The sequence below is a fragment of the Gambusia affinis genome, linkage group LG17, assembly GCF_019740435.1.
Source record: "Gambusia affinis linkage group LG17, SWU_Gaff_1.0, whole genome shotgun sequence".
Lineage (NCBI taxonomy): Eukaryota > Metazoa > Chordata > Actinopteri > Cyprinodontiformes > Poeciliidae > Gambusia > Gambusia affinis.
In genome coordinates this window covers 14,694,007-14,766,095 of record NC_057884.1, presented here as the reverse complement: position 1 = coordinate 14,766,095, position 72,089 = coordinate 14,694,007, and the positions used below count along the sequence as shown (strand labels likewise).

The 72,089-nt window shown below is 36.8% G+C and overlaps 2 protein-coding genes across 2 annotated transcripts; both read right to left on the bottom strand.

Moving 5' to 3' along the window:
- Nucleotides 1-4,423: 4,423 nt before the first annotated feature.
- On the bottom strand, nt 4,424-12,896 carry LOC122846905 (sodium/glucose cotransporter 1-like). Its single transcript, XM_044144161.1, has 15 exons — nt 12,733-12,896; nt 12,183-12,254; nt 10,783-10,887; nt 10,563-10,622; nt 9,917-10,021; nt 9,723-9,828; nt 9,242-9,322; nt 8,920-9,128; nt 7,902-8,037; nt 7,676-7,783; nt 7,456-7,606; nt 7,208-7,376; nt 6,459-6,674; nt 6,074-6,176; nt 4,424-5,871 (listed from the first exon to the last, which is right to left on the bottom strand). Exons 1-15 carry the CDS (start codon nt 12,826-12,828, stop codon nt 5,657-5,659), a joined length of 1,932 nt encoding a protein of 643 aa, XP_044000096.1. The 5' UTR covers nt 12,829-12,896; the 3' UTR covers nt 4,424-5,656.
- A 13,229-nt stretch (nt 12,897-26,125) lies between these two features.
- Nucleotides 26,126-68,381, bottom strand: gnaz (guanine nucleotide binding protein (G protein), alpha z polypeptide). Its single transcript, XM_044096289.1, has 3 exons — nt 68,086-68,381; nt 41,947-43,144; nt 26,126-29,737 (listed from the first exon to the last, which is right to left on the bottom strand). Exons 2-3 carry the CDS (start codon nt 42,556-42,558, stop codon nt 29,351-29,353), a joined length of 999 nt encoding a protein of 332 aa, XP_043952224.1. The 5' UTR covers nt 42,559-43,144; nt 68,086-68,381; the 3' UTR covers nt 26,126-29,350.
- Between the last annotated feature and the right edge of the window lie 3,708 nt (nt 68,382-72,089).

The following is a 72,089-nucleotide window of genomic DNA, read 5'->3' as shown; positions in this document are numbered from 1 at the left end:
GCCGATAAGCATAATGAGATGTTAAATATTACATTTATATTGGTGTTTTATTTTAATGAAAAGTATTGAGACTTTTAATAATTTTAATTAAAGTTTTGTATAATGAGAATAAATTGAATATCACCCTTTTATTTGCTCAATCTGTAAATAATTAAAATTTGAAAATTTTCTGTTTAGAAAAGCGGGTTCTCATAAACAGACATTATGATCATTAAATGGCCATTATGATCCTCATCTTTTTATAGACAATGCTAAAGACAATAAGACATGTAAACCAATTCTATGGGACTGTCTCAAAGCCTTGACTTATGCAATTTTAAATCCCTTGCTTCTTATAGGCATCCCCTCTTATAAAACTTGTTTTGATCCCTCTTTCTCTAAAGTTGTTTTATTGTTTCATTAAATTACTTTTATGATCTGAACTAGATAATAAGTCAAAGGTTATTTCAGAATAATCTTATCAACTTCATCTGTTATTCTTATTGTATTTAATCATCAACTAAAGTGCATTTTGAGCTGCTTTTCAGGTTCTTGTCTAACGTTTTAGCTGTATTTTCTAAGAGTAAATAATTACTCCAGACTTATGTACTGACTCAAATACTTCACTGTTGATCTTTTAAGATTACGCTGGATTTTAATTTTGCTAGAAGAACTAATTAAATATGCATGTCACATTTTTCAGATTTTTCTAATCCACACATGTTTTTCCTTCCACTTTTAGAGTACCAGAATATTTGTTGTAATACAATGAAGTACCATGTCTACCAGCAAAGTACTATCTTAAAGTTCTGGGACCATTTCAGAACTCTTGTCAGAATGATATATACGTTTTTGTTTACGTTTCAAAATTACAAATTGGTCCAAGTCATGGTTAAATTTTTAGGTGCTTTGCTCAGATTAGCTCTCATGAGAGGTTTTAGTGACTGTGGCCTCAGCTGTAGAGGGACTGCATACAGTAAATAATTCAGTGCAACATGTTTCAGGTGTAGGGGTGGTCAGAGTTCCCTGAAGAATCCAGAAATAAAGGAATGAGCCAAAGTTTCTGTGTCTCTCATCATTTTCTCAGCCAAGAAAATAATTAGCTTTTTAAAAAAATTAAGAACTTGAACATGGTTTTGTGTTTGTTCTTTATATTCCCTTAAAGGCTTAACTCAACTTGTCATTGTGATTGTTAGTTATTTATGCAAACTCTGGAATGTGGAACTCTCATAAATAGTAGCTATAGGCTATTTCTTCTACAAAACAAGACAAGTGTGAAACATAATTTGTTGCCAGATCTTATTTAGGCTGTAGGGCTGCTCGGTGGTTCACCTTTGGTTGTCTCTGTGCATTGAAGCAAGAAGGTCGTATAGCTTTGAATCCTGACTAGGGTGTTTATGAATTGAGCTTCCATGTTCTCCCTGTGCATGCCCGTGTTCACTCTGGCTCCCTTCCACTGTCCAATAATACATACGTTAATATTATTTCCCTTTTAAATGAATGTGTGACTGCATTGATTTAGCTTGCATCTTGCCCAAATAGTTACAGGCTATGGATAGATATTCTCTTTAACTTTAAAATTGTCTTAGTAGGTCGACAGGAATCAAGCTGGAGATAAAAATAGCTAAATATACATAAAGATTAAATGCTGTCTGGTTAAATTATAGGATTTCTCTCCTATAATTTATGAGCGAAATACTAAATTTACTGTTATTTGGAGGATGTTATCTAGGAAGTAAGGCTTACCTTTAACCCCCCTTCTCTTCTTTACCATCTTGATTATCTTATACTTGTGTGCAGAACTCAGATTATACAAATGTATGAGTAAAAAATGCCCGTAAAGCACCGTTCACCATAAAAGTGAAAAAAAACCCCAACATATTTTAAAAAAAATGTAGAAATTTGTCATAAAATTAAGTTCAATATTGCTATTAACGTTAATTTTATTGTAGTCAGTGTCTTGTTTGTGATATTAGACCTAAAATAATGTCTTTTTATATGATAAAAGGCCAATATTTATGTGCAGAAATACATTTCTTACTCAAAGTACTCTGAGGTATTTTTAGACAAATTAGTGGATACTTGGTGGTCGGATGAGGACTTTAACCAAAGAAACAGGTTTCGAAAGGTTGCGATAAAGCGTCAACTTTATCACAACCGAACCCCTTCTTCAGGTGTTCAGGCATGGGAACATCTGGTGGTCAAACTCAAGATTAAATCCACTGGTATGCAAAGTATGAATACCTTGGTTAAACATAATCTTTCAGAAGATCATGAATTATAGACTTGAGCAATATCTTTGAAGAATAAAGGTAAGTACAAAAAAATTAATCCCTTCTACTTTGCAAATTTCTACTCAGCCTCCAGTACATGCTGCAGCAATCATGGTCAGCACATCCAGTCCATGTTTATCTATTTTCCTATTCTAGTTTCATCTCAAACACAAAAAAATATCAAAGTTAAAAATGTACCAGATTATATATAAAGTTATTACTGGTATGTTGGGCAAATACACTATGTTAATTCCTAATGGTATGAGAATAAAAAAGAAACACTATGTGCGTCATAACTAGTAAAATGAAATTGGTCAGTGGATAATTTGTATTGCCAAAACCCATGAGAATAAAGGATCCAGTGAGCATTATGACGGTCTGTTAGGTGTTTGTGTATGTCACTGCAGCCTGTCCACCTGAGGTAAAAAGTGGAAACGAAATCTGATTCAAATTCAAATATCCCCAATAAAGATAACAAGCTGGTATATTCTTATGTAACTGTTCCTTTATCACCTATCTTGCAAAACTTATATTCAGCTGTTAATTCTTGATTGCTGAACATGTAGTGGCTTACATATAGCCTTGAAAGGAATACAAACTCTATTAAGGTGTTGTTTACATAGGTAAGAACTATTTGATTCTTATTTTATGAGAGAAACATGTATATCAGAGAAGGAAGAGGATTTTCTCTTTAGGACAGACCTGTGACAGTGTACAGTGCAATTATCGCCAGTAGAGAATAACGGCAACATAGATATTCAGCCCAAGAGCCTGTTGGATGAAAATGGCACCAGAGAAAATATTGGCCTGGAACAAACATGGTTGGTGAAGAAGTTTTTCCTTTTCTTCAAACTGAAGGTTTTTTGGGGCAGTCACATAATCTTACAGAGATCTGAGTGATGGCATGCAAGAGGTGGGACAGCACATAATGATAGATGCGAATGCGCTTTCCTCCGAACCCCTTCTTCAGGTATTCAGGCATGGGAATCACCTAGACAAATATAAAAATAATACTTTGCCTTTTCAAGGCTCAATAATTGTGATAGTTTGTGAGATGACCAATGGTGCTACTCGGAGATGAGGACTTTCAAGTTTACTCTGCAGATCAGGATGAGAACACATAGCATGTGGAAGACTACAATTTTTCTGAACATTTTTCGGCAATTTTCAAGACAACTGGAAATGGCATATTTTTTCTAACCTCTAACCTCTAACATAACCATCTTCTGATCCTTTAAAATAATTTGTAGCTACGTAACTAGAGGATTGGGTGTAGACAATAGACTAATGCCTGGGAAAAAGTACACATTGAGGCAGTTGTGGATTGTCTATGTTTCAACTGTATATGACTGTGACAGCTGACCCTGCTGTCACACAGAAATGGTAATGGTGTTCTGTTCTTCTTTAATGTTACTTCACATATATATATTAGTGCTTAGTTTAGATTTATCTTTATCTTTGAAATTATTTTTATTAGTCTGACTTTTTAAGTTAACTATTTGACGTGCACACATTTAGTTAACTTTATTTGTCAGTTCTTTGTATGTTTTGATAAAGACGACCAATTAATTTCTTCCTTTTGAGTTATTAGTTTCCTTTGGACCTGCCCCTGGAAATTACAGATGAGCTCCAGCTGACTGAGGTCCACGGATGTCAAACTCCCTCAGCGGGCCGCTCCATTTGTTCACCAGGGGAAGGGGATATTTGGTTTATAGTTTATTTTGACCATTTATTTAATGTTTCTTCTTTTTGAAAGTTAGTTTAAATTTGATATTTATTTAATTTAAAGATTTAATAATAATCTCACTAGTATTTGTTAGGTTCTTGTGTGTTTAGTTACCCCCTTGTGTGTGTTAACAGTGGTCTGATCAGCCACTATTTAAGTTTCCCTCATGTCTTGTTTGTGAGGTCAGTTTGTGCTTGAGTTTCTTTTGTTATCACTTGAGTTACACTTTGTCATGTTGACCTCAGTTTTGGGGCCCAATTTGTCATTTTTGAATTATTTTGGACATTTTTTGTAATAAATTAAGATTATATTTGGAAATTATTTTACGTCTCCTTGGCTGGTCTATGCAAAACCCTCACAATGACCAAATATTGCATTTTTTTGTTTGTTTGTTTTATTTTTAATGAAATTGTTGTAACAGTTCTGTTATACATGATATATTGCTTTACAAAAATTCTCCATCTATAATAAAACATTTATTAAGAGTGCAGATACTGGTGTCATCCAGTTAATCAGAGATGAAGTTATACAACCAAGATCACTATGTGAATATGAAAGAGAGGAAACATTAAAAGTGTTGAATTTATACTTCAACTCTCAAGTGCAGTCCAACTCTTTTGAACAAAATCAACAACAAAAACAAACATTAAGATGAGCAGTCATCTGGGAATATCTACAAATTTACAATAATGTTAAATAATATGTAAATAGAGAAGGCAATTGAGAAAGACTTCATGCTGGCCTCTAGGTGTTTTATGGAGATCAGGACCACACACAGTGCCAGACTGGGTTGGTCGTGATGTATTTATTTAAGAAAGGAAAACTCCAAGCCGTGAGGGGTCAGACAATGTCTCCTTTCCAACATCCCAACATCCTTTTTGCAGATGATGAGGTACTGTTGGTGTCTTTAAGCCATGACCTTCATTGTGGACTGGAGTGTTAGGTAGCCTCTCTTCTAAATCTAAGACTGTTGTTTTTCCACTGGACAGAGTGAACTGAATTTTTAAGTTGAAGAAGCCTCAAACACACAATTTCAAACCCCTTGGGGTTGATAATCCAAAGATATATAGCTTGCTTGAGGTGCTCACTTGGTTCATACTCAAATGTTCCTCTAGTCTGTCATGACAAAGAAAAGGCTGAGCCTAAAAAGTTCTTGATTTACCAGTCAGCCTAAATTTGAGCCCTCATGTATGACCAACATGTATAAATCATGACAGAAAGAACAACAGAAATTGGGTACCTCAGAAAGTCACCCTCTGAAATAAAAAAATAAGCTTTGTCGCCAGAGATAATTACTTGTCAAAAGTAGACAACTGAAATTATTCAACCATCTGATCAATAGTCTTCCTTGGAGGTCATCCAAGCACGTCAAACAGGGAGGGGATAGATGTTATGACAAATGTTTGAGTATTAAGTCTATATCCTTTTAACAAGTTTTATGTGTATGATATAACTTGATTCACTGGTTTACTGAAGATGACAAACATAATAAAAATGCTCTTGTGTCAGTACTCAGCTTACAATGCAGGCTGAAATATACAGAGTTCAGAGATTTGAAAGTACCTTAGGTTGTATCAGAGAGTTACAGGCTCATTGATATTATGGTCATATTTTATACCAAGGTTACACTGTTACTAAAAAATATATTATATTTAGGAGTATTTAATGCTGAGTTTGTCTAACCAAAGTATCCATGAAAGAAAACAGCCACAGTCAGGAGAATGATGGCGTTTGCATTAACAACGTTCCTCCAGAGAGGTTCTTCTGTTGTGTCTGTGAGCTTCCTCTTCATCTCTGCCTCCTCCTCTTTAGTCATTTTTGGTCCTTTTGTTTTCTCCAATCCGCAGAAGCACATTACTGCTTTCTTGCAGAATCCTGGTTCTTCCTCAGGTTCTGGAATAAATGTTATAACGTTTTTTTGTTTTTGTTGTTGTTGTTTTTTATTAGAAAAGAAAAAAATAAAACAATAAACTAACTATTTACATTTTTCAAACATGTCTAAACAAAATTCTGGAAATCCATTATTTCTAGAGCTTAAAACCCCTGGAATTTAAAAACCAACAATATTTTAAACATAAATCTAACTTATCATCACCTTCCATTTTCTTTTCATCCTCCTCATAGTTAACCCAGTCATCCTGCTCAAGGTCGACTCTCTCCTCAGTGCTGTCCCTCAGACTCCAACACAGTCTATGCAACTGAAAAAATAAAACATACATTATATGTAGACATTTTGTAACTGCATATACTCCATTTGTTTTCTGTTTTTGATCAGATTGAATAATAACAATGATAGAAATGTTATCTGTGTGACATAAGCAAAGATAACAGTATCAACCATAAAACAAAAGCAAAAGACATTGTGAAGATGCTTCTCGAAATTGATGACAATTGGTAAATAACATGGCTATGGGAGTTAGTTTTCAAGTCAGCAACCACCGATAGATCAAAACTGGCTTTATCTTGCTTCGGTTACTTACATGCTTATCGTCGATGGGTTTGGTTATGAGAGAAACTCCAATTATAACGATGCAGGTGATAGTAAACAAGATCAGCCCAAAGTACAGGTAGTGCACTCCACATATGACTGCAGGACAATTACTAGGGCTAACACAGTTCCCCGTCCCATAGACAAACTCAGTGATCATCCTGGTCAGACCTACAATCAGACCAACGATGAGTCCATAAAAGGCACCCTTCCAAGAAAAATAGAGAAAAAATAAAGTTAAGAGGATCACACTTAGGAAATACGACAAGAAATAATACAAGCTTCTGCTTGAGGTTTGACATAAAAATAAATAAATAAATATTGCTGTTGTTTGGGAATGATAAATTGTAGTTCCTCAGTGGATGTCCATAAAATTAGGTTGATTTTATTTGCATTGAATATTGTTTGATTCAATATTCTGCTGAAAGGTATTGTGAGTATCAAACACACTTGGATTAAATAAACTGTTTGTTGCCAGCCTGTTGCAGAGCTAAATGAAAGTGAGAGAATTCAGGCATTTTGGAGCAGAGATGCATCTAAAAGTTGCAGGACGGTAGCCTTTGATGAGGATTTGGGGATCTCTGGTTTAGATTATTCCACATCGATTTATCATAATGACATAGAATAGCATTTGTGCTCTGATTTAGCTGAATATTGTAAGCTGGTTCCAAGTAAGTCTCAAAATCCCCAAGGCAAAGTTTATCATCAACAATAACTTTTCTAAATCAGAAGTAAACTCACTGGTTCATTGACCCGCTTGCAAAAGATGGCGAGAAGGAAGACAGCAGAAATAGGTGGAGCTAGATAGCTGATGATTGACTGGATGTAGTCGAAGAGCTGGCCACTCTGGGCTGACTGCACCACAGGGATCCAGGCTATGCTCACACCAATGAGGAACACAATAAACACCCTGCCCAGTGGAGAACAAACACTCAGGTATCATAGATGTCACAAATACAAACAGTGTTTTAATGAAACACTAACTTTACCTGCCAGCAATCATCAGTTCCCTCTCTTTAGCACGAGGACGGACCTTAGTATAAATGTCCATGGTGAAGAGAGTACTAGCACTGTTAAATATTGAAGTGAGGGAGCTCATTAAAGAGGCCAACATCACTGACAGCATCAAACCTCTGAGACCTGCAACAGAGTCAGTAAGTCATGCAAAAATAAAATCAAAAGACAAAGTTAAGATTTAAATCCGCTCACCGTTTGGCATAAGATCCACAACCAATTTGGGATAAGCAATGTTTGTGCAAGCCACTCTAGAGCCACAGTATTTCTGACATTCTTCTGGGTCTACACATGCCACCACATCTGGATTAAGTTAAAATTAAAGAGACATTAGTTAAGTATGTGTACCCTATAGAGGGCATTTCTGACAGCAGGTTTGCATTATTCCATACAAGTTAAGAGACTTCAAAACCTCACAAACCTGGATAGAGGATCCTGCTTATCATCCCAGGAAAGACCATGAGAAACATGGGCAACAGCTTCAGGTAGGCACATAAAATGCAACCTGCTTTAACATGAGAGAGATTCTTGGCTGAGAGGCAACGCTGGACAATCACCTGGAGAAAAGGATCCAGCTTTTGTCGTAAGTGCAAAAGATTACAAGCATCAAATGCATTTACAATAAATGTCCTTAGTGTTACAACTTATGTCAAATAGCTTTGCTAAAGTCATGATCAAAACCCATCCATCCATCCATCCATTTTCTTACACCCTTCTTCCCTAATGGGGTCGGAAGGGTTGCTGGTGCCTATCTCCAGCTGCGTTCCGGGCGAGAGGCGGGATTCACCCTGGACAGGTCGCCAGTCTGTCGCAGGGCAACACAAAGACATACAAGACAAACAACCATGCGCACACACACTCACACCTAGGGAGAATTTAGAGAGCCCAATTAACCTAACAGTTTTTGGACTGTGGGAGGAAGCCGGAGAACCCGGAGAGAACCCACCATGCACAGGGAGAACATGCAAACTCCATGCAGAAAGACCCCGGGCCGGGAATCGATCCCAGGACCTTCTTGCTGCAAGGCAACAGCTCTACCAACTGCGCCACTGTGCAGCCTGATCAAAACCCATTTTAAGTAAAATATTGTGGCTCTGCAATGAAGGAATGAGGGGACCGGCCAACGTGTTGGTGGTAATAAATCACAATCACTTTAACTTTTACAATCAGTTCAAGGTAAAAATAGAATGCAAATTTAAAACAACTTTACATTATCAAATCAAATCAAGTTTGCAAAATATGTGTGGAGAATTTTCTTGACTATCAGCTGGCAACCTCTGACCAGCTCAGTAATTCTGCCTTAAAAAGGTAAGATAAAAAGAGTGTGAACAAATGAACTTTCAGATTTTATGGCCTTTTATAGTTTGGGGTAAGCAGTAAAACCAGTTAAACTAAGCAGTAAAACTTCCATACAGTCAAAGGTGGTGATCATTACCAACCTGATCAGTGCACCAGTACCAGATGGTCTGAACGGTGAGTCCAAATATCAGGGCAGGCCAGGGTAGGTCTCCATTTATTGGATCCCTGAAAAGGTGGAAGGCGTCTTCCCGAGGCTGGTAGCACTCTGCGCTGATGTTACCGGTGATTGAGGGAACTGAAGTCATGTATCTGTCCTTCATATTTTCATAGCCTCCCACTTCGTTGAAAGCTGAGGATGCGTGAAAGTTAGACTGAAGTTTATACTTCAGGTTCTCAATCATATGAAAATAAAATAAATGTGGGGACAAAGTAAAAATTTGAAGAATGATTACTATTTATTACCAAAACCCATGAGAATGAAGGATCCAATAAGCATGATGATGGTCTGTAAGGTGTCTGTGTACATCACTGCAGCCAGTCCACCTGAGATAAAACATGACGTTAGAAACCTGTAATGTTTTTCAGAGTACTATTTGAGAGATTTTGTTTTTATGGAGAAATTCTTTAACCGCTTGTCTTTTAAAAGATAGATTCAGTTTCATTACGTAGTGCAAATCAGCAACTGAGAACCACTTTAGTACTTACTGTAGTCTATTAGTGTCTCACAGACACCTTTAGAGAGATAAGCATAAACTAGACAGGTAAGACAGGGGAGTTAGGTTAACGTGACTTTGTTTTTAGATCTCTGAAGTACATGTGGCCTTGAGAAGACTTTTCCGTTCTTCATGTGCAATTTTGCTTCAATAATACTTCTTTATTGGCTAAGTTTATGAGGACGATAATGACCCATAAAAAGAAAGGGAATTTCTTCCTGAGGATGCACCTGTGACGGTGTATAGAGCAGTAATTGCCAGTAGAGCGATAACAGCTACGTAGATGTTCAGTCCAAGAGCCAGCTGGATGAAAATGGCACCAGAGAATATGTCGGCCTGGGAGGAGACAGACACAACATTTGACTTTGATTGTATTTCATTGTTGAAAACAGGAAGGTTTTAGTCAACAGCTACACAAACTTACAGAGATCTTAGTGAAAGCGTACAGCAAGAGGGAGAGCACGGAGAGATAAATACGAATACGCTGTCCTCCGAGCCTCTTCTTCAAATACTCGGGCATGGTGACCACCTAGATACACAGATAGCAATGATACTTTGCTTCTTAAAGGCTCAGTTTGGTAATCATGGTACTTTTAATGTAAATAGAAAATACACTCACATGCCAACATATTAGGTATTCATCTATGCAACAGTAAATCAAAAGAACAACTTGTAGATACAACAGATATATGTAGAGATTCTAGATATAACAAGGTATCTAGAATACGTTCTTTGAACATACAAGATGTCAGTCCTTGAAGGGCTACAACAAAAGCATTGTTGTAGCCCATGAGACCTGAGCATTGTGGTCTTTATGACTACAATATACTCGTCTTCTGAAGGCTACTTACAGCAGGAGAGTGCAAAATGTTACACAGCTCAAATGAAGTTAAGCTAGTTTCAGATTCACATAAACTGCATGATGGAGCTATATCACTTTAGACCAACATCAAGGAGGAATACTTCAGACATCTTTTTTGATCTATGCCAAAACAAAAATCATTTTGAAGGCAAATGTTGCTCTAACCCATAATTATCAAGGCGTACCAAACAAAGTGTTCATAGCTTACCCCTGCTTTGATGTAGATTGGTACAAACAGCCATCCGAGAATGACCATAAGAACAAGAGCCTGCAGCACACAGAAATACAAGAAACATTGAATAAATTAGAACAAGATTTTTTTTTACTTTACTTTTTCAAATCAAAATTTATATTGACCTGTAAACTTTAAGGTTCCCTCTGAGGGGGAACTTCTGTGCTTGTGTTAGTGACAAAGAAGGATTACTCACGTTCCATTCAAATCCACAAATGGCAATGCCAGCGGCAGCAGCAGTACCAGCAATCCCTACGAAGTGGACGCTGCCAATGTTGCTAGCAAAGAGTGAGGCCCCGATCTGTGAGGAACATCAAAGAAAAGATACATTGAAAAAAGACATAATGAAGAGAAAGCGTGAGGTAAATTGGAGAGAACGATGTATTATACATCTATAAAAGGAACTAACAATAAATAAATAGACAAACATTTATTTTTAATGCACACAACACAAAAATAAATTAGATATTACATCATGCTGCATCTTGTTATCAATGTTCGCAGTAGTAGAACGCAAATAGTTTTCTGTACTGACTTTATGAATCATAACAAAAATCTAATTCTAACAGTTAGGTGAGAATAGAAGCAGATGAACAGATTTTAAAAGCACTTTTCTCATTGTAACAGTTAAAAGTAGGTTTGATGATGATATAGTAAGTTTTCAGGATAATTATCCTGCTTACCACTGAGTAAAGAGAGTAAAAATCGTTCTTTGGGAACAGTGGAAACACTCAATTCTTTTTAAAATCTGTGTTGGAAATCTGACAAGTGTTTGCAGTGGTGGTTTCTGCATGAATGACTCTTGGGTAAGAGACTCATTCTGCTGGTTCATTAACAACTAAAATGCAAGATTTTAGAGCATGATGGAAACAACATGATCTAATCCCAATATTCTGAACCAACACAAAGCGGTGGAATTTCTCAATTAATTGCATGACAAAATTTTTAGGCAAAACTGATTGATAGGTTATACTTTAATGTCTTGTGCTTGAATGCCTCTCTTTCTCATACCTACCTGTGCAACTGCCCATACAGCCTGGTTGTCTGAAAACATACCTTTAAAAGCTTATATATATGTATATATAAGCTGATTTATGAGAATGTTGCAATCTGATTGACAAAGAAAATTATTATTCTTCAGTAAAGTTTATGTTGTTTGTACAGAAAAAGAAAAAGTAGGGTTCATCCAGCATTTCCCTTTACTCAGTTTGAAAAAAAGATGTATCAACATTTACATTAATATTTACCTGTTAAAAAGCTAATTTTGCGTCATATCTGTTTTTACCAAACAGTGAAACCACAGACTGAATATTGCCAATGAGAAGACATTCCTGTTTTGTATTAGCCTTAACTTTACAAGAACATGGATTCGTTTAGTTTCCTGACTCTGTATAAACAATCTGACTGGGATTTTATCCAGTAAGAGTAAATAGAGTGGTTTAGGGTGTTGTTCTGTTCATCTCAGGCTGCAGATTACTAAATAAACAATCCAGTAAGGATCAGATACTTACTAACTATACCATTGGTAGGCCTAATACAAAAACACTTTGTCTGTACAGATCTAATTTTAATCTTATCATGTGTTAAGATACCCACCGGCCACCACACCATACTCCTCCCTGCAAGGAAGAAGCCACCCACAGTGGATCGATTGGTACGCACCATTGCCTGCAGCAAGAAAGCAGAATATCTTAGGCAATCCATAAATCTGAGCAAAAGATGCCCAAGCTCTAGTTAAAATCAAATTGCTTCACAAAACTCTACATATCTCAAGTTATTTGCCTCCAGATGAAAGCATGTAAAAATTCTCTGATCTGACAAACATTTTACTGTATCAGGATGTTAAGTTAGATTCTGAATTTACAAAACATCTGTCCACTGCTTAGAGAGAGTTGCTATACAAATCTCTAAGCAGAGAAATTTGTATAGCAAAGATAGATAGCAAATCTATCTGTGATAGTAAATCTATCTAAGATAGCAAATCTCTCTAAGATAGATAAAGTAATTCTGATATGTAATACTCATTAATGTAGTTAAGGTGTAGACAAGATTAACTATAAAGGTTTCTTTGAACTTAAATAAAACTGTAGAAAAGCCACATAAAATTAAAACAAAAGCTCAACCATGAATACTTTATAAAACTCACCCATACTCCCACAGCCAGGACAACCACAAAGTAAACAACAATAACGGAGATGTCTGCTGCATTATTGAGAGCCGATGCAGGTGATTGATTTTTCATATTTCTTACGATGCGGGAAAATCCAAAATAATCCCAAGAAATTTTGCTCAGTGTGGGTGTTGCAATAAAGGAGAGCTGCTGGAGTCTGTCAGTAACTGCAACACGTGCACAACACTTACCTTTATATCTTTTGTGTTTGTGTGTGTGACAGAAAGAGGGAGGGATAATTGATAATGAGTTCATGTGTGTGTTCTGTTCTGCACAAAGAATGAATGTCATCTAAACGTGAAGCTCTGGATTTTAATCTTTTTGCTGTTGAATCTTTAATAAGTTTGTTTGGTGCAGTTGTAATATAAATATAAGGAGAATACTTAAAACATGACATATTCTGTGTATTTAGTTGGGCTTTTAGATGAAATTCATAACAAGTCAATAACTTTTTATGTTTTTGTGTGTTTTTATTGTTATTTATCAAACAGATTAATTGATTAAACAGATTTGCATAATCCACTCCACTTCCTGGTCTTTCTATGAAAATCAATTGCCCCACCATAGACCCCACAAAATTCAGCTGCAAGAATGTTGACAGGGGCAAGTAAGAAATTTCATATCACTCTGACTATGAAGTTGCTTCACTGATTACTTGTGCTCTTTAAATTGATTTTTGTATTTTTTATTTGCTAGCTTTAATGCAAACTATTGATCAGATTACTTTACGATCTGTCTGGACTGCTAAGGTCTTCAGAGAAAGGTAATCTGTTCCTACATGTGGTGAAAACTAAAACAGTTGCAGAGGCATCAATAATTAATTACGACTCTCTCCTTTGTAGTAGTCTGTCGGAACACCTGAGGGCGGCTTAGAGAGTTGATGTTTCTGAAAGCAAACTAGAAACCAAAGCTTTGAAGCATGTTTTCTTCTTTTTCATTGATGAGTTTTTGAAGCTCAGGAATTCAAGTTTTTGTTTCAGTCTAACTCGCTATAAAATTTTAACTTTGTTTATCTGTCCTTGGATAATTATATTTTAAAATTGTTTCAGGTGCCTTAAATATTATTGAACATTTTTTAAAGTGTTTGTAGCATTTGTAGCCTTTATTTACAAGTAGCTTGACTGGAAGCAGTGCAGAGACAGAGGAGGTGGACATGCTATTCTGGGCTCAGGTCATGAATCAAACCCAGGTCAGCTGCATTAGGAACGATAGCCTCTGTATGACGTGATCCACCACTGACACATTTTTTAACTTATTTTTTACTATTTTTTATTTTTATGTACCTCGGGGTTAACAGTTTTCTATTGTTGTATGTAATTTCAGATTTATTCTGTTACTGTTCCGTCATTTACAACTGAGATTCAATTTGCTCAGATTATATATGACCTTTTATTCTAGTTGACATATGGTTATTATTCTATTGTGTTACACTTGGAAAGCTCTTTGTGTTGTTGAATGTATAAAATGTTTTCTGAGAATTTAATTAATCTGTTGAGTGATGATAAGTATAATTTTTTCTGTTAGAAACAAGCTTGGCTGCAGCTATAATGCAGAATCAAAAGCAGTTACATTACCCGACCTTGATTAAATGTAAATTTTTCTTATATCAAATAAAATTATAAGGAGGTATAGTAAATAATTACTTTGACAAACCGAGATGGAGAATAGTGCATGTAACAATGTTTTGTTGCAATGTTCAATTTGAAGCTTAATTAACACAAAGTTGGTTTCTGTCGTTATTCATGTTTCATTATTATTTTACTTGTTCCAGGATTGTACTTCATTTATAATGAGGTTCTCACAATTTCTCAATCAAAAATATCCAAGTCAAGATTTTTTCTCAATGTCTGTCATGTTTGTGAAATTTGACTTATTGAATTGCATAACATAACCGAATAACAGTCATATCTTAGTGAAAACTGCTATTAATCTACATGTTTGCCAAAAGAAAACCCAACTTTATCTCAAATTGTAAGACAAACAAAAAGCACTTAAATTAATTTTCACTCCGCTACACAAACTGTTTCTGTTCCGAATAATAATGTATTTCTTATCAACTTGTTAATAATTACCCTTAGGAAGAATCAAGTAGGGCTAAAAAATGGAATAGCAACCCTTGTCAGCAATAATTCATGCAAATTATGAGACAGTTGGAGACCCTGGAGTATTTCAAGGTTGTTGTTTGTTTAACCCTAAAAAATAAGCTGAAATACATATATGGAATAATATAAAAACAACATTATAGTAAACAATAAAACAGACTCATATTTCCTGTTCATGTTAATAAAGCTTACAGCAGCAATCAGAACTTATAAAACAGTGTTTTTGTCATGTAAATTTATTTTGTAGATGTTGCATAAAACTGCCACTAGATGTCTCTGCAGTACCACAAATCCACACTGACTCAAAACCAGACGTGCTCATGTCAAGTTTTGGGAAGTATTCATCCCTTCTCCGTCAAACCTAAAACAAATCCTCAACCTTTTCTTAATATGTTCTGATACAGCACTTTATGAACAACCAGCTGCTTCAGTAATTTGTGGATTACCTTTCTTATGGAGTGACTGCAGTCAGGGTAGCAGTCTTTGTGTCGGCTGTAGGATAATTTCTGAATTTCTTTATTTATTTTATTGGTTTAAGTAACATGCTTTTTTTTCTTGGACTCATTTTCTTAAAGTCATGATCATCAAAATGACCAAAAATAAACAACTGAAGTATATTCATATAATTTATATAATTTCACTTAAAAAAAAATCAACTTCACTGAGATCTACTTCTAAAATTCAAGCAGAAAACTGGTGAAACTAAAGCTATTTCTAAATCGAATTTTAATTAAGAAAAACTCTGCTATATGGTGTAATTTGAAACAAACAACAAATGCTTCAAGTCAAGTAGAGCCAAAAGTTGTTTTTCTATATTTCCAAGGTCTGCAACACCAAAGAAAAACAAAATAAATGCCACAATACATCAGCCAGAGTTATGTGGACAGGAAGACTCAGACTGGGGAGCTATCTGACTGTTCTTGTTACAAATGGCCGCTTAAAATCTCTAAATGGGGACAATCAATATGCAGCTGAATGAGAATCAATCACTGGAATGAGGCCATACTCTTTGAGGATTAGTGCTTGGATGAATTTGTTGGATCTAATCCTGATTTCCAACCAAACATGATCTTCCAGCGAGTGCTAATGGGAAAATATGTTGCCAATGGTTTTTTTTGTTTGTTTGTTTGTTTTTTATTTATTTATTTATTTTACTTTGTTGAAGATTTAAATTCAAGTGAAAGAGCCACAAAAGCATATCACAGAGCTGCCCATTTCCCAGTAGTGGGACACCAAAGGTAGCACAAACAAGTCCTATTGTTTGGTCCGTATGGTATTGAAAGAAAGGTTTTGGGTATCTTGTGAGCATCTTTCTGTGTCTCATATTTGCAAGATAAAATAAATTGTGCAGAAGACCTGGTACACCAAAAGGAAACAATAGTGGAGTCTTCCAAGACAGACAGACAGGAGGGAGCCATTTTGTGACTGTGTATTCAGTACTACAGGTTTATATTGCTAATCTATACACTTGAGTTCAATGAAGGAAAAACAACTTCCTAATAATATCTAACATAACGTAAAGTCATACAAATGTCACAAATGTAGAACTTTGGTTTTGTCATAAATTTAAGTATAGATTTTTTTAAATTATCATTTTATTCATGACCTGCGTGATTATATCTACTATGCTTCCTTAATGTGTTCACACAGTTTCTGTCATGTCCCGCCACTCTCCCTCAATGCCTCATTTAATTCCCCCATCAGCTGCTCCATTTTCACGTAATCAGATTCACAATTGTTCTAGCAATCACTCCTCTCTGCATTTATCTTCCCCATTTTTGATCACGCCTTGTTAGATTTTTCTATTGTTTTTCTTGTAGTGTCCTCCAAGGCACTGTAGTGCAAAGGCAAGAAATTGCCTTGGTCTCACATATGAGATTAATGCAGAGGTGTACAAAGTTTTTGCAAAGTTTCTTTTTAGAGCTGGAAACATCTCTGTGAAGAAGAGACTCTCTGCTTTCAAATGATATCTTGCCTGAGGGTTTGTTCAAACTGGTGACGTTAGCAAAAGTAGAAAAGTGAACATGTGCTGTTTGAAATGTTTACATGCCCATGTGATTACTTTGGTTTTGGATTGTGTTTAGTTTGGATGAAAAAGTGTTGTGGAGGCTTTTAGCTCAGTTTTTGCTGTCATTTTAACATGCTGCATGTTTGGTTTGGTGATTCTAAGCATTCACATATATTATCTGTACTGCTTGCATATCATGTAGCCCACTGAAGGAAGATCATTGTATTGAAGAGGTCTGGGTAAGTTTGTTTTGTTACTTTGTAGGTTTTTGTGACACTGGTGGACAATAAACAGGCAAGAAGAAAATATAGGAAGACCTGCAGCAAATATCTGATCCATGTTATTAACTTTGCTAATAACATTCTAGCATTCTAGCAATGTAGTCGTGTCTTTGCAGCAGATGTGCTAAAATCCTGTATGTAAGCTAAAATAGCGAGACTGTATTATAATAAATTACCAAATGAAAGGAACAGATATAGACTTTTTGTTGATATTTTGATATTTCGGTGAATGTGGTATTTACTTAAGTGCGTTGTGAACTGTTTTCAGAAATAAAGGCCATGACCTTCTGTTTCAGTCACTGCAGACTGAGATATAAAGAAAACAGCTGAGTTGATTAATTCCATGTAACACCCTGCAGGGTTTTTTTTTTAGTTCCGAGAAACAATAACACCTGCTGCTAAAACCCCAGGAAGAACTTAAAGATGTTTTAAGTTTTTGCGATGTTTTTCTAACATTGTGAGTAAAATATTGCATATTTTGTTCTTCATTATAAAAATTTACCATGCTGTTTCTGAACTCCTGTTTGTGAATTGATGATACTCCTCACCAGGAAACCTTCTTCATGGGACGATTTAGAAATAACCTCAAGAAAAGTTCAGCTTTTTTTTTCACTTAAAATTTACAAATTCATCTTTCACATCAAACACATGAAGTATTCTTTTCTTCACTATTCCTCACAGAGAACAGAGGAATAGAGAATAGATAATATTGTAAATGCATGTTTTTATGACGCACCATTGATTCACATTCTCATAAAATTTAACCAGACTTTACCAGAACTGAACTTTTTGATGATCCAAAAAGAATAGAAGGTGAAATGCATCTCAGATGTAATTTTCCACCCTTTCCTCAGTGTTTAATTTTTTTCATTTTTTTATATCCACTATTGATTTCTTCCCTTTATCATAACCAGTTCTTCATTTTTAAATCTTATTGTGCTGTTTCTGAATTCCTGCCTGTGATTTGATTATGCTCAAACCTCACATACACAAACCAAAAACTCTAGTAATCTTACAGATATTTATATTTCTGTGATTTTTTTTTTAATGAGAGGTCAGATACTAATAAATTGCAATGTGCAGCTAAAATATATATCACAGGGGCTTAAACGGTATGATAAAAGAACTTCATAGCTATTTAATCTTTCAGTAGCTCTAGTATAAATAAATGAAATAGTATCTTCATGCTTACACAGTCTTAGACTGGACATGAACATTTTCTGAACATAGAAGTCAAGTTTTAAGAAATTAAATGCAGGGTGCATGTCAGTTCCATCTTTATTGACAGGATGATATCAAGAGGAATAACTCTGGAGGCCTTTCAGTTGAAAACCCTGAGTGAAAGCTGAGCATCATGTACCATATTTGTTATTGTCTGTTTGTTGAAGCACTTAGAGATTTTTATCTTGAAAAGTGTGATATAAATAAAGTTTTACTTACAAATTTGAAAGGATTGTGTAGACGAGGTCAGTGGTAAAATATTAAAGACGTTTTCTGTCAGGATAGCGAATTGTGATAAGATTGCAGAGGGCCAAGAGTTTAAAAGCGTGTGGACTGGAGTTGAATTTTCTTTCTGAAACCATATATTTCTTATGTAATTGAAGAAATTAATTATTGTCAAATTGATACTGAGGAGGAAGGAACCATGTTTTAACTGAAATTGGGGAAGGTTCATATAAATCTGAGATTATCATCCCAACAAGCCATTATCAGGAAAGTAATTTATAAGTAGAAATTAAGATTGAATATGAATTAGTAGAAAAAATTAGTAGAAATTATAATCATTATAATCATTTATAATCGTTCTAACTTTGGATATATTTTCTGGGAAAAGTGCACTGCTCATTTATTCTCAGTATATTTTTCAACTGAAGCGGCATAAAAAAAATGGCAGTGCACGAATGCAAGTATGCTTACTCAGCCTAATATTCCCAGCAGGCATTTCTGTCAACCTCTAAGCACCTAAAATGTGTTATGGGATACAGTAATTGCTACCATCTAGACACACATTACTTCTTTTTTAGACAGCCAAATTAAGAAAAAGGAAACATACTGCATGTTCCCCAAACAGCACTTGGGTAAAGTATTGCAATCCAGTACAGAGTACGTCTTAGGAAACCACAGTGACATGGTACCTTGTAAGTGTTTACCTAAGAAAAACAATGCGGTGGAATGAGTGTGGACATTGCATTTTTTAAAGTGTGTTTGCAAGTTAGTAAAATACAACATTAGAACTTCTCTTCTGATGAAACACATTCAAAATCAATTTTCCATATTTGACTTAGGTGGTTATAAATGTCAATCTTAAGTATTTAATAACATTTGAAATATTTATCTTCAAGAATTTATCTTCAAGAAACGATTATGCAATAGACAATGGCAATGATTAAAAAAAAATAGTTGCTAGGGTTTGAATTTATTGTGGATTAAATGTGTCATCGTCTAGACTTGTGGTTAAAAGAAATGGGCCTCTGTGTTACGTTGTATTTGTGAAGGAAGACAAGGAGTGTCTGTTAGAAATTACTAACAGGCACTTCTAGAAGGAATCTTTCTGGATTCCTTCAGAATCTAAAAAGTAAGAAAAAAAATGTAAAAAGCATGCCTTAGTTCTATTTATGATGAAAATCTGACAGGTGCCACTAATAGTGGTGGGTGCTGTGTGATATTTAGCATCTTGTCATCTTCTTCCAGGAGACTATCGCACCAGGTCGATCGCCCTTTTGGCTGACGTCTCTGTTGGCGTGTTATGCTTGACAGCAAAATGCTTTTCCATCAGCAAGGCTAAGATGAAGATTCGCTTTTAAAGTGGTTTCATATCCCACAATGCTCCTGCGGCCCAGGAGCAAAAACTGTCCAGACTCTGCAGGGTTGCTTTAATTTCAGCGACTTAAAATGTAATCACATACCCAGGTAGAATATTAACAACACTTCATGGTGGATCAAGGACTTCTTAAAAAAATCTTGAACACACAAAGTGTTTTTGTAGCACCTTCTGGTGTTCAAAAGATCAACATTCCTCAAGAGGTTAAGTGCTAGCTGAAAGCATACTTCTTGCTTTCTTTTTCCAGAGAAGATTTTTTGAGCAGCTTTTGCACTTTGCTGTCTATTACTGCCAAAAACAGCAAAAGCTCTACATATGACTTTTTAAATCTACTTACAATATCAAAGGGTGGAAATGCATTTAGCTGCAACCTGTGAGACTAACACTGAGGATATAAAGACAATGAGAAATGCAGCCTGTGTTTGTTCCAACTGCTCATAGAGAAGTCATAAGCCTGCAAGTTCCTGTAAATTTCAATATTTTAAGAAAGTAACAAAATATATCTCTCACCATTTTGAACATTTAGGAAACAGATATAATTTAACTAGAACAGAAAGAACTTGAAACTGAATTAAAGGCACAGTATTTCAATCTGTAGAGACTCAGACAGACAAAAGAGTAACCATTAGAAAAGTTTAATGACAATATGATTTAAATGTTTGGCGCTCGGGCCCCGGTTTAGGACATTGATCATCGCAAACTTTGCGATGGGCTTGGATGAGCATTTCGTATGCTGAGAGGAACGTCATCCCCCCGGGACCCGGCACTGGTGGTGGAGGCGATGAAGGATGTGGCCTGATGATGTGCGAGTGGAGGTGAAGGGGTGGAGGTGGGTTGAGCTCTGCTGGAAAGCGCACGACGCCATGGATGGCGGTCCTTATCAGCTGGGGCTTGGGCGTTGATTGGACGTAACGAGTCTTGGTCCGGCGTTGAGCAATCAACGGTGATGAGCCGGAAGTTCCGGCTGGATGATGCAGGTGGGGCTAAAAGAGTCTTCCAGATTGAATTTGCACCTATAGGCTTCATTATGTAAAATGTTTTTATTCCTCAATCAAAAACATACCTGGAGTGTTGCCTTGATTCTTTCATGCGAATCGGAGCTGCAGTTTCCCAGCTTCCACCTCACAGAGCAGCACTTAGCTCCTTCAGACTAGAATTAGCAAACACCTAGTGGAACTGTGCACCTGCCGAGTTTGTTATACAAGCTACTTATTAGTGCAATGACAGAAAAAAAATGTTGTTGAAAGATTAATAGGGGAGCGACGTTGTGATGACTTCCTCAGCGGCTGAAAAAGCAGGAGTTCTCAGTAGACACAGGCCCAATTTTAAGGCGTTAATTTACTAAGTCATATTTGACATATAGAAATATAATTTGTATAATAGCTGATTCTAACATAGTTACTTGATTGTGCACTACGTGCTTGGGAAATACAAACTACTGTCCCTTTAATGTGAGTAAGGGGGAAAATGGTTGTGTCTTTAATAGTGAATGTAAATGCCAGGTTTTAACTGTATATCTCTGTATTAAGACTTTTATGCCTTCAGCTTTCAATTTTAAATGCAGTTCCATAACAGTGTGATTGAGTGACTTTTGGCCAGTTCCATCAATTTGTGAATTTGACTAAAGGATATTTTCATGTTTATTATATTTTATTTTAACTCAATCCATACTGCTTTCTGAACTTTAGTAATGACCGTTTTCAATTCAAAAAGTTTCCCTAAAACAAGGCAACAACGTTAATTTATGCTGCCTATAAAATGTATTTTAACATAACATCTTAAGTATACCTTTTACCCAAAAAAAGGACAGAAACTGTATTATGTGTATCTATGAATTTTCTTGAGCAACTGCTTGCATTTAACTGTCTTTTTAGACTTTTTTATTCTAAAGTAACTTAGAGACCTTATTGCTCTATTGTCTAACTGAAACTAATTAAAGTGTTAGAACTTTAAAATGTATCTAATGTGAATTCTGTAAAGGTTACTTGTCTTGACTGTGTATGATACTGCCAGAGGAAGTTTTCTGAACTGGTCAAAAAATAGTTTTGAGAGGAAACAGAGACTCTCTCAGATTGAACAGATGGTGTATAGCCAGATGTCACTGAGCTGGAAAAGTATAAAATCGACTGCATTGGTCTCAGACATGGAGTTGGTTCAAGAGGGCAGATGTTAAGTCTTTTCATTTTATTTTCAAAGACGTAACTTAAAAATAGTTCAGGAGCAGATAGTAGGCTCACTCTGCAGGGGTCAGTGAAGGGAAAAGCAAGTCAAGTTGTGGCTGAAAGGCCTGGAGCATGAGCCTCAGCCGTCATCACTCTTTCTGTGACGCGAACAGAGGAGGGCAGAGTGGTAAGATCAGTCTCTGTGGGTCAGAAGCAGAAGACTGGATTCATGGGAGATTTGCCGGCAGATAGGAGTAGAGATAGGAGGAGATGAGGTACTAAACTGCTTACCAGAAAGCCAGACGTGGAATTTTTATCCAGCAGCCTGAAGGGCTGTCTGTTCGATTCACATGAAAGTTTTAAACCCAGAAAGCAGGTGGGGGCAGATAGCGGAGAAAATCTGCAGGAGGGAGGGATAAAGAGCACAGAAATGGATGTGAATGAACAGGATAAAGAGTTGAGCTCAGGACAGAAGCAAGCAGGGGGAATATGAAGCAGTGTGAAAGCTGTCCAGAAAAAGAGTTGCTGAGGAAAATGGAAAAAGCAGGTGAAGCTGCAGCAGCAAGGCATTTTTTAAAAAAAAACACATTTCTCTGTTTGAAGAAAAATGTCTGGAACATGCCGGAGGCCTGCACAGGGAGTACAGATATGCACTGTGAACTTGTCTTGGTGCCAGTACGTCGGACGCTGCAATTTTAGAAATACATTCCATTCTTCTCCTGTTTGGATGTTTAATGTTAATTACTAAACAACTTGCCATAATAGATGGAGCCATAAATTTTGCTCCATACTTAATAAAATCTTGATGGAGAAAGTCCAGCTATCTGCCCTTGACTTGAGCTCAAGGAGACTTGGCTCATGTGCCATGACAGTGATCTAAAACACACTGGCAGGTCCACCTCTGAGTGGCTCGAAAAACAGAGACAAGGCTTTGGGGTGGCCTAGTAAAAGTCTGGATTCAAATCCAATTAAAATCCTATTTAATGTCCTTAAATAGGCCACCTATGCTCAAAAACTCTCCAGTGTGATTTAGTTATTTAATTAAAACAGTTCTGCAAAGACAGGGAGAAAACTCCCACAGTTTAAAGACTCATTACTATCAGTTATTAGATTTAGGGAACAGATATTTTTTCACATAGGGCCAAGTTGATTCTGAGCATTTCCCTTGAACAAATAAAGTAATCCTTTAGAAAATCCACTTTGGTTTGACGGGTGTTAAAAATGTATGAAAGTGTGACAAAACACAGTTCAAGTTTTTTTTCACAGGTTTGTATACCGGTACTAATTTTTATTCTTTCCAATATTATCTGAGAATTGGTTCAACAATGTGCTGAAAGCGCTATAGCTATGAACAAATCAATAGCTGTGACTATAAAAAGAAATTTATTAAGTATTTAATGTAAAACTGTATTCATGAAAACAATATTATGAGCCTTTTCCGCCTTAAATGTAGCCTGCTGCTCCCATGGGTTGAGCATGGCATAAAATAGTGTGATAGAGTGATAAAGCATTATGAGACGGCAACATTATTAAATTCTTCAGACCGCCACAGCTGCCCGGATCACACACACAGTCTAACAATTCTTCTGATTAACAGCGTTGTAAGAAAAATGTCCCGCCACCAGCAAGAGCAACAAACCTGTACTGGGAAAACATACTGGTCTCTAACTGCTATAAATTCACATATAAGTAATAAAATCAAATTTTGTGGTACTTTATTTATTTATTTGCAAATAAAAGGATAAATTTCAATGTACAATGCACATTCTTTGTGGGGTTTTTTTTTTTTCAGAATTGGTCAGGCAGTTGATTATTTTATAATAGGAACAAGGCTTACATCAACCATGCTGGAATATTTTTTAAATACCTTGTTGTCTACACAGCAACCTCTTGTGACAAAAAACTCTTGACTATACTCCATTGTTTTATGGAGTTTTCTCCTAATTTCTTTGAACTTATAAATTAAAAACATCATCCTTTGAGTTTCTTTTGTGCATCAATTTTGTAGTTTTGTGGCTTTTATAGCCGCCCCCTGCCTTGACCACATGACGGTCACAAGGAACAATTTTTGCAGAAAAAAGACCACATTCTCGTACTCTTATTTTCTCATCAGCAAGCTATAGTTATGTTCACCCCTCAGAAAAATTCCCACTCTCTTGAATCAGTCCCAGATTGTGATTGATAGTTGCTCTTGACATACAAAATTTGAGCAACTGGCCAACAGATAACATCCAAATTAAAGGGCGTGAAGGCCTTTGCAATCTGTGCTGTCGTCTGTGTGCGTCTGTGCAGTAAACCATGTTAAAGCATGAAAATTGTCACATGGACATTAATGAAGAGCACCAGATTAGTCACGAATGTGAACCATGGTTTGATCAAAGTAGACTGTTTACACACAAGCTACAATTATTGGACCGCATGGTTAAAAAAGAAAACAGCAAAACGTCTTAAAATAAATCATACTTCTTTCATTTTCTCAACATTCTTCATAGAATAAACTTGAAACCTCGCGCTACACAGCTTGTACCAATTCCAGTTGTTTTAAACTTCATAATTCTTGTTTTGGGGCTGGAAGGTAGGGAAGCTGATGGCACCATTACCTTGCATGAAGAAGAACCTGGGTTAAAATCCTGTTCTCTCTGCATGCAGTGGGTTTCTCATTGGGTATTCCAGTCCAAAAATATGACTAGCAGGTTAGTTAGCCTCTCTCAATTGAAATTAGGCATGCATATGTGCACTGTAAAACATTTGAACCGCATTTAGTTATGCCTACTATTTTTTATTCTTTAAGTCAAATAAATTTAACGAGTTTTAGATTTTGAACCTAAATGCATGAGTTTGTGTATTTTATTAATTTTATCAAACCTCCAAGCTCTGAATAAACCAGAGTTTTTAGGTCAGCTGTTAAAAACACCGAAAAAAGAAACAGACTGGGGTGGAAACTTCTTCCCAGTGTGCTTAGCAGCACTTTTTTTTGTATCCTGTGTTGCACCGTGAGTGAGCTGGAAATGTGATTTGACTCTTGTGCGTTACTAAGGAAACTGTTTATTTTAATGCAACTTGAGATTAATGTTCTGTTGACACTAAAGGTTTTTGAGCAGAATTCATGTTTAATACAATCCATTATCAGATCAAGAATCTAAAGATTTTAAAGTAAAATAAGAAGTTATTTTAATTAAATAATGTGAGTGAAAATAATACAGAAGTGTGTGCTCTTAACAAGGTCAGGCGTCAGTTTTCTTTTCTTGCACATAATTATTTGGTTTAAATTGCAGCATTAAGTTAAAACTCACAATTCAATATTAATTAATTTTAAAAACAATGTTTAGGCAACTTGTCTTTTGTAGTTGAATCAACTTCACGAACTGTAATTTCTGACTTAAAACCAATACAGTTTTCTTGTTGACTTTGACTGCATTTTCAAGGCAGCAGCTTGACTTTCATTTTCAAGTTGAACCACCTTCAAATGGTTTACCGTCTGTCTGTGTGTATATGCTGGGTTGTTTGTTCTGTGTTGACCTGTCTAGGCTGTACCCCGTCTCTTGCTGAAGCACTGCTATAGACAATGTTTCTTGAATCTATTTACTGGTTTCTGAAGATCTTACTTGAATGAGATTTTCTCTTGTCGTTCCCATGTCAGAGTGGCTAAGAGAAATGTGCCTGTCACACACACAGTTTCCATCTTTCAGGGAAGAAGGATGCCATACATAAAAACAATGATTCTTCAATATTATTTCCCTCCACTGAATGAATGTACGCACATTGAAAGTTGGATTTCTCTTTTTTATTTCCAGTGTAAGATTGGGTTGCTACAAATTTGCACATTTAGTTCTTCTTTTCATGCAGAGGTTTGTAGATGTTCGAAATAAACTCTGATTTATGTCTTGTGAGGTTTAGAAAAAAAGTGGTCTGTGAACAGGCAGACCTGTTGGGTCAGCGAGAGTTTATACACTAATTAGAGCGGAATCCTGTCATCCCACCACACAGAGGCCAAGTTCATTCAGGAGTAATTTAATTGCATACTTCATACCCAAAGTTTTCTTGCTCCAATGGCTACATTGTACGCAGAGGACCCCCTCGCCGCCACCTTTGATACAGCAACCTTGGAGGTTGCAAAATTGTTTTTATGCATCATTACAGTGAAACAAGAACACTTAGACAAAAATCACCCAAGAAACACATTCACTACACCATGGAAATTTGCATAAGTTGTTTTATTCATAGTTATTGTCCTTTTATATTTTGTATCTCATTGTTTTTGTTGTTTTTTTTTTTGTTAAATTCTTTTTTTTAATTATTTTTGTTGAAGTGGACATCCTGTAAAGCCAAGCTCGAAGCCCTTGGCTGAGTTGTTCTCTGAGCTGGAAAGATAGAGGGAAGAGTGGAGAGGGATCTTCCTCTTCTGTCTCTCGCTCTCTCTTTATGTCACTGACAGTATCCCAACTCAACCTATATTTTCATTTGTTTGAACAAAGAGTGTACCTTACAGTATATTTACATCATAGCCACTGACAATTTCCACTTAGATAACGTAAGGAAGGTTGAACTTTCAAGATTTCTTTTATGATGTTTTAAATCCTTGTTCTTCTTTGATCCACTTTGTCCTCACATAATGACCTTAAAGAGACTGTTTTCTTGTCATTACATCATTGTAATCTTCTTGGTCATCAACAAAACATTTTTCTCAGCATTTTTATATTCATATATCTCTTTTTCAATAGATTCCTCTCTGAGAACTGTACAATCGTACACAGTGTTTGACTTTTATATATATATTTTTTGGGAATATATTATTTAAACCCGAGGAAAAAAAAGAAACATAATCCCAAAGAAAATATATATTAGTATCCCAAAGTAACAAAATCATGCATGTTTTAATGTATTTTCCATAAAAACAAGATGAAAAAAAAAAAAAAGAAAAGTATGGGATCTGATTTTATTTACAAACTGATCTTGGCACGGTTTTTGTTGTCTCTTGCTGGACTCTTGGAATGGTTATAAACACAATTTTTACTTTTCTGAGTGTAAGATACCTCAGGTATTTCAAGTCAGTGACCTGCTATAAAAAGCAAGTATGAAAGACTTTTTTATTTATTTTTAAAGCAGATAAATATTGGAGAAAGATGAGGGGGGAAAAAGAAGGACATAAGAGGGTCAACCAGAGGAAAGAACAGAAATAAGGTACCTTGCAAAATGTGTTTTTACCTCCTGCGTTTCACATTTTTTTCACTTACAACCACAGTTGTGTGTTTTATTAGGATTTTGTTTGACAAAACAAGACAAAGTAGTGCCTAATAATGTTGGTGGTTCTCAAATTTAACAAACCGACTTCTGAAAAGTGTGACTTGAATTTATATTCACCCCATTTCCTCTGACACGACTAAATAAAATTGGGTGCAAACAATTGCAAAAGTAATTTAACTTCTTAGGCCATTACGTTTAGAACCCATTTCAGCTGTTGTATTTTGAATCTAAAGTCACCTTCTGATCTTCCCATAATCTTTTTTTTTTTTTTTTTTTTTTTTTTTTGCCAATCCTTTGCAAAATAACTTAAGCTTCATTCGACAGGATGAAAAATGTCTCTCAGTTGTCAAGCTGTGGTAGAGAAACTTAATTGGATTTTGGCCTGGACTTTGGGAATTTATGAAAGACAAATATGCTTCAGTGTAAGCTATTGTATTGGAGCTCTATCTCTGGATGTTGTTACAAGTATCTTTGCATCCTCTGACAAATGTTCTTTCAGTATTCAGTTATATAAATTTTCTCCATCAGGCCTGAATAGCATTTTTTGAGACCACCATGTGCCAACCATGGGGAAAGTTTTTTGTAGAGTTTGCCAAACTCTTTTTATGCTAAGAAGTCAGACTGAACTCCATAAGATGTTAAAAGCCTGAGATATTGTTCTTTTAACTTTGCGCCTAATTTGTTCTTTGGTCTTTGTGGTGCCGTTTGTTCACTAATGTTCTTTAAAGCTAGGTCACACTGTTTCCTTTTTTTCTATGCATGCTATATCTACAAAATTATGGGGGTTATAGTGGAAGATCAAAATATGTCACATCTAAAGTATGTGTTGCTTTTGGTGCAGTTGAGTTGTGAATAGTGCATCTATACTGGGATCAATGATGTGTAATTCACAGTGTTCTGTTGCCGTGTTCTATTTTAACTTACATATAAAATGTTTAATAGTTTAGGATCAGCTGACTTTGTGAGAATGAAATGTCAATGACTGTCTGATAATTATTAGCTGAACTGATTAGTAGAATAAGAAATGTCTGACCAATGGGATTAAATTAAACAATTGTGTATTTCATTCATTACTTGAATGACTTCTTATCTTTAACTTGGAGGTATCCCAGATAATGAGGCTGAACACACTAAGTTGAAAACCAAGCATAATTTTTCTTTCATGTCTCAATTATGCACTGCTTTGTGCTGATCCATCACTCAAAAACATGACATGCATTTGACGTTTGTGGTTGCAATGTGACAAAAAAGTTGAAAAGTTCAAGAGGCAGCTGAACTTTTGCAAGGCACTGCTGTGTGCTGAAAACAAGTTTCACCAATTTTTTTCTGTTTTTTTTTAGGTCGTGGCAGTTTCCTTTTTGACAGCAACCCTGTGACATCATATGAACTGACTTTTTTCCCCTTCAGAAACAGAGATCGAAGGGGAACAGCTCATCAGGTACACTCGCTGTATCCTATATTTGAAGACTCCCCTCTCTCTCCCTCAAAAAACCAGCATTGATTTGTCAAGATTATATATCATAACGCAGCATTAATTGACTCAGGCAAATAATTAGAAAGGGGAAAAAACTGCCAGTACACACTTGGATCTCACTCTTAGGTTTGACAAGAGTAGTCTTGAATTTTCCAGTGTCGCTCTATCAAAGGAGAGTTGACCCAAATACTTTGTGTGTGAACAAACCATGAAGATGTTTGTGTGCGTTTATGTGTGGTGTCTCTGCATACTTAAATTCAGTGCAAACACATAAGGTAAAAACTCCCACCTCAAACACGGCCCGGCAGCTCTGTTGACTCAACAGCATTGTCCAACCCGACCGACTTAACACAGATTTTTATCTCCAGTTCTCTCCTGCAAATCCTCAAAAGCAGACAGACTAACACATTGCCCACTGGTGGGGGCCAACTGCCTCTGAGTTGCCTGCATTTCTCCCGCTGCAAAAACCCACCTGAACCCACCTCCCATCGAGTGTCAGGTCCTAGCATAGCCCAATATACTTAAGATTGTTCTGGATGATCACGTCCGTGACAGCATCGAACACAAACTGGATGTTGCTGGTGTCGGTGGCACAGGTGAAGTGCGAATAGATCTCCTTGGTCTCCTTGTTGCGGTTGAGGTCCTCAAACTGACGCTGTACGTAGACGGCCGCCTCTTCGTAGGTGTTCTGGCCTTTGTAGTCTGGGAAGCACACTGTCAAGGGAATGCGTTTAATCTTCTCAGCCAGCAAGTCCTTCTTGTTGAGGAAGAGAATGAGCGATGTGTTGGTGAACCAGTTGTTGTTGCAGATGGAGTCGAACAGACGCAAGCTCTCGGCCATGCGGCTCTGTGGTGCACAGAAACACAAAACGTAAGAACAAGGAAAAGGCTAGTTTCCTAGCTAATGCAAGTTTCTGACCTAATTGTAATTTTCAGTGGGTTTTGACATTCACATATGAAAACAACCTGTTAGGATGAAAACAAAAAGAAAACAGCCTTGTACGTCAGAGACATCTGCTTGACCAACCAAATGTACAAATCGTCTGTTGTGTCAACAGAGATTTAAGACTAAGATCAACAAAGACCTCAGTTTCACCTCTCATTCTCTCCAGTGAAATTACATCTTTAACCATATTCTACATGTCCGGTATTGTGAAATGATCAGCCAAAGAGGACGTGTTATTTCTTACTTTTACAACTGATGCTGTGAAGCAGATAACCTGAATGGATTGAGTGAATTAAAGATAAAAATACAAATGTTTACATTCATAGCCTTTTTTTTTTTGCAAAAATAAGTTTGAATGTATATGGCACCTGCTAAAATTACTTAGGACCTTTAAAATTAACAACAGTGTTTTGGTGTTTTTTATATAAGGAACTTTAAGTGACCACAGCTGATTGCTGCATTATTAAACAACTTTGTTTTAGGACAAACTAAAAATTACATTGAAAGTTATTGAATTAACTTTTGTGCTCAGAATGTGGTTGAGCATATAAGTTCAAAAGTAAAACGTGCTTTTTTTCTGGGTTTACATAAGGACTAGGTTCAGTCATTCTCAAATGGTAGTAAAAAATGCCTGATATCAACAGTAGCATGCTTTTTACCTATAACTTAAATCTTTAATCCAACATATTAAGCATCAAACGTGAAAGTTTTATTCCTGCTATAAATTCTCTCTGTGAAAAAATAACAAAAGTGCACACGTGTTAGAAAAAATAAAAGGAATGAAAACACTCCAGATTTTTTGCCATTCTTTGATTTTCTTTTGGACCATTATGAGAATTGCTGATACAACACAAGTTCTAACCAATAGCAGCTTTCTATTTGGGTTTTTACAACCAAGCAGTACCAGGTATTAACGATGCGCAGCTATAATCTATATGAAATTAGTAGTTTGTTTTGTTACAGCCAAAGAGACAGCTAAGTATCTCATTATTGTGTTTTACAAGCATCTCATTAGCAAATATTTAATTCTCCATCTGTGGTATTTGTAAAGAAAAATAATTATTTTCTTTACATATTCTACATATTTGTGGAGGATCACAATGGAGGGAGCAAAGCATCGCCAAAAAGAGTTACATGTAGGAAAAAAAATAATATGGCCTATTAACTATGTACTTGGGCTGTGTGATTGGATGATTTTCTGCATATAATTGTTTTTTTCCCGGTCAACCCCAGCCAAATTCATCTCCATTTTCAGATCTTCCCCATTTGTGATTTGATTGGCAATAGACTGCATTCATTGATTGGCCAGTGGATCTACGTCACTGGATGAGTGAGGACGGTCATTACAAACTCCTCAAACAACAACATCTTAACCACCACCATCACTCTGCAAGATGCCAAGCTGCAAATTGACAATTCCACGGTAAAATCTTGAGATCAAAACCTTTTTATCAACTGTGGCAGAAGAGCGCATACAGCATCAGCTGGACGAAGCGACCCACAAAGGACAAAAACATCAAGAGATTTCCGAGAAACTGGCTGAACAACATGTGCAAAGTGACATCACTGGTGCGTCAACCACCTCCCGATCACACACATTCCCACATATAGAGAGGAACACACTGCCAATGGAGACACACCCAACTTGACTGGAACCCACAATGTTTTCTTTATCTGTATGCTCTGTGTTTGCTATGTGAGCTATTAGCTATAAACAACCTTGGCACATTTTCATCTCTCTCAATAACCAACCAAATAGTGCAGAGACAGATAGATTCCCACATCTAAAGTGGAGTATTTTAACCGTATGACCTGTTGGTTGTGTGGGAGCATGCACATATGCATGCCTTGGGGAGAATCTGTGCACCCTGCACTCATGTGATGTTGAATGTATATGGGAAAACAGAAGAATAGAAAGTTGATCTGTTCATGGCAGCTGCTAGCATGTGGCGAATAGCCAGCAGCATGTGACTGGGAAGATGTCAGATGGAGGACTGCTGTTTTGAAAGGTTACAGAAACAATATGCTCTAAGCAAATCACAAGATCTGCACTGCTTGGAAAAAAAAGTGGAAAAAAAGAGAGATGCTGATTATTCAATGGCATGAGCGCAATATTTTTGGACTGAAGGAAAATGTTACAGTTTTGAGAAAACATGTGGGCGAAACCTTTACATACATATCAGAAAACTAAATTACAGAAGATACTGAAGGCTGGGAAGACAAATGTAATGAAAACACAACTTTATAATGAATTCTTGAAGGTTTGGACATATCTCACCTGTTACAGGAGTAATTTAATAACTACCTTAGCATAAATCCAGATTTTTAGCTTTAGAGACTAACAGCTAATGTGATACTGTATATCCCAATACAAAGCAGATATCTATGACTTTAAATCAACACTAGTCTCAAGATGTAGTTGTGTTTTATGCAAATGATTTTCTGAAACCTATAGATTAAAGGATTGAATCTAGATTGCATACTTTTGCTCATACTGATTACTCAAACTGCTTCCAAGCTAAAGACGTATTCACTAAGCTGCACATACTATAGGTGTCGTCTGAAAACTCTAAATATTTGCTTGCCTGTGTAACCCATCTCAGTCTCTTTGTTGCTAACGTTGAATCTGTTTCATGTCTACTGAGCAACATGCTGGCAGATTGTTGCCAGGAAAGAAATTTGACATTTATTAGACTGGGAGGATCTTCAACCCAAATATCTAATGATCAGTTAATCCTTGTGATTATTAACATCTCAGATGTTTATATTGACATTCTTGAAACCACAAGGAATATTTTAAATGCTAGGACAAAAAACTCCATATTCTTCATCTTTGTGTATTTGCTTTTGCACCTATTCAGGTGTAAGGAAAAATTTTAATAGCTTGAATTCTTCCAGGACATTTTAGATCACCTTAGTTCAAATGGAAATTAGAGGATAACTAATACAAGACAGCTTGTTGTTAAAGTTGAGACAGACTGGTCTTCTTTCAAAACTGTGGAAACTGCAGTCTGGGCCCTAAACATTGTATTCAGCACAAAATGCTGTTGGGCTGTTTGACCTCGCTCTTCCTCTTTCCTGGGTGTCAAAACATGACTGCGACTGCTTTGAGAGTACAGCAGGAGACAGCCAGCTGAGCCCAGGGAGGCTCTCGTCTCTTCTGCTGGCCACTTCACACTTGTGCTGAAAGATTTCTTAATGGGGACCGCGAGGAAAAGGTTAGCTGGGGGGAGACGGGAACTCTAATCCATGCAGCTCCTCCTTTCTTTGCTTCAAACACCATCTGATGCAGATTGGCTCATGTACAAAAGCATAGACAAGTGCAGTGGCTTAAATTAAGTCTAAGATTTAATGAGGAGGCCCACCACAATGTTCCTGATTTGTTTCCATAAATAACCTTTTTTTTTAAATGTGTGGCCACACCTGCATTATTCATCGAGGTTCATTTTCATGCAGCCTTATGAAGCCAAGCCTCTTTGCATTTAGCAGCAAACTCATTGCTCACCTGAGAGCTGCATTATTTAGGATTTGCCATCTTTGTTCTGGCCCCTTTCTTTAAATTAGTAATGTCTCAACATGCGGCAGCCACACTGCAGAACTCAGAGCTGAAATTACATGAATTTTTTAAATCCGAATTATTTTCTACGTATTTTTATAAAATTTAATCATTTTGTCTGACATTTGCATGTTTATGGTTCCGCTGAGACTTACAGATAATAATCCTCTGAGCCGTGCATGTGCCTTACCTTGATTTGGGATTGCATAAGAGGAAGGTCATGCCATCTCCTCTAAAGGACAAACTAATAAAAGATTATGGAGGATGACAGACAAAATGTACTGAGATAGCTTTGTAGGTGAAAGCAATGACATGAAACCTGTAATGCTGTTTTTGCTTCTGTATAACAAATAAAAGTCCAGCTGCGTTTTATCAATATTTAAGATTCTGAATGAAACCAGCTTTGTTGAAGTATTGGCATGAAAAATTAAAGGCTAGATTCTGGATTGTATTTATTATATTTATTCTGAGGATCATTTTCCATACTCATTAGAAGATGTTATTACTGATCACTTGTCAGATACTCCTCTAAAGCACACATGGTGGTGATTTCCTTTTCCTTCAGTGAGGCTTGAACAACAAAAAAAAAACATTATGACAATATCTTAAAAGATTTCATTGTCTAATGTGAAGGAAGAATTGCTAAATTAAGCAAAACATTAGCGATAGAGAATTGATCCTGCAGGCAGGGGTGATATTTGCCAAACAGAAAATTTGTGAACTAAATACACAAATACACGAGGTTCTAAATATAAAAGAACCTAGGTTCTTTTATATTTAGTTCACAAACACTAACTACACAGCAGTTTTGCTGAATCAGCTGTTGCATATAAACCTGCGCTCCACATTCATGATACCACACCCATGAAGCACTTTCATAGATTCATGCACATTCGTGCATGCGCATGCAGTCTTCATCCATGTTTTTTCCCTTTTTCATCCTCCCCTACCTCATCGCAGCTCACTGTCAACAGCGCTAGGATTAGGAGCATTTGACTGGCCTGTTTCTTAGCAACAGTAACCATGGCATCCGATTCATTATGAAGACAGGGATGGGACAGGGAAAATGCATCAGGGAATGAGCTGATGGGTAAATGTACTATAATTATTATGGAGCGTTTTCCTTCTTGTGTGACTTTGTGCGTTTCAACTGAACTGGTGTTGTTTACAGACAGAAGGACGCTATTTTCCGTGTGTCTCCACGCGTCTCCATGTCTCCAGCTTTGAAGGATGAGGCCATTACAGTGACTGCTGGTCAAAGCAAGGCAATGATGTTAAATGACAAAAGGTTTTGTTTTTTTCCATCAAAACTGTTCCAGTGCTAGACCAGTGTTGGTTCTAATATCAGCTTTAAAATGGTATGGAAAAAAGCAAAAATAATTTAGAACCAGTTTGGTTTTCCAGAGTCAGAGAACCTAGTGGTGATTGGTCTGCAGGACACAAGTACGTCTCAAGTCTCTCCATCCGAGTCTCAAGTCAAGTGAAGACATGATTGTTCCAAGTGAAGTCCAAAATTAAGGGACACAGTTCCAGAGTCAAGTCAAATTAGGAAATTTCAAGTTTTAAGTAAGTCATTTGTCCAAATATGTAATTTAATTAAAAAGAAGTAACGAGCAAAATAAAAAGAAACAAACTTGCTTCTGCAATATCATATCAAATCTTCAGAATAAGATTTGAAAACTCTGAATATTCAAAAATATCCAGTTTCTAAAGTAAGTTGTATTTTTTCTCAGTTGTGTTAGATTTGAAGATTATCACAATAATTACAATATTGCATATATAAACAATTTTTCTGTTTTTTTATTTGACTTTTTTTCAGCTCACCCCAAATCATTTTTTAGCATATTAGTGCATATAAACTTCAAGTACAACATTGATAGAACCTCTTGATCTGTAAAATTTTAAGAAAACATCTTTCTGTTGGTAACCCACATTTGACATGATGCAAATGTGATCATTTTTAAACTTAATTTAATTACTTAATTTTAACACACAGTGCACTTTATGTTAGATCGCTGTTCGGTGGGTCCAACAAACACAAGGCCTGCACATTTGCTGCGACTCAGGCTTCATGTTCAAATGTCCATACAACAGCTACAAGCGACTCACATTACTGTCTACATGCTTGCAATTAAGAATCCGTTCCAATGCACCTGCTACTGTCTGGAATTAAAATGTCAATGAATCTGCCTCAACATCTGGGTGATGCAGCTTCTACTCCTCTCTGCCCCCCTTTATTTTCATCCAACTTTGTGAACACCTGTTTGGTAGGTCTGGCAGAGCAACTTTCGTCCAGCTAAAATAATAAGAATATTGTTAATATTGTGTCAATATTAGAACCTGGGCTTCCATTGTGCCTCAGCAGTGCCATGGGATGTTCACTTCCATCTTATGCCATATTAATGCAGTATTTCATACAAAATTAAGAGGATAGAAATGAACATGCTTTTCAGTAACTTGACATTTCAGTGTGAAGCATCCCTTTTTGTTAATTTTATGTAATATTTCCATATTCTTTGACTGGATTTGTGTTTTTAATTATTTTTATGTGATGATCACCAAAACTACAACAAATACAAGATGGAAACATTTCACTCTATGATGAATCTATGAGTTTCCCCCTTTTTAAGAGTGACAACACGTATTTAGCTAATTCACAATATTCACTTTTTTGATTATGCCTAAGAAAAGCCTTTAAGCAACATGCCAGAGATTTATTGTGTATGTTGCAGCTACAGATTGATAAATATTTGCAAAATGCCAGGAGCGTGCAGGGGGCTGGTTTGTACATTCAGTACAGCTACATTGTAACTGATTCTCTGTTTGGTGTAAGTGTTTTTAAATTAAATGGTGCAAGTCCAAGTGAAGCTGTTGTTGTGAATGTTCAAGTCAAGCGCCAAGTCCTTTGTGATTTTGTGCAGTTGAATCTAAAGTCATTAAATCTGACTCAGTTCAAGTGAAATGACTCAAGTCCTCACCTCTTTGAGAATCAGAGTTTTGTTATTTCATTCTGTGACCTAAAATGTCTATTTCAGTAAATCTTTGATTCTCCCTTTCTTCTCACAACCAACATTTCTGTAGAGAATCAAAGTGCAAGAAGAAGTTACACAAATCTGATTATTTTTATGCTGTGTGAACAAACAGACGTGTTAATATCACTTGTCAGAATTACAAAAACTGTTTAAAGCATCAGTCAGTGTTTGTGATCACTTCAACAAAGTAAAAACAAGGATTTCTGATTTCTGACTACTCAAGGTGGGCCTCAATACTATGATTGAAACAACAAATTCAGGTTAAAGCAGGATTCAGAAGACCTATTTGTTAATAAAACCCCATCTACAAAGATAGGGTTTTATAAGCAAATAGATGCAAATGGGGTTTAAAATTGGCTTTTGTTAGTGTGGCTTCATTTAGTACAAAAAATCTGTAAACACAAGAAGTAGTCAGATTTGAGGCATTACGGTGGTAAGCCAGTAAAGATTATATCTATTATGTCTAATAAGTAACAGTTAAAAGCTGGAATTAATGTGGTTATTTTTTCTATGAGACTCAGCATATCTTCTGTTTTGATCAAAGATATTAACTTCAAAGCATGTTGGGTTCAAAGACTGATTTAACTTGAAATTTGAAAGAAAGAAACTAGTCAGCATTATTTCCAGCAAAAGTCGATGAGTCACGTATGATCTGGAATGAGACCTGTAACTTTGATACACCTTTGATTTTGTTTTGTTTTTTACGAAAGTAGATTTCGCATGAATAAAGGGGGATTTTTTACGAATTGGCGAGAAGAAGCCAGAGAACCTCAGGCCCTGACATGATGAAACATACCTCCAAACTTTAGAAAAGACAAATGACTGAAGAAATAATGTTGTATTAATGCATTTGTTGCATTAGTGCCACTAGCCTTGTACATCTGCCTGTCACTGTTTGTGTTAGGTTCAGGTTGATAGCATGTGCAGGTTGATTCTTACAAACTTCTAGCACATGCTAATAGCCTTGTACATCTACCCCTAACTGTTTGTACCAGTAATTAAAAAAAATAAATCACTGTATCGTTCATTCTAAATAACTTAATGATATTTGTTGACCATCTGGTGTCTGCAATTGGATTGTTTTAAACATTCAATATCAAAGAATTGAATTTTGATTTTTTTTCTATTATGCACAAGTTCCATTTTACTGAAAAAAACAATTCTTTTTCGCTGTAATAAAATATTCAAAAACATTGGAATTTATTAAAATAGTACATTTCTGTGTTATGTAGTTGCTGTTGTGTTTTACTTAAACTCATCTTGCAAATGTTTAGAGAAACGGTTGCATGTACATCTATGGTCCTTATCAACAAATCTGGTGGGAGTCCATATCTGTCTCTCATTCTTAAATGAGCCGAAGGAAAATATGGGTCATCTTTTTCTAAATATGTTTCTGAGAAAAGCATTTTACTTGTCAGCCAACAACAGTAACCTGACTTAGTCCCCACTGTAGCCATGAAAGTTAACTATCTCTGAAACATAATTAACCAATAAGAAGAGTCTCTCTGGTAGATCCATTTTGTTAGCAATTGTGTTAATTGACACATTCACCTAACAACAATTGAGCTAGGTGACATACTTTAGCTGATAAACCTGCATAATTTACAAGATGAAGCTTAGCTCTCTCACCAAAATATATCTGACTACTGAAGTGTTGCTTAATGCAGCTGATTCTCTTAGTTCTGTAAGAAGTTGTGCTCATCCTGAAAGCAAATGGTAGCCTGAATACCAACAACACCTCTGAAAAACAAATAAGAGACTCATGGGTTTTAGCTAACAGGCACTGTAAGAATTGACCTTGTACTTAGAAGCTTCGTCTTTTTGTCATTCACCTTTGTGTAAAAGTGTTTTTTTCTCGTCTCACGCTAGTTAACTCCCATTGCTACATGCCGCCTGTACAATCTGCTAATTCTCACAGGTACAACCTCACACTTTGTTCTGTGAACTCAATTAACACCATCCTGTATTTTCTCCTCAGATTTTATTTTTAACCTCTAAAACTAATTGATTTCATGTTCCAGCCTGGCGCAGCCAGTGCACGTTTTACTTTATCTCAGTAACCCGTAAATTATCAGGCCAGTTTGGTATTCAGCAAGGACCACGTTTCAGCTGCACTTTAGCTATTTCCAGAGTCAACTCGATGACATCAGGGTTAGGGTTTTAACCAACTGGATATTACAGTTGCTTATAAGGACTGAACTGTAATTGTGACACTGGAAAATGGAAAAGTGGTGTTAGTCTTTCAATTTCACTGGGATGCAATATCTGCCCAACTATTCTTAAACACCCAGATAAGAAGAATGGGATGGTTATGAAAGGGGAATTATTTAGATTCCACAAATGTTTTAAAATAGCATCCACTGCTAAGATAACAAGCTAAAGTAAAAGCATTTAATAATTTATATGCCTTTTACAATCATAAAAAACAGCCCCGATACATTCCTACCAAAAAAAACTTTTGATAAGGACAATAGAGTGAGAAAAAGGAATCTAGAATGTTTATTGAACTACACCAGAATGCCTGAATGGATTGTACAGGAGTGTATTTTTAAGGAAAAGAATGAGATGGATTTGTATATTCTGCAGGTCTGTTTTCAGAAAATATAAAAACTGCTGTGTGTCTACTGAACTTTAAAATTAATGTCAAACAGAGTGATGCATTTGATAAATTTGTAAAACCTTTTTTTTTTTTATCTGCAGTACAAAACTTGCTTCAGTGCCTGAGGCAAGAACAATGCAGAACCAATTAAAAGTTCCTCAATAAGAAAAATAAATCAACTAATTAAATGGTGAGAGTCTGAATGCATTTAAGGGTCTAGACATGGTGAAGATGATTTGTAGTTCAAAGCTTCAGAATCAGCAGAGTTTGTGGTACCAAACAAATTGGTCTGAGTATTTCAGAAATTGCCAATTTACTTGGAGTTTTACAGAAAAGCACTCTCGTAGGTAGGTTTACGAAGACAAAGAGGAAATGCCCAGTGAGTGGTAAATGTTTGGACAGAAATGCCTTGCTAATGTCTGAGGAGAGTGGGCAAATAGGCAATTAACTTAAATATCCAATAATCAACTGCCACAATGAGGGTTTGTACAGGCTAAGACAAATCAGACAATATGAAATTTAAGATGTTGCCTGCACTGATTATTTTTGATTTCAGCTAAATATTTTGGTAACACTTTATTTGACAGGTTGTGAATAAGATTGTTATGACACCATCATAAACGTGACATAACACCTGTCATGAACATGAGCAAGTCTTCATGAATATTTATGACTGCTGTCATAAAGTGTCATTCAGTAAATCATGACACTTTTAATACAAAGTTGACATTATTCAAAATGTCTTCATTATGACAACTTGACATTAACCAAGAAATGATGATCTGACATAAATTTGTTCTAAAAGTGTTACTGATTAAACTTTAAAAATTATCTAGTTTTATATTATTAAAGCTAAAGTTTAATCAGTAATACTTTTATAACAAATTTATGAAGTCTGAGAAGTTGGAAACCAGTGAAATGCACTGTAAGTTTTTGATTGGTTTGCATTTAACATTAAATTAAATCAATTAAAAACTGGGTATAACACTGCATATGATATTTTTTATAACATGGAGATATATGTGACCATATGTATTGCATGGTTCCTTTGACTCATATTGGCAAAATGTTTAAATCTTTAATCATTTCAAAGTTAAGTCACAAGAGGACAAATTGTACATTTTTATATCAAACTTCTCTATTAAAAGTTTGTTTGCTTATTTACTTACTTCTGTTTCTGCGAGGATTGTTTTTTTTCTGTCAAAAGAACCTTAGAAATAGTTGTTTTTATGGGTTTATTTCTACCATACCATGCCTTTACTGAACTTGTTTAGCATTACATGTCAAATTCCTCATAAAGATTGGTTGTCTCATCCAAATCCTGTAGCCACAGCTAACATTATTTACTCTATTTTTGGGTACCCTGTTTTACAGGGCAGGGAATTTTCTTCTGGGAAATGTGTTGCTGCCTATTGATACTGAGGCACAATGCTCCAAGTGTTTCTATTCACATGACTGCAGTATATAAAAGAGCTTGACTGTCACGCTTTTTCTTGTTGCTTTAACTTACATGTTTATAATTTACTGAGTTGGATGCACATTTTTAAGTGAATAGTTATCATAATACAGAAAACATCTTTGAACACAGGAATTTAGAGATCCATTACGTTTAATGAAATGCTTGTTTGCTGTAGTAGTTTAAGCACAACTAACAAATTGTTAAGGCTTAGCAAACTAATATACTCACTTAATTCTAAAGAAATTTATGAGCTGATTTTTATGTGAAGTTATTACACCTAAAAAGTTATACTTAAAGCAAAGATAATCAAATTTTGAACACAATTATTAAGAGTCAATGAAAAATATGAAAGTCATTTTGAAAATAAAGCAAATTAGCTTTAAATATGCAATATAACTACTTTAAAAATCCCACAAGAGGCAGAAAATAGCAGTGATACAAAAAACAAAGTCTCTGTGTCCCTGTGTATCAACGTGACCACAGCAGGGCTGCTTGTATTGTGAAAGGGGATCTACAGAGAGGAAGTGACACAGCCAAATGCATGTGTGCTCTGCTTTCTTCTCAGAAATATGAAATCATTTGTTCCATGTATTAGCTGTTTGCCATTGAGAACTTTTAGCTCTTTTCAAAAGTGTAAAATAATTGTCTAGTGACTTTCAGGGATTTAAGGATGTTAGAAAAAGCGGAAATTAAATCAAGAGATGTAAATTATTTTGTTTTATATGAAAATGTGTAACTACACAAATGGCTTCTAGAGAAGAGTCACAGTAACAATGACAACAACTATGCTTGGAGAAGTCAAGATGGACCTTTTTATTTTATGAATATTTTATTGAGTCTTGGGCATTTGTAACATCTTGGTTTGAGCTTCTTTTACTACTGGAGATACCGGGGCATTGGTCAAAGGATATGAAGTTTATAACTTAACTGGAGAGAGAAAAATGTTCCAATAAGACAAACAGATTAAGATTGCTTCTTGAATGGAAAAAGCAGGCTAAGATCAAGCTTCTCTGCAAAAACTGTAGATTTGTGGACAATGTCTTGTCTGTGCCAGAGCAACCCATTTAGATTGATTCTACCAATGTTGTCACAAATGGTACAACTAATAGGCCCAGAAGCCTATTGATGACTACAAAAACATGCAGCTGCAGTTTAATGTGCAAAGACACATTTAACCAAATATTAGTTGGAGTGCATGCATTATGGTTCGAACCTCTATATGTAATTTGCATATGTGGATTAGAGAAAATCAACAGCAACTTCAAACATGTGAGGAGTGAATCACCAGTGACGTGCGGTCAGGGGAGGCAGGTGAGGCAGTGCCTCACCAGCCATCATGGAAAGAAAGAAAATATATAATCATAAAGTAATTTAAATTGTTATATTCATCCGGTGGTTTGTACTAAAAAAAATTTATTTTTCATGTAGCTTCACCAATTTCGATTTTTATTTGTTCAAAATCGCTGAATTTTCTTATTTTCCCATTCAAATGCTTGGAAGCGATGCCGGTGAGGCAGCAGACTCTGCCTCATTGGATTGCACCCCTGGCTCTGCGCTGGCTGCTAAGCCTGTGGTCATGTCACGGGAGCGCAAGATGTCCTCTACAGTGGGGATGTACTCAGGTGCAGAGATGCGGTCCAGGTCGTTTAGGTAGTAGGCCGTGTTGTCCTCTAAGTGATACTCGTTGGAGCGCTGAAAGCACTCCTGGACCCCTGCGTCTGCCCACAGACGTTTCATCACCCCCAGCAGCTCTGGAGTGATCTCCCCTTTGCTCTCAGCCGGCCCTGTGAGGGCAAAGAGTTGAACGGCATCATAGGCGCGATCGGGATTGTGAAAGTCAATCTTAAGGGTGGTGAGGGCTCGGATTATGCGGGTGAGAGAGTCGATGGCGTTGTAGAGGATGAGAGGCTTGTACTCCTTGCAGGCTTCCAGGTTAAAGCCACCACTGTGAATGATTTTCATCTGCTTAACAATGGTGCTCTTTCCGGAGTTGCTGGTGCCCAGCAGGAGAAGCTTGATCTCACGCCGTTGCCGCTGACTCTCTGAGCGCAGATGGCGGTCGATCCGCCTGGAGCGCCGAGCCGCTTCCTTCTCCTCGGAGCTCTGACGGCATCCCATGGTCCTCCACCACGTCGTTAGCACAAAGGAACTCGTGCTGCCTCTGGATGGGAAAGCAAATTATGATGAAGAAGTGGATCAATAGGAGGTGGTGGTGGAGGAGCTGGAGACTGTTTCTGTAGAGCGCAAATATTCAGGGAAGGATCCAGACAAGAAATCAGCGATAACAGGAGACAGCAAAGGGACCACACACTGGAGTGACTCAGGAGTATTTCATTCTTTTTCTTCAGGGGCAGTCTGTGAGTTCTGTGTAGGCAGAACCCAGACTTGTGGGATGCCCACACAGTCCCTGGCACTGAGGTTGAACTGCCTGCTGAAGCCAACAGAGCTGGGGTTCATAGCAGGGGCTCCCCCTGAGGAAAAGCACTGGTGAAAGGCTGAGGAAAGGTTACTGTATGTCAGCAGAGAAAAGACTTGGACTTGATGCTTGTGAATATGAAATCCCAGTCACTCTCCTCCCACATGGCTCTTGTGCTGTGTTCTAACCATGCACCTCCGTTCAATGTTTAGCCAGTTTTGCTTGATCCAAGTGATAAAAACTTTTCCTCCTCTTCTTTTGTTAGATTTCTCCCAGAGGATGGGAAGCCTGTCAACACAGAACGTGGAGAAAAAGATTTTATACTTTCAGTTTCAAGCACTTTTCTAGTTAGTAAATTAGGCATAGAAGGAATAGTCAAACACTTCAGGAAATCTGAGTTTCACCCTAAAACCTGACTTACCATGTGTATCGTACTTTAAAATGCCCTAATTTCAAAATTACATTTGTCAGAACTTTCTAAAACAAAGAAAGTTCTGACAATCTGCCAAAACAGAAATGCCACAGAATCACAAGCCAGGTATTTTCTATGCATTGCAATTTTATGCTTGTGTTCAAGCATATCTGTTTCATTTTCCTACTTTTTATTTAGGTTTAAAATCAAGACACAAGACTGGATGAACTCAATGTGATGTCATTTCCTTCTCTTACAAAGATACACTTCTGTTGGGGGAAGAGCAGACAATGCAGCTGACTTGGAGCCAATGCAAATTATTGAGTTTTTAGTACAAAAAAAGTTTTAAAGTATCAAACAGTTGTGTTTTATAAGTTGTGTTTGAATATGACAAAGCTTCAAATCACTGATTTCCAAAGTAAAACTTTAAATCAATGTGGCTTGTCATAGACGTAGGATATAGTGACTTTACTTCAATGATTTTAATATGAAAATCAATAAACAGAAGCAAAGTCATAAAAATTTTTCAACTTGTCTGTCATGGCATCCAAGCACCTAAAAAAGCCAAAAACATATTTGTGTCCTGTTTCAAACTTTTCTTGCTCCAAACTCTATCTGTTTAAGCTCTCTGTAGAACACTCTGTCGTAAGGATAAAATTGTTTCTACATTACACACAGTATTTTGCACGTATTCAACTTAAGATTACCATTAAAACCATATGTAGTGACAGTGCTCTTAGAAAATTCCAAATTGTTACCTCTGTCCCTCCAACACACAAAAAAAATAAGACAGGAATTGTGACAGGTTGTATAGCAACAATTCTTCAAACCCCAAAAATCACAAAGCATTAAAGTAGCTGCTTTTTGGATGTTTTACCTGCACAAGGGAAGCTCTTGAAAATAGTTTTGTCCTTGCTTCATGTAGGAGAAAAACACAGAAGCACTCCTCTCTTCCAAAGTCAAATACTAAGTAAAAATTCAGTCAGATGTTTGCACTCCTGGTCTGGTTTGTTTACCTTGCTACCAGCTTGCCAAATTCTTTTAACTGTCAGCATTGTATCTGGTCATGTACTTAAAACCAACATATAAAACTGTTTTATTTGTCTGGAACTATTGGAGGGGAGTTTATTTTATACCTTCACAATAAGAGCCTTATATATATGTTGTAGCCTGTGTCGGCAAGGCCAGGCTATAATACGAAAGGTGATCCATTACTGGATCATTTCTATTCTGATTTACTCTGAAGAAGAGTAAATTTAGTTTAGGTTAACTAAACTTAACCTAAACTTTATTCTATTGAAAATAGAATTATCAGAATGAAAAAAACTCCCCGCTTATCTAAAGAACCAACTAGTACGAAACAAACCACAGATTAGTTGTATCTGGTTGGGATAAGCTGAAGGAAGAATGAAGGCCAATCTCCAACAGCATAAATTTAGATCATTTTTTCTTTGGTAACCAACATGGCATTGGCGAGGCTTTGAGATCCACCAATCATGGTGAAACACCTCCACAATCAAAAATGCTAAGATGTTCTCCCACACTCTTTCTCTGACAGGATGAAGACCAAACAAAAGATTACAAAGAACTAATTAAGGACTGACCACATCTGAAAAATAACCTAAAACCACAAGATGAAAACCAGGTTGCCAAAGCAAATTATGTCTACTGACACAAATAGATTTAATCCTTCTGCAACTATAAAACTGTTTTATTTGTCTGGAACTATTGGAGAGTTTATTTTATACCTTCTGAGAGCCTTATATATATGTTGTAGCCTGTTACTGGATCATTTCTATTCTGATTTACTCTGAAGAAGAGTAAATTTAGTTTAGGTTAACTAAACTTAACCTAAACTTTATTCTATTGAAAATAGAATTATCAGAATGAAAAAAACTCCCCGCTTATCTAAAGAACCAACTAGTACGAAACAAACCACAGATTAGTTGTATCTGGTTGGGATAAGCTGAAGGAAGAATGAAGGCCAATCTCCAACAGCATAAATTTAGATCATTTTTTCTTTGGTAACCAACATGGCATTGGCGAGGCTTTGAGATCCACCAATCATGGTGAAACACCTCCACAATCAAAAATGCTAAGATGTTCTCCCACACTCTTTCTCTGACAGGATGAAGACCAAACAAAAGATTACAAAGAACTAATTAAGGACTGACCACATCTGAAAAATAACCTAAAACCACAAGATGAAAACCAGGTTGCCAAAGCAAATTATGTCTACTGACACAAATAGATTTAATCCTTCTGCAACAGCAACAATTAGCAGTTGCCTAATTTCTTACAAAGTAAAAATGTGAAAACCATAAAACAAATCCTATCATGCTGTGATTATATTAATTTTATATTGGACCATTAATGCTCTTGAACTCTGTAACATTCCCTGTTTAAAATCCTTTCCCCGCTTCTAGAGACCCAGAAAATGAATATTTATGCTTTGTTTAATTTTTTCAGTCCGTTAGGTTAGATTATTTTGTCATGTTACAAGATTTAACATTAACAGAAAATCTGAGGAGTTTAAATTGAGAGATATTAACTAGTAGGAAAGTTACTGATCAGAAAACTTGCCATTCGGTTTGTGGTTTATTCAAAAAGCTCCATGACATGAGTATATTTGGCTCCACTTCCTGTATTGGAAAAACTATGCCAGTAACATAAAAAGGTCCTCCAGTGGAAACAAATCTGTGGCTAGAGTTTGTGCTTCACACTACTGACTAGTGATTTTGTCATCTTACAATAAAACCATTCAGTATGAAACTATAGTCACATTTTCATTTAGTCATCTTTCTTTATTGAAGTCACACATTGTTGCTGGTTTTGCACAGATTAAGGAGTCGACATGCAACATATTTCTTAAGCTCTTTTCACAAGAGATCATTAACATTAATGGCCTCACTTATTTCAGAGTATTTTATTATGAAAAAAGAAAACCTCTACATTGATGTTTCTCATAAAATAATCAATTCCTAATTATACTTGCAGAGAGTCAATGTGCATGAGTATGGTCAGTTAAGACATTACTTTCTGTATTACAGAGACAACACAATCAGTTTGTATAATAAAACATTCTGAAAATGTACACAATATGGGTTAATTAATCTGGAAATACTTTTCAGCATATTTAACTATATTGAATAAAAATCTCTTCTTACTACATGATTTCCTACAGTTAACTGGATATTAAGTTTAATAGTACTGTTTGTTGTCCATCCTGTATTATTGTCTACACTGCTGTGAAACATTGTAGCTTAAATATTAGTCAACAACTTGACCTACATATTGAGACATTTTTCTCAAAAATGGCGTGTCAGACAGTTCCTTTTAGAAATGAGTGAGTTATAATCTGATGTCTGAAACTTATTCTGTGACCACATGCTCTGTTTACCGGTGGGTGAGAACTCCCCACAGAGGAACATTGGTTGCAAAGCTGAAAATGCATGCCATCCTTTAGGGGTTGTTGCATGCAGCTACTTAGAAACAGTTTTACAGCCATCAAGTATTATATAATACTAACGAGTGCTAGAGGAGTTTAAAAATTTGAATGCCAAGTCTTGCTTTTCTTTTATTAAACTTATAGTTTTACTTTTAAAAGGATTTTTTTAATCAATAACTAACAGAACATTTATTTAAATAGCTCAGTAGTAACAGAATTGTCTTAAATTAGCAATAATATTGTTGTCAGTCAGATTTGTCATGTAAGAGTAAGCATTAGGCCTATACACTTGCACAAAAAAAAAAAAATAAGTGTAGTTATTTTTTCTTGTTAGTTCATTTTACAAAGGTTATATTAATTTTATCTTATCTACTCGGTCTTCAGAAAAAGTAGGAAAAACAAACATGCAAAAATGCAGCCATATTCCAAAAAGCTAACCTTTTAGTAAATGAAACCGCTTTGTTGATAAGCACCATAAAATAAAAACGCTCTTCCTCTAATTGAATGTTAGTGATGAGATTATAAGAGAGGTGTCTACTAGTCAGGTGCTTACTGACTTGTGTTCATTCCCCTAAAGCTTTTATCTCTTCTGAATTCTTCCTCTGATTTACCTGCTGTCTTCAGCTGCAATTCTACTTTCATGTAGCTAAACCACAGAAGAGATTAGCAAACCATGTCGACTCATTCAATATCAACATGCAATCGTATGAAGTCTTGTATGTTTAATCAAGATCAAACACACAAGGCAGTTGGCATGTAAGTGATGGAGTTTGGATAAAAGAAACATATTTCCTTGCAGCGTTATATAAGTTGATGTCTCTCTCTTTTTGGTAGAGAGCAAAACTGCAATACATTTTCACTATCAATGTGTAAAATAACAAGCCAAAGTTGGCAGGTATCGTTCTTGCGCTCATATAGCTTTAAGCCTCTCTCTGTTTGCCTGGACATCTGTTTGTTATTCTATCCTGTAATGCCAAGATGAATACAAATATTTGTATGAATTTAATTTCAATAAAACAGAATTCTCTCTGCTGTAAATTCCAAGTTATTCAGTAATAAACACACTGATATTTTCCTGGCTGAGGAACAAATATGATATTATTCAGCAACCTAAATGAGTTTTTTATTGTTGTTTTTGTTTTACCCGCAGTGAAGCTCAATTTCCTAGTGATGGGGTCTGCTTATGTAAAAAAAACCTGAGAGGCCAAATGGAGCAGAACCAAACTATAATCAAACATCACTACACAAACAAAGCAGGGACATTATTTTGTAGCTTTGGACACCCAACCACCCTTTCAAAATGCCATATCCAGCCAAACCAGTTAATGCTCATTATTGATTCAGCGAGCCTTGGAAACACATTGATGTTCCAAGTATACATGATTCCATGTTTCTAAAATCTGCAGCACTTGTGGTTCTGCTCTGTTTTGACGCTTTGCCCTAACCTCAGTAATAACAGTGGAGGTATTTTGCAAGCAGCTCTCTGTCAAGATTTTTTAGCATCACAATGAATTTAGATGAATATCTGCAGGCTCTGTGTGTGACACAGCAAGCAGAAAAATAACATGATGAAAAATTAGTGGGAAAAAAAGACTGGTCCTTTGATATTTGTAACAAATAATTGAAAGCATACACTCTTTAATTTGGTACACTCATTCAGTTTCTTAGACAGATTGTGAATCCATTAATCTGAAGGTAGCAACTCAGTGGATTTAGGCCTTTAGACGAGGTGAAGGAGTGTTAGTTCACACTGAGCATCAGAATGGGAAGGGCAAAGCATTTAAGTGAAGTTTACAAAAACTGCTAATCTGCTGGCAGTTTCAAGAAGAACCATCTCCTTGGATTAAGGTGAATGTTCAGAGAAAGAGAAAATATGCAGTGAACAAGATTTGTTGCTTCCTTGATATCAGAGGTTACTGAAGGACTGGTAGACTAGTTTAAAATGACAGAAGGAGGAAGCTTACTCTTTGCAACCAAGGTATTCAGAATACCATTTCTAAAGAAGACACAGCATGTTCATCCTTAAAGCAAATGGCCTTCGGCACCAGAAGACCACATAAGTACTGTCCACTAAGAACCAATTTAAGGAAGTCACAACCTCCCTAAAATTGGAGTTTTAGGGGCGTGCTCCGGTGGTGTAGAGGGTAGCGCACCCCACGCTTGGAGGCCCTCAGTCCTCGACGCGGCCGTTGCGGGTTCGATTCCCGGACCCGACGACATTTGCCACATGTCTTCCCCCCTTTCCTCCCCCCCCCTCCTGTCAGCCCACTGCTGTATAAGGGACACCAGAGCCCACAAAAAGAGCCCCTGGTGGGGAAAAAAAAATAAAAATTGGAGTTTTCACATTAGATAAGGATTTGTTGGTCTAATAATTCTTGATTTCAGCTGCAACATTTGTGAGGTAGGGTCAGAATTTTTGCATAAAGACAAAAAAGTCTGGAGCCATCCTGTTGGTCAGCAAAATAAAACTCCTACTTCTCTTACTTCCTGCAACCAAACTTGTACATAAGCATGAATAAAGATGCCCTCCTCTGTTCAAGCTCTATTGGTTGCATTAATCTCTGCATTCATTTGATAACTTGTTGGTTTGCATATGAAATTACTGTTGGGCAATGTTTAAAATTACTATTAACTTTCCATTATGCAGCCCGCAAGACAACTATTCAGTAATCAGCAGCTACTTTAGTTAATTGGGGTGGGGTATTATTCCCAGATGTGGGTTCTGACTTCAGATCTGATTAAAACAAAACACATATTATGGAAAACAAAAACATAGTATGTTGCACTGCTTGATGATTTTACCACTGAACAGTGAAGTTCTGACATAGCAAGTGACAATCTAGATATTAAATCAAATGGCTTCTCAGTGGTTCTCTAATCTTGACTTGCATTCAGAGTCGTGTCAAATAAATGCTGCGTTAATGCTTGATAAGTTCATATGAGGCCACAGAATATTTTTTTTTATAAAACAGAGTACATTAAATACACCATCAACAAATTAATTTAAAAAATATTATGGTGGGTATGAAACATCAGCATTACATTGGTAATGCTTTTTTAAATCAGCAGGAGCAGTTACCCAGGATAATTAAACTGGCTAAGGAGCCAAATTGTTTAATTAATAGCCAAGAGTTCAGTCATCTAACCTAATACTTCTAGTTCTACACACATCTACATACTGGTAATTACATTATACAAATGTAATTATCTAATTAACAGAGAGCATTTAATCAAAATTTTGCAAGCGAAGACCGTTTTCACAGAACTACCAAGAATGATCGCGATTTGTCACCAGACTAAGTAAAATAATATTCAATCTTAGTTGGCACAATCTACAAATGCAGATATATATTTTTAAAGAGCATTTGCTAAAAGTATTTGTTTCTTGTTATTACTTAATACTGCAATGGGGAAGTATGTTAAGTTCCTAAGTGCTGTTGCTGGATGGTATAAAAACCTATACAGCACAAAGTTTATATTGAACTGATATCAACATAATGTATTTGGAGAACATTTTGACAGATAACTGGTTGGCAATATGTAATACTTAAAATGGTAATCTGTTATGGGGTTCATCTGCTGTCACATTGATTCTTATCTTGCCATGTTAGCTGGCATATTTAAAAGCACATTTTATGCATCTAAACTTAAAAAACATGAAACATCAAGTTCTGTAACATCTCAGTTGCTCAAATGTCATTTATGATACATTTCTGTTTCTGGCTAGTACATTTGCATTCAAATGAGAGGAATAAAATTAAATATTCCAGTGCTTAAAGTAAGAAATGTTTATGTAAGGATGTCACGTGATGATTTTTTTTACCTTTTCAGTTCTTTCCGATGATTTTAGGCTGAAAACTTTACCTTTTATGCATGGTCCATATATGTATAAAAGTCAGGTAATTATGAGTTAAATTAATCAGAACAAAGAATAAGTCAATCTGAACCTCCCAGATAAACTAAATGTTTGATATGTTGGTGTGAGGGATTATTCATCAGTACAGACAGAGTGCATGCATACTGTAGCATAAAAATAAATCCTGTTAATTTAGTGTCATTGTTAAGCATTCCTGTACCACTTATATACATTTTGTGATAGAAGTACCAGTATAAGATAATGTTTCTCTAAGATATGACCCTTCCCTCGCTGATTGTTTTTATTGTATTTTAAAGAGAAATATTTGCCAGTTTAAAGAATATCAAATTATGCACCTAACAGTTTCACAATGTGTTAACAAATGAATAAAACAACCATCCTTTATTTGTTCCCGTATGTCCTGCTAGCTGAAAAGAAGAGACAGTCATTGTGTAAGATGGTGCATGCCAGGAAGGAGGCAGAGTGACGAGTGAAGACAGAGGAATGGACAATATCAAGCAAGGAGGCATCTCAATCCATTATGGGAGTCGTGGAAATGTGAGCAGCACATGAGGTGGAGGCTGGTAACTTTTATCTGCACACCTCCAGCTCCACACATCCTATCAGCTTATCTCTCCACCACTCTCTCTTTCTCTGGTGCTTACTCACTGTTATTAATTTACCAGGCTGCATATAATTACAATCACACCCTCTTTTAGAACTTAGTACAAGCAACGTTCCTGTGTTGTGTAACATCCTCTTCTTTCATGCTGCTGTTGTTTGATTGCCAGAAGATTTATTAATAACGGGGTCAATCACTTTAAATTGAATGGTGATTTTAATCCATTAGAGGTGAAATGTTGTGGCTAAAACACAACACTGTATTGTGAAGTGGTAAAATGCATGAGACATTGTCTACAGAGGCCATGCAGCAACTGAAATGATCAGATTTTTATATATCATAATAATGCAATACATCTATTGATTGTATTGTTTGTTTTTTTGTTTGTTTTATTAGTGGCATGATAATAATTATTTTTTTTAAATTTAGCAGCACTCTTCCACCAAACCTTAGAAATATGTTTTTACCTCATTTTTACCTATGATGTATCGCTAAGTACCAAGTACGATCACCTGTGTCTTTCTACAAATTCAGTGCAACAGATTCCATAATTTGATCTTGAACAAAGACAAGTTCGAAAAATTCTGTCACACTCTTGCAACAGAAATGCTATATAAGATATAATCGCTGTTTAAGTTATACAATTGCTATGCAAATGTCTCAAGGATAAGCCACAAATTACATTTCTTTCTCATGCAGACACTCTGTCAACACTGATGAAAATTCAGTTACTAATCTCAGCCAATAAACCAAGTGGTTTTAGTGGCTGTTAATCAGAACAGAGAATAAAGTAAGAAATGTTTATGTAAGGATGTCAAATGATGACATTTTTGCCTGTTCAGTTCTTTCTGATGATCTTGGGCTGAAAATTTTACCTTTTATGCATGGTCCATATATGTATAAAAGTCAGGTAATTATGAGCTAAATTAATCAGAACAAAGAATAAGTCAATCTGAACCTCCCAGATAAACTAAATGTTTGATATGTTGGTGTGAGGGATTATTCATCAGTACAGACAGAGTGTATGCATACTGTAGCATAAAAATAAATCCTGTTAATTTAGTGTCATTGTTAAGCATTCCTGTACCACTTACATACATTTTGTGATAGAAGTACCAGTATAAGATAATGTTTCTCTAAGATATGACCCTTCCCTCACTGATTGTTTTTATTGTATTTTAAAGAGAAATATTTCCCAGTTTAAAGAATATCAAATTATGCACCCAACAGTTTCACGATGTGTTAACAAATGAATAAAACAACCATCCTTTATTTGTTCCCGTATGTCCTGCTAGCTGAAAAGAAGAGACAGTCATTGTGTAAGATGGTGCATGCCAGGAAGGAGGCAGAGTGACGAGTGAAGACAGAGGAATGGACGACATTAAAACCAAAGGGTTTTAGTGGCTGAGACTAGGTTTTTTGTTAATTAACTCGACTATCTAACCACGTGGGGGTATTTATAGAATGTGTACATAAACATTGAACACTCATGCTTAATACTTGCTTAAAGGCTGACAAAATTAACCTTTATAAAAACACCTAATGTAAGTTGTTAAATATGACTGTGTGTAAAATACTTCCTAGATGTAACAGAATTAGATATGTCACAAAAACCCTTCATTCATTGCATCTTGGCAGCACAAGGACTATACATTTATAATACAATACACAATCACCTACTTATTTTTAGATAACATTTCTACTGTTATTGCACATCTGTTTTTCTGCACAGTTATAGTTTATAGTACATCTTCTTTAATGTTCAATACACATGCACATACATTTTTGAAAAATGGGTTTTGACTCAGTTGCACATTCCTTGAATTGCAAGTCTGATATTTTTATTTCTAATAATTGCACAATATTTTCTGTTACAATCTTGCATAGTATGTTGTTGTTATTGTTATCACTATTATGATTGTTATTTGTAACATTGGTTTTATATTTAGCTTTTAATACTAAGAACTTTTGTGTGTGTGTGTGAACCTTTATACAATACTGCTTTTACACCTGAATTTTCTCTTTGATTCTATTTTTACATGAGTGGTAAAATAAAAAAGACTGTGAGAAAGTTGCTTTACAATACTCCCCACTGCGTGTGGTGTCATGAGAAATTTACTCTTCATTCAGCCTTTTGTCTCACAGCTCGAGTAGATTGGAAGTTGTTAATGAACGCTTTAACTGTAGATTGTTCAGAGTTTTGGGGAAAACAGAAAATATTTATTTTATCTCCACAGACAAAAGCCAACCATCTTAACTTTTGGGGGGAAAAAGCGAGAATTAGTCAACTGTAATGGAGGTGCGCGTGTGTGTGAATGTGTTTCCCCATTTTAACCAACCAGTTTGCATTTCAGTAGGATTCAGATGAGGAGCAGAAGAAAGAATAATGGGCTCTGCTGCATCTGCCTGTCAACAACAACTGCTGTCTCATGTGATTGACCAGAATGTAATCACATCTCCCACTTATGAAACACTTAACCAGTATCCATTTACACTGATCGACCATAGCTCTAAGACAGAAAAAGTGATTAATTCTACTTTCCTTGTTGTTCTTCTGCTGGAGGAACTTTCTGGCAGCTTCCACTAGTCCAAACATTTTCCAACCAATCTCACGCCCTGCATGACAATAGCACTAAATGGTCATTATTTTATGTCTGATGTTCTCTATATTACAAAAACCAAAGGGGGGAAAAAAATGTCTGTTCATCACAGATAAGCAGACAGGATGTTAAAGTAAGCAGCCTGGAGGCTGGCACCTTTGTGGGGGACAAAAAGGACCACCATCATGTTCACTGTTCATATAAAAATTACACTCAAAGGCACGTGTGCAGCAATTTAATCTCTTCAGAGCAGCTTGGTGATGAGGAAATGTGAGTCTTTGATAAAAGCAGAGAAGTGAGCCCCTAAGGGATTTAGCCAGTTTGTCACCATCACTTATTGTTCCTGCTTAGTTGGCCTTGGAGTGTATCAAAAACATAATAAATGATGGAAGAGACTGTTTCAGGTCTGTCGTATTGATAGATTTTCCTATTATTTAAAGAAGCATTCAAGCATGTCAAGTCCTTCTAGCAAATTAGGTATACAATATCCGCATACACAAGAAAAAGCTGACCTGCCTTATGATCAACAAAACAACTAAAAACAGGATCTTGAAATACATGGGTGCTTCATCTTATCTGGCACAACGGTATCAGAAACCCCAGGAGTGAAATAGTAGCTAATCACCAGATCTGCTGTTTGTGATAAGAGGAAACTGTAATCGAGCTTTTTGCCAGTATCATATTTTACATTTCTGGTTGTCATTTATAGTGTTGCATAAATAAATCCCAACGTGTTTAGAAATCAGCACAAGAGAAGAAGACAGGCTTGTGAAACTCCAGGGACAGAAATTTACCCTGGAAGGAAGTGGAGAAGACCTGCAAGTGAGACAAGAAGCTTTGCTAGAGCAAAGTTGTTAATTTATATGCTGTCAGTAAATAAGCAATGCACTAGTAACATAACATACTAAGGATATTTATTTGTTTTCTTGGTCCACCTCTTCCACTGGAAGCTGAGAGGAACTGCTTCATCAGTTTCTTTTAGCAGTAAGGCAAAGACGGCAGGATCAAGACACTCAAATCACATCAAAACCATTATATCAATGAAATATGCCAATAAATTAAATTGTTTTTAGCTTTCAAATGAGTTTCATTGTCAACTATTCTTGCTACTGGAGACTATTTAGATTTAAATAAAGGATTTTACAATAATAAGCCAAACTCTCTTGTTTTCATTAATTTCCACTATGGTACAGTGTTGCCAGATGGCAACGTCAACAAAAAATAAATGAAAAAATATTTTTTATAAAATTTTTCTTAATTATATTTACTTGGTTTATTTTATGTCAAAAAAAAACATCCCAAACATTATTTTTCCAACTTGCATCATTATGCGTACCATAGAGGGCTGGAAATTCTTAGCAAACATAATCTTGATATGTCACACACCTCTTGAAGGCTTAAACAAAAGTATTTGCACCAAGTCTTACAATCTGATTCACACTCTTCAATATTAGTTTGCCTCAAAAAGTCACAAGCAAACACAGAAGGTCTAGAATTGACAAGTGACTCCTTCCTGTGATAAGCAGAGTCATGTGAATCAGAGTACACGCAAGGCAGAAATGGACAAGATAACACAAATCATGAGCATGGATGGGTTCACTGAGTTTTGCAAAGAAAGAGAAGGAAGTTGTAAATTATAAGGTAGGCAGTCAGCAGGGTGTGATGCAATTTGTAGACCAGATCTTGTAAACCTGTAACCCTCTGGAATGTGAGACAAAGTGTAGACTGTCGATTTCATGCTGTGAGTATCAGACCAATAGATCAATCTGACCTCAGCGCCAATTACCAGAGGTCTTACACACAGAGCTGCATCATGTGAAACTGCCTGTAAACTTAAACGGATCACAATGATGCTGAAAAATCCCCCTAACCAACCCGCTGCTGTTCATATTTGAGTTTAGGAGAGCAAGCTGTCCAAGCCAGAAGGCCTGAGTCTGAGTGATGAGTCAGAGCTTTGTGTTCTCTCCACTTTACGTCACAATTTTATGAGATATAGGTCGCAGCAAGAGCGATATTCAGCTCCATTCAGTGGCTCATATTTTGCCTTTGATCCAATGAAATATGACTCTGGACTTCTCTGTTTGCAGTAAAAATAAACATCAAGTCAGCCCAAATAGAGAATCAATCTAGCCATATGATAAAATCAAGATATCGGCCAGCGTTATTACTTGAAGGCTACTAATGATAATATATGAGGCAGTTAAATTCTAAAAAAATAAATATGACAGATAAGTTAGATAAAACGAGATATTTAACTTTTACTGTCCATGTCACTGCAAGTCTTACAGATCCACTATGATGGTCTCAGTAATGCTTTCCTTTTTTAACCTGATATTTTAAGGGCTGCTCATCCACGTAGCCAAAACCACTAACTCACATGATCAATGAAAAAGTCCCAACTTATTAAGTTATTTAGTACCAAGTAGGAAAAGTACACTAAAACAGAGTAACAGGACAGACACAAACATCTTGTAAGCACTTAAAAAATATTTCTAGTAGCTAAATGTTAGCCTCCAATCAAACCTCAAATTGATAATTTTACACAGTGCAGCATTTCTTTAAAACTGTTGGAGATTTAAGAAACTTTTCTCCATTTGACAAACCCAAATGGGTTCCGATGCAGAAATCTTTTCAGGCAGTTTTTGTGGTCTTCCTTGTATTTTCACAACAGGAACCCTTTTTCCCCATATTTGAAAAATGTGAGCAAACACATACCACAAAATGGCCCCAGGAGGAAGGGAGGTCTTATTGGATGAATCCTGAACTAAATGTAGGCCTGTGTAGTGGGAGGATGCTAAAAGAATGTTTTACTATTTTATTTTTGAAGCACTTTAATTCAATAATTTTTCAGTTTGTACTCATATAAACTGCGAGATGACTCATATTTTCTGTTAGCTCTAAGTCAAGAGAGACAACAATTCTGCATTTATGTTTGCAAACACAACATTTAAACTCAGCCACCCATGGCAATTATCACAATGTTTTATTATCACATTGATTAAATCTACCAACCTTAGTGGAAATGTTTAAGTAAAGAAAGTCCAGACGTCCTTCCATAACCTCTATGGAGACAAAGGAAGATAGTAACAGTCTCATTAATACCTTTGTAAGAGATTTAAATTGGTAAGATTGAAATTTTTTAGAGTATTTTTGCTCTGAGACATATTTTATTGGGCACAATGCTGATCATTCACAGATTTGGAGCTTGAATGGCACAGACGTGCTGAAGTATGGCTACTGATCCTACAAGATATCACTTGCATGTTTCAATTTAAAAAGATCTGCAATTTATTACAAACTTCTTCCTACTTAAAACTGGTCTACAGTCAGTTTCAGAACTCAACCATATTAAAACTGTCATAAATTATATCTTTAGATAAACAATTATGATCTCCAAAAGAGCTCTTTTCTGTCATAGTAGAGAGTCAGTATTGGTACGTATATTAATCATCCCACAATCAAAGTTTGATTTGTGATTCAGCTATTTTTTATTGCTTTTGCTGATGATCTGTGTTCCCAAATTGCAGTAACATTCCTTCAGGAGGAGAAGCTAAACAGAGACAGTGGATATAAACTCATTATTTCATTATTTGCCATTTGTGCATGAAACCTACAGTCCAGGCCCATTAGAATTGTTGTCCAGAGTATATAAATATCTAAAATATATAGAAGTTCTTAACAAGAGGAGGAATATGAACACACATTTAAGAACAAATACTCAGCGACTGCAACAGGGTGGTTATATTGAAAATATTGCACAGTTAAGAGTATTGAAAGGTGTAACCAGAAAAAAAGCGGTACAGGTAGGTAAAGCAACACTGAGAATTTAATTTTTAATATTCAGGAGCCCATAGTTTAAACACATTAGACGAGCATAAAAACTGTCACTGGCCACCTTTAAAGTACAAGTAACAGTTTCGGCTGGCGGTGGTGTGATGATGTGAGTGAGATTTTTTTGCCAAGCGACTTTAGAAACAATCAAGAATCATTTAAACATCACATTCTACCTGAGCATTTTTGTTGATCATGTCCATCCCTTTACCACCACAGTGTCCCCATCTTCTAATGGCTACTTTCAGCACAATAATGCACCATCTCACAAAGGTAAAATCCTTTCAAATTGGTTTCTTGTCCTCCAATAGTTGCCAGATCGCAATCCAATAGAGAAAATTGGGATGTGATGGAACAGATTATGGACATGAAATCGGAGCTATGCTCCAATCAATTTATTTATCTCAACAATATTGCTAAAATGTTCTATCATCCCGTTCTTCTTAACCCTATATGTGTTGTGACACATATCTGGTACTACTCATACTGTTGGACAGATAGTTTATTGAATATTTTCTGAGTGTTTTCTTACATGGTCCCTGTGTGGGGCCTTTAGAGCAAGATAGCCATACACTGTACACATGCAAGAACACCACTCGTTCCCTATGCCAAACAATGACAGGCTGTGTTTTATTCCCTCTGCTCCCCCCTAAAAACAGTGAGCTGTTTACAGGGTGGGGACTGATTTGGGGGTGGAAGGGTTCTCTGTATGCTAGATGCTTTTCATGATAATTCTCCGTTTAACGCTCCTGATCTCAATGGCTGTGTACCCTTTTCTATAATCCAGTGGGTCACACTGAGTCACAAGGCCGACCAGTGATGACAATGGCATGCTTGTGTGCAGACTGAGCTACGGGCAGCCCGTCTGATGTGAAGACATGAGATTGTTCATGGTAGACAAGTGAATAAACATATCTGTTTTCCCAGTGCAAACCGCATCAAGTAGAACAGAACAGCTCACTTTACATGTACCTATTCTTTAGTCAAACTCTCTTCAGTGAGTTATTAATTTGTGTCTTGACAGATAAGATAAATGCTTCCTGCAGCAGAAAGAAATGGTGGTTCCCAGACACTTGCTGATTTCTCCAAACTACAAACTTCTCTGTTTTCATGATTTAATAACTAGAACTGAGAAAAGGACAAACTTCAAACGCCGAGACAGATCCAGTAATATAACTGTCATTAACCCAATTCAGTGAGCTCCATTAGATTAGGGCCATGATGACAAAATGAGGAAAACAGTTTAAAAGTAGGCGCTTCTGTAAAAAGCCTCATGGAATGATGGTGTGAAAAAGCATGTTCTCTTACAGGTTACTTTTGTTTTTGCTCATTTGTGTGTTTGAGATGAGCATGAAGTAGTAGCACAATGTTCAGATCTAAAGAAATACAAGAAAAAAGGACAAACAAAGTAATCTGATAGTTGGAAAGGGTTCCAAAGCAGGTTTGAGACATCAGTGAATGACTTTAAGAGCCATTATCCAAGAAAGTCAAGGAAAAATGGAACAGCAGTGAACTTTCCCAGGAGAGAAGGATGAACAAAATTACCAAAATTACTCCAAGAGTGCATCGACAACTACTCCAGAAAGGTGATAGGAATCTTGAACAATAACTGAAGCGCCATAGTCTTGTCTCAATTAAGCAATGTTTTTAACATTTAACAAATAAATTTAAACTTGCTACAAATGGTATCTATAAATAACTTGAAGACCAAAATCACTGTTGAAAAAAACCTCTGAGACCGATCTTATAGATGCATATTTACATATAAAACAAACAGGATTTGTCGTAGTCCGATATGTTGAGGCTAACTTGAGAATATTTGGCTATCAGTTAATGGCCTTAAGTTCAGGCATACTTGGAAAATGCAACACTGCAAAGATCCGACGCACAGCTTGAGGAAGTCAATCTGAAATAGCTAGAAAAAATGATTGCAGAGTGGCCTACTTAAAGTTTAGGTTTCAATCTGATAAGATGTTGCAGCATGATCTTTAAAAAGGCCTTTCATACTCAAAATCTCTCCTTCTACAGCGAAGACTTACTTCCACTACGTACTTGTTTAAAATAGGGCCAAGTTGTTATTTTTTTCATAAATCAAATATTTTGTAAATATTTTTTATTTGGTCCAGTTATCCTGATATAAAAATTTGTTTGAGTATTTGAAACATTTTATTGTGAGAGAAAAGTAAAAACTCTAGAATCTAGATTTTTCACAACACTGAGCATATATCTCTGTAACATCAACCTTTTCAGGATTGATATTAACATGACATTGAAGAGAAATAAGAAAATGTTAAAGGGCAGTACTTAAAATTACTCTATAACAATGATAACATTGCTAAAACGTACATTGTACAAGTTAATAATACAATATGGGGAAACCGTAGCCCAACTGAGAGTGTATCTAAAAATACTTGATTCTAAACATTTTAGCATTTATGTGCATGCTGGTTGTGAGCGTGTTTTTCTATATTTGGTTTCTCCATAACAATGTTCAATACCAAGTGTGGGGAAACACAGAACTGCCCTCCAGGACCTAAAGCAGACAAGAGAGAGACCAAAGGCACAGACATCCAGAAGGCCCCTGAGCACGGAGCCCCGGGAGTATCATCACAGGGATAACCGCATCCCCCCTTCCAGTGCGGAGCAGATGAGAGCCCTGGAGGAACCCCCCAGCATCCACAATGCAGAAGCCCCAGGGGCCACAGTGCCAAGTCCCCAGGCTTCACTGGCAAGCAACTATGATCGAGTAGATCCGTCCATGGGCAAAGAGACCCACCACACCCCAGCGGACCAAGAACTCACATACCCAAGCACCAAACCTTGAACACTGAGACTCATGAACACAAGGAGAGGCAACAGCCCCTGCATGGGGGGCGGTGGACCCCATATCTAATGGAGTGATTAATATTTAAACACCAGGAAAGGGGGCAGTGTGAGACCCAAACTAATAGATAAACAACCACACTCAAATACAACACATTCCCACCCTCATGTGTACACAAAGACTTTTACGTCCACTCACCCAACATAAGCACACACAAATGTGGACCACTTTGATTTTTCTTTAACACCAACCCATGCCAGTGCAAGCCCACAGCTCACCCTCATCTTCCCCCTCCCTCTCTCCTCCACCTCCTTGTTGTCATATGACCGCTGTTATGTGTGTGCAATGGAACACAAAGTTTCTCTGTTAGTCCCCTCTGCTCTGCCCTCTCATCACTCAGATTTGAGAGCTGGAAGTAAGGCCGTCTCGCTCAGCAGATACGGGAAAACAGACAGGCCCCTGTGTGCAAGTACCAGCAATGATTAGAAAGGAGGGCAAAGAGACAGGGAGGGATGAATTGAGCTCGTGTTGTTTTTATGTAACACCAAAAGATAACCTAATCCTCTCTTGTTCACACAGATCCCACCCATTGCCAGTCCTAAGATTTAGTTCAATTCAATAGGCGCACATCCTCGTGGATGTCTAGCTGTTGTACTGCCTTGTAAAAGTGTTTATGATTCTTGAACTTTTTAGAGTTTGTCCAGCATGGGTTTCTATATTTTTAACAAATAAAAGTCAACATTTTGCTCTCCATTTGTATTCCCTGAGTCAATGCCTTGCAGAACCTTCTTTCAATGCAATTGCAGTCTTTTGGGGGATGTCTACTAAACTTCAACCAAATGAAATGATCATGCTTCTTTGCAACATAGCCCAAATAAGTCAGTTCAAAATCTCATTGCATAGAGCAGAGTTTTTTAAATCCAGTCCTCAAGGACCGGTCCTGCAGGTCTTAGATTTGCCCCTTCTTCAACACACCTGAGTTAAATAATTGGGCCATTAGCACGACTTTGGAGAACTTGACTGCTTGCTAAGAAGGTAGTTCAGCCATTTAATTCAGGAATGTTGGACTAGCGACACATCTAAAAGTTGAAGGCCTGGATATGAGGAGCACTGGCGGAGAGACTTCATCTCTAGTATCAACATCAATTCTCAAGCCAAAACTTTCAAAACAGGGTTTTGACCTAGACCTTGACTGGTTTATTCTAACACATCAACAAGGTTTAATCCAAACTGTCCCATTGTAGTTCTGACAATATGTTTAGGGTTGTTGTTGTCATGCAGAAAGTTTAACATCTGGTTCAAACTGAAATCTTTTGCTGCCTGGAACTTATTAGCTTTAACCAGCTTTTTCGTTCCTGTAAAAGAATCCCATCACCAAATTGCTTTTGCCAATTCCTCATATGGACGGTGTGTTCAGGGTGACTCTTCCATATAAGTTCCAGTTGACCTAGGATCCCTCTTCCACATGTTAGCCCAACATGTAATAGTTTTGTTAACAGATTATCCCACCAAAGCTGTGGATCTCTGGAGATCCTCCAGAGACCAAAGGGCCTCTTGGATCCGTCTTTCACTAATTTTCTCCATGGCAGTTGAGGTGAACTGCCATGTTTTGGTAGATTTGCATCTGTGAAAACTTATTTCCATTTTTAGCTGATGAGTTGAACAGTTCACATTAAAAATGTTTAAAAGGTTGTGTTATTGTTTGTTTGCTTTATTACCTAACCCTGAATTAAGATGGTTAGCAAAATTATCACTTCTTCAACTAGTTGTTTTTTGTTTTTTTTTCGCTGCTTCAATAACTTGTCAACCTTCCCAAAACAGCTGTTTTAACAGAAATCAGATTACACCCAGGTGGGCCCTATTTGATACTTAGATGACTACTGAAGCTGAATGCTTGGATGCACTGGATCTCATTTGAGGTTGTCAGAGTTTTGTGCTGTTTTTTGCAGGTCTATCACACAAAATAACAGTGGAGTGCATAAAAGTTTGTAGCTTGATTTCATGTTGTTGTAACTTGATACAATGTGTGATACTGCAAAGGCATGAATACCTTTTAAGTAATTTAAGTTCTATCTCTGTGCTGATGTCCATCTAAAAGAAAAGGCTGCCAAAACACGGCTTTATGGCGATGACACTTTGTCCCAGTACCTGACTGCGATTGAAGACCCAAAACAAACAGAGATGCTTTGCCAGCTAAATCAGAGCAATGGGGCTGTCATTCCACTTTTAACAATAACAAGTTTCTCTTTAGTTTGACTCATTTTATATGGTGTTAAAAATAAACTTTAACATAGCTCTATTCCTCCACAAATATCAAAGATTTCTTAGATAATTCTGCTGTTCCCTCTTGAGGAAATGAATGACATCTCAGATTAATCATTTTATTAAGTAGGTAGCAGAGGGAACTAAGCTTGGGCCCCTTGGCACTTTACTGTAATAGAGCTAAGTTTAATTGTCCAAGCTGCTGGTGTGCTCACCTACGAGGTGAAAAAAAAAACGGCCTGAAGTGCACTGGTCTGTGACATTAAACTCCTCTGTGCAAGAATTGCTTCCTCAACAAGCCACTGCCTCTTTAAAAACCCAAGTCTGTCTCTTGTGATTATGTCACACAGTTTAATGGAGGTTGCAAGCAACAAAAGAGGTGAGAGGAGGTTAAGTCAGCATATGGTTTACCACACTAGGAACTCCTTAAATTGCAGCATGCTGCCTAGCACTAGTTCAGCAAAAAGAAGAATAATTTGACTGATTTATTTGGAGGAATGGGTAATTTATGTGCTGTGCAGGGTTTTCTTTTCTTGGTGGTTAGGGCAGTTGAATCTATGTCAGAGTACTTCTGCTCGCAAAAGCTTTACATAGAAGCTGCCAGTGTGTAGTCACAGGTTTCATGATCTTTTAAAAGCACAGACATATAGCATGTTGTTGAATGTTGTGATCACTTTAAATCCAGTGTTACTCAGGACTTCTGTGTTATGCTTATTAAAGCAAATAAGGTCATTCTTGTTTTATCATTCCTTTTTTGCAACAATTATTCTTCTTAGTAAATCATTTACTGCTCTGGAGTCTGTTGATTTAGCTTTGAATGGTGCCATATTCTTAACAAAAATGCAATCTATTATGAGGACTACACTCATGAAAAGCTTGCCAAACCCTCTATGTCAACACCTTACTTTCTCTTGAAAGGTGTTTGTTTTTTGTTTTTTTGGATAGATTATTCAAATTGGAAAATAAAACACACACTAACAATTTAACCATTTATTCCATTTACAACCACAAACCCCAGAAGCACTTGGAAGAACCACATGAGCCAGATACCTCCTTGTCATGCTGGTCACCAGCCAGGTCAAACACTGCTGAAGGGTGGCCTCCCATTTTTCAGCTAGCATTTGTCGCAAATCAGGCAACCTGGTTGTGCTGGTCTTTTTAAAAACTGAAATTTTGCATCTTTTCACATGAAGCTCCTTGAAGTTGATATTGTTTATCGTTCACTTGCCTGTAGTAGATAGATCTGATATGACTGAATTTGTAGAAGAGTCAAAGGCTGATGATCAAAAGATAATTGTCATATTTCTTGCTGGCGGGGGGTTTTGTCCGTCAATGTGCACAAAATTGTGCTGCATTAGACTCTTGACAGCATGATGTGCCTGAATTTACAAATACTTATGAGGACTGTATGCACAAGAATGTGTCATATTTGATGCTGTTCCACAAGTTACACTATAACATAATTCAGAAGGTTACTTCACTCTTAATTAAGGGGTAATGGTTAGGTGGGGTAGAGTATGGCAGGGTAGGGTTGGAAAAGCCTTAAACTCAAGTGTGATGTAGTTTCCAAATCTGACCTCAAACTTCTTTGACAAAGTAAATTCACCCTAAAGCAGACTGACAATTATTGCTGGTCTGTAGTAACACATATATTGTTCTATAAGAAAATAGCAAAAGTTGAAGGAATATGCTAACAGTGGAAGGCTAAGAACTGTGAGTTTGTAGTTGTTTTTAGACTACAAAGTCACACAAATATGAAATCTTTCTACAGGTAAGGGAACTGTCACTAATAATGAATTAACAGAAATTCACTTCAAATTTTCTAAACCATCACTTTTAGACATTTTCTTCTTTGTTCTTTGATTGAATGCTTACCTACGCATCTCTAAAACAGCATTTGAGCTACATGGAAGCTGAAACAGAAAGCAAGATCTTCACCAGATAAAAACACCAAGAACACAAAAGGTTGTTTGCATGTTAAACAGCTAACGTTGTGCTACCACTTTGTCTTCCAGCTGCTGTGTTTCAGCCCACAGATTTTGTATTTATTCCAGTAACTGATGTGGCCACAACATATTTACATGATGGCACTAGGAAGGATCTGCAACATTAATTACACAAATACTTCCAAGAAAGTGCTAACATTACTGCAGTTCATCTCAGTTGTGTATTTTGGGGGGAAAAATCTATTTATATAATTGTATTCAATATTATATAGTTAAGGCAAAAGCTCTCTTATTGTATTATCTCCTTGCGGCTTAAGCAAGCAGAAATGGATCTTGTCAGGGCACATTTCCTCTATATAGTGGTAAAATTAACAGTTTCTAACAGGCATTAGCAGGTATAACATTCTCATGGTATAATAACTTTGAGTAAAAGCACCATAGGTATCAATAATACGACAAAGGTTTCAGGCAAAAATGCATAGTGGTTCAGTTGTTGATTGCGAGCTGCACAGTGGCTCAGTTGTTTGCACTGTTGACTTAGAAGATGAAGGTCATGGGTTCAAATCCCAGTTCGGTCATTACTGCATGCAAAGGTTCTTTATAGCAGTCTTTCCTAACACTGGTCCTCCAGGCACACTGCCCTGTATGTTTTAGGTGTTTGTCTGCTTCTGCACACCTTATTTCAATCTATAGCTGATTAACAGGCTTTTATTGAACTACAATCATCTGAAGCAGGTGTGCAAAAGCAAGGGAACATCTAAAACTTGCACAGCAGTGTGTAAGAAGGTCAGAGCTGCGAAACACTGCTCTATAAGAACCTTTACTTCCTCCCATAGTTTCAAATGTTTATATTCAGTTACATGGTCTTTCTAAATTGTCAATAGGAGTGAGTGTGCGTGTGTGCGTGTGTGTGTGTGTGTGTGTGTGTGTGTGTTGGGGGTGGGGGGGGGAGTGTATGATTGTTTGCCCTACATGCCTCTGTGTTGCCCTTTCATGCATCAACAAACAGTCCAAGGTGTACCTGCATCCTGTCCAATGACTGCTGGAGATCAGTGTCAACCCTTCCACAAATGGCCTCTACTTGCATAGGCCACTGCACTTTACACTACATTTACTCATTCACGCCTTCACATGCTAATAGTGGAAAGGTACTGGATGGTAGCCGCAGTTGCCATGCGCCAGCACCACCAGGCAGTCTGAACACCACCAGCAGACAAGGCAGGTGAAACATTCAACAACAGAGACATACAGAGCAGGGACTCAAACTGGCAACCTACTGATTATGGATCGAACTCTTACCGCCGCTGACAAAGAATAAGTATGTATGGACAATAAGTGGATAGTCACTCTAAGTGCTTTTTTCAAACACAATAAAACCTATGGGTTAGCAAATGAAGTTTTGAATTGGTGTTACCTTGGTAAGAATGAAAGGTGTGGCTCTTTTAGTGTTCAATTCTTGATTATCTGTGTTTTAGTGGCTAGAAATATTTCAAAAAATTATTTTTTCTCTGTAGCATATATTACTACAGTATTATATATGATTATAGATCATACTATGTGAGTATGCAATATCAGGAAAAAATTTAATTAAGATACTGTTCCTGCACATTGTGACAACAATAATTGTCACAACAATAATTAACCCACTTTTTTTATAACTTTACTTCTCTTTTCCTTCATCATAAAGATATTCCTCAAGTGTTGGCATTTAGGGCAGTAAAACTGCACCCAACAGGCCCAAAACATTATTTGCATGCAGAATGTACTAGCATGGCATTTATAATATAATATCCTACCAGTTGTTGCATTCAAAAAGTCCTTTTCAGTTGCAATATTGCACACAATGTTATGATGACTTGAAATTTGATATATTGTCCAACAGCAGTTAAGAGGCGGGCAACACTACATTAAAAACTCTAGTCTCTTTGCCACTTTCGTTTGCATCTCATCAATAAAACTGTTGGAACACTGACAGATAATGTTTGCACTTGTGAAACCTTTCATTTATTGCACCTTCAAATACCTTGGTGTCAGTAACTATCCCAAGCCTACTTTCTAATTAGAGCTACATTACAAATTTAGCCTAGAAGATTAATGTTCCTGTCAAGTCCCAATGTTCCTTAATCATCAATATCCCAGAGGTGAGGTAAACCTCTGGAATATTGGTTTACATATGGGATATATATAGGACATATGTCAGATTTGATGGACTCATTGAAGGAGGTTGTGTTTTCCACTATCTTTATCTTGATTCATCGATGTCTCAGGGCCTCGGTTGGACGGATCTCTCGCCAACTCATCTAGCATTCTGTGTCACATGCTCAGCAACGCGCTGCTTTCCACCACCACCCTCTGCCCCCTCCACCTTTATCCCCCTCTCCACACCCTCCGACCCCGCCTGCTCATCCATCCAATCTGTACCAAATCTTCCATTCCTTCTTTTCTCCCTCTTGCTCTCTGCTGCATCACCCTCCGCCCCTCTGCCCCATCTGCCTCCCTACTGTTAACCCCCCTCCCTCCAGCCCCTCAACCGCTCCCTTGCACAAGCTTTCTCTTTTTCTCCCCTCTCTCTCTTTCTCTTGAGTCTGTCAGGCAAACACACACACAGAGTGTACACAAACACACATGTTCTTCTGGTGCCACACAATAAATCCCAACCCCCACTGAAAATAAAATACAGTAAAGCTCTTGTAAATAGGAAAGACTGTGGAGATACAAAATGTCACAACCGTCCTGGGTTTTTTTCTCCCACCGGGGTAAAGAACATGCGCCGCTCTTCCCTTCTGCCCCCTCCCGTCCTCTTCCCCACATCAAGATTTACAGTAGATATATGAACAGCTGGACACAAGTAAACCAAATGGATTATAGTTCTAGAAGGAGATTGTTATTAATCGATGTGATTTGGCTCCCTGCAAAGGAAAACGGGAAGCTTCGCTCGCAAAATCTCGATTTTGCTGTCTTACCCAAAACTCCTTGGGATCTGTGCAGCCCATCTGATAAAGCCCAGTTGTGCTCAGCACCTGATTGTGTGATGGCGGGTTTTATGCTCTTGTTCCCCTCCCTGTTTGTACAGCTTATGGCCTGGACTGACATCCACACACGCACACCCATGCACACATCTTTGCTGCATCCTCTACTTGTCCTACATACAATATTACGTAAACTAAGCGCTGTATTCACATAAAAGCATTCTATAAGAATCAAAGATGCTCTAGGGAGTTGATGAGTCAAATTGCAAATGTAAGATAGCAGCGTCCATTGGCACTGAGCAAAGAGGGTGGAGGAGGGGATTGGACAGCCCGCCTGGCTGCCTTAGTGCCATCTCTGAACATCTCTTTCCCCATTTTATCATTCTGCTTCAACGGAATGGCCACAGTGAGATTCCATCGTGCAGATAAGAGAAAAAAGGCACAGTGAGAGTGGCTTACCGTGATCTCAAGCCAGCATCCGTTTACAAAAGGATACTGCAGACAAGCCCTTGCAGGGAAAGAGAAGGCTCAGTGCAATCCACTTTCAGTGCCTCTGCTTCATCTTCATGCCGTCCTCATTTTCGCTGCACACACAAAGTACACCTCTCACTCTTTCTCTCTCTCTGTTTGTGTGTGTCTCTTTCAGCGGCCCTCTTCCTCTGTCTTCTAACCGTCTGTGTTCTGTATCCTCTCTTGCTTGCTCCAAGGCAGTTGAGACACTGCAGCGATGGGGGAGGAGGGTGTGTGTTTGACTGTCGGAGACGGGGAGGCAGAGAGAGGGAGTGCAGGACAGAAACAGAGGGAGGAGTCTGTGAAGATAGAGATAGATAGAGAGAGGGAGAGAGAGACACAGAGAGAGAGAGAAGAGGTAAGGATTAAATCATGAGAGTGACAGAGAAAAGAGGGGAAACACACATTGATGGTTTCAGCATCTTTGTCTCGATTCTTGTTCTAGCTGCGGGGGGAGGCTATGCACCCTGACGACTTTGTTGAAAACAAATCATCATCTGTTCTTTGAGGGTGTAATATTCTTCATGACAGGGCCAGCAGTAGGTTTGGTTGTGATTTCATTGATGAATGAAAAAAACATGCAGGACAGGGAGAGGAGGGAGGAGGAGGGCACAGGGAGGGAGGACAAACATGACGACAAAGGAATGGGAGGGGGATTGGATGATGGTGTAATGTGCTGTTTCCGTGCCAACTGTTTCTGTGACAGTGAGACCACTTCCTTTATTGCCATTGGCTATACCCAGGAAACGATAGCGGCTCAGGCAAACAGGGCAGCATGCCACAGGGTGGTTCCCTGTTCAGTGTGCCTTACTGTTGTAGATCTTCTCAAATTAAACAAATCTACCAAAATGATGGAAATGCTGGAACATAACAAGTAGTTCCTCTTTCCCTTTACATGTGTAAAGAGTCTCCTCCCTTATTTATTTTACACACATTCTCAAACACACTGTCCAGCAGGAACAAATCCCCAGATGTCTCCGAGTGTGTGGTGTAATGCAATTGCCTGAACACCGACCCTGGTGTTATAAACTATGAGATAATTAATCGGCTAAAGGCCAGAGCAAGCACACATCTGGTGGGGGTGAACAACTTGCCTCACACTGACCTTTCATCTGGGTCTTTTTTGGATATTTGGCAAGCAGGTGATGAATTATTTGCTCACTGCTACATGTTTGCTTTAGCTGTTATTCCATTTTGTTATTTTCAGTGGGTTAAAGTCGTCTCACTTCTGCTTTAATGACTGCAGATCAACATTTGGTTTCAAGCAGGAACATCTGAGAAGACAGTGAGTGACTGAAACTACAGTGTTTCATGTTAACAAATACAAACCGAAAACATCCTCAACTTTCAGAGTGTGAGAAGAACAGTTACTTTAATTATGCTCAGTTCAAAACATTCAAACACTATTTTAACATTATTTCATCCAAATAAGATAACATTTGAGTAGCCTTGACCCTGTAAAACTTAGTTTTGCCAACTTAGGGTCTTTAGTTGTTCATGTCTCCTTTTGAAATGTCAAACTTTTCATACGGTGCTTCAAAGACGGAAAGAAATCATTAAGTTGGAATTTGCATTTGGGTATAACATCTAGCTTTTTTGTACATTTTCTAACTTTTGACTGTAGCATAAATAGTATAACACTGATATGTTTTGGATTATGTCATTACATGGATGGAGGTGTGAGCTGCCATTTTATTTAACTAAGTATTATTTCAGTTACCTGTTGAGCTGTAAGTAAATAAAAGAAAAAAATATGTACTTAATAAAAACACATCAGGCCATGTGTATTTTCTAAAAGTCAGATATCGTTGTATTTTTAAAAAAAGTATGACGAGGATACATCTCAACCAGAATTTCTATTCTTTTTCAAAGCACATAAGTGATTTTGAAACACTTTTCTGACACTAAAGGAACAGTTGGAGCCACACTTCTGTAAAACAAAAACTCACTACTATAAAGAATTTTGTCTGAAACATCAGAGGGGCCTGTCTATTGCTTTAAATAGAAAACTGATTATTTTCTGGACAAGGCATATCTATTACTAAATGTAATGGATGTGGGGATGCTTAGCGGCAACACAGAAAAGGATGGACCTTGAAGAAGTAAATAACGAAAATGCATTCACAACCAGCTACAGTCTGCATGTTGGAAACGTTTTGCCCCAGGAAAATGAAATAATTGGAACCTCAGCTCTGAGGTAAAGAACAACATGAGGTTGAGGGATGAGAACACAATTTATGCTACAGCTATGACAGACTATTCAGTCAATTGCTAACCATCAATCTATCAATTTCTCCATCCATTCATTCAGCAATTATATATATATATATATATATATATATATATATATATATATATATATATATATATATATATATATATATATATATATATATATATATATATATATATATATATATATATATATATATATATATATATATATATATATATATATATATATATATATATATATATATATATTTAAATGGATAAACATATATCTATATTGTTCTTTTAACAATGCACATATTTTTCTGCAATTTTACATATCTTTTGATTTTATACATGAAAATGAAGAACAAAAGTAAGCCTGTTAAACACAGAGTATAAGTGAGTTGTGGAACTTTTTTGATTATTAAAGCACAGCTTTGTCTGTGGAGTAACCTAAGAATATAATAAGGCACCATTCATTTTGGCCTGAACTTCTGTCTCAAAATGGCTTCTGTGTGTTTCTTTTGACGCCTATGTCCTCCTCAACATCTCCTTATCCCTTTCTAACTCATTCCTTACCTTCACCATCCTCTTTTGTCTGTTCAGAATTGCTTCTGTGTCTCTCCCAGCATCCCAGCTCCCTAATCCTTAATCCTTTAGAAATCGGTCAAGCAGAACGAGCCAGCTTTGATCAGACTCTCAGATCACGCGTGCTAATATTGTCAGCGCACCCGGATCTCACAGACAGAGCCGGGAGCCCAGGGGGAGAGGTTCAAACAGTCGTTTCCCTCCCCTGGACTCTGCTTGGGAGCGAGAGGCTAAACAGTTCTTGCCACAGCTGATGGCTACAGGCTCTGTCTGGTTGTTTTTTATTCAACAAAGAAAACTATAGTGACCCAACTCTTTTTTTCCCCATTAACACCTGTCTTGGTGAACTAAAAAGCCAGAAGTGGAAAATTAGATCAGAAACCCACACCTGAAAAAAGAGATGTGAAATTATTTTTTTGTATTTTTCCCATAAAATCAACCTCTGGGTCAGTAATTCCTGTTAATCTGAAATCTCATTGAAATTGCCTCCTCCCTCTTTAAGGATTGCCCTTTTTCATTTAGGTGCCTCAGAGTGGGGGTGTATTCAAAATGCACTCCAGCGTTTTTAAGATTTGTATTTATAAAAAGTTGAAAATTGTGTGTTATTTTTTTCTCCATTGGATATATTCACTGCTTTGAGTTGATGTATCATGCTCATGCAAGATCCCAATAAAACACGTGAAAGGAGGTTAATGTGACATGACAGAATGTGAAAATGTTCAAATGATGTGAATAGTTTTGTACTTAATTCACAAAACATTTCTGTAGAAGTGTAAACAACACATAAAGTTGAACTCTTCTCAACACTACATGGCTACCAGGTTGAGGCTCTCACCAGACCCACAACAGTGCTGACATTGTACTCTCACTTCCTGTCTGATCAGTTCAGAAGTGTACACAGGTGCTTTTTATCAGCCAGTCAAGGGAAGGAAGCAGCCCTTAAGACCCATCTGTCAGCAGGATGTAGTGTCGCATCTCACTACTGAAACTTGGGCCACCTGTTTCAAAAACTTGCCAGATTGGTTTCTTTTTCTTTTTTTTCTTTTTTTTTTTTTTTTTTGTAAGTCATAATTTTACCGTAATTTATTATGATGGAGCAAGGCACGCAGAAGGGAATGCAAAAGTTATGATAGGATAGAGGAACAAAGTGA

What these genes read in the sequence shown, in the direction of transcription:
- LOC122846905 (XM_044144161.1), bottom strand. Translation starts at nt 12,828, where the DNA reads ATGAAAAATCAATCACCTGCATCGGCTCTCAATAATGCAGCAGACATC. An exon ending in GGAGTATGGTGTGGTGGCCG is followed by an intron (nt 10,888 to 12,182) that starts GTGGGTATCTTA and finishes TGTTCCTCACAG; the next exon opens with ATCGGGGCCTCACTCTTTGC. An exon ending in CTTCATTCTCATGGGTTTTG is followed by an intron (nt 9,129 to 9,241) that starts GTAATAAATAGT and finishes ACGCATCCTCAG; the next exon opens with CTTTCAACGAAGTGGGAGGC.
- gnaz (XM_044096289.1), bottom strand. Translation starts at nt 42,558, where the DNA reads ATGGGATGCCGTCAGAGCTCCGAGGAGAAGGAAGCGGCTCGGCGCTCC. An exon ending in CAGAGTCTGCTGCCTCACCG is followed by an intron (nt 29,738 to 41,946) that starts GCATCGCTTCCA and finishes CTAGGAAACTAG; the next exon opens with CCTTTTCCTTGTTCTTACGT.